This window comes from Simochromis diagramma, unplaced genomic scaffold (assembly GCF_900408965.1).
Source record: "Simochromis diagramma unplaced genomic scaffold, fSimDia1.1 OVJJ01000430.1, whole genome shotgun sequence".
Lineage (NCBI taxonomy): Eukaryota > Metazoa > Chordata > Actinopteri > Cichliformes > Cichlidae > Simochromis > Simochromis diagramma.
In genome coordinates, this window is record NW_024387258.1 from 351315 (window position 1) to 423403 (window position 72089).

At 42.4% G+C, this 72089-nt stretch overlaps 2 protein-coding genes across 5 annotated transcripts in view; both read left to right on the forward strand.

Annotated features, from left to right (window-relative positions):
• The first annotated feature begins 742 nt into the window (after nt 1-742).
• Nucleotides 743-34766, forward strand: abhd17c (abhydrolase domain containing 17C, depalmitoylase). Of its 2 annotated transcripts, XM_040002128.1 has the most exons (4): nt 743-1439; nt 1530-1611; nt 16605-16784; nt 31413-34766. In XM_040002128.1, exons 1-4 carry the CDS (start codon nt 1127-1129, stop codon nt 31630-31632), a joined length of 795 nt encoding a protein of 264 aa, XP_039858062.1. In that variant the 5' UTR covers nt 743-1126; the 3' UTR covers nt 31633-34766. The 2 variants fall into 2 exon arrangements, with proteins under 2 accessions (XP_039858062.1, XP_039858061.1); XM_040002127.1 differs by having other exon boundaries at nt 744-1611.
• A 20881-nt stretch (nt 34767-55647) lies between these two features.
• Nucleotides 55648-72089, forward strand: part of LOC120715250 (cell migration inducing hyaluronidase 1) — a 146703-nt gene continuing 130261 nt past the window's right edge. Inside the window, exon 1 of one of the 3 annotated variants that reach the window (XM_040002109.1) lies at nt 55648-55773. The gene's annotated coding sequence lies outside the window, so the exon portion shown is untranslated. Of the gene's footprint in view, nt 56455-72089 lie in introns of all 3 variants that reach the window. The other 2 variants (XM_040002110.1, XM_040002108.1) reach the window with 2 other exon arrangements.

Genomic DNA, 72089 nt, shown 5'->3' on the forward strand with positions numbered 1-72089 from the left:
GAGAGATCATATCTCTCGACTGGTTTGAGAACGCTTCAGTGTCTCCCCCACATGAACTGGAGGAGGTGGCTAGGAAGAGGAAGGTGCATGTCAAAGTATAACCAAGTCACAATGTTGACAGAACTGCCAGTAGACCCATGAGAAGGGAGGTGTTTGTTTTTTTGCTTTAAAAATAAAAAAAAAAAAAAAAAAAAAAAATGTATATATATATATATATATATATATATATATATATAAAAGAATCTTGTCTCATGTTTTCACAGATTCTCATTCTGTTTCTCGGCACCATCACCGCTCAGATCACAGGTCAGGTGATGTGTTTGTTTAAGTTTGTACCTAAACAAGGTTTTACAGTATTAATAAATACCACACTATATGCATCTATTTTGAAGACATTTAATTCAGTTAACTTTAATTTTATTTATATAGCACCAAATCACAAGAACAAACAGGTATATATCCTATAATAATAAAGCAAAATATAAAAGGTAACAACAGTGATTTTAGTGATGGACAGAAAAACACAACTTTATCGGTCACCTCCACAGAGCCCGAACATTACAGTGTGGATCAGCCCAAGTCTTTAAAAAATAGATCTTTGGAATTGAACAGACTGTTTTTCCTTAAAGCGCAAAATATAAATAAATGAAGGGCGGCCGAAGATTTTTGGATGTGTGGATTTTTTTTTCAATAAAGAAAATGTTTGTTTTTTTCCCTTAAAATATCTTACGGCTTTTTGTTTTTGTTACGGCAGGATATCCGGTTGTACCGGAAAACCGGCTTGTCACCATTCAAGAGAAATGGCTGCTTTCTTTATTACAATATATTAGCAACAAAGCTACAGCAAGTGATGTTTTCAAAGGGTAGAACTGTGCTTTTGAGACCAGTAGCGGCACAGTTTAGTGGTGTAAAGTAATATAAACGTAAATGTTGCGTCGCAATTTCTGCGAGTTTTGCTGTGAACCACCTGTATGCCGGCTAGCGAGTAGCTGCAAAGCCGAGACGTCGCTCAGCTTGTCTTCCAGCCCTGCTGCGGTCTGTTAATGGTACACCGGATCTCGAAACAGATCCGAACCGCGTGTTTTGTTTTAGCCGAAGTTAGTAAATCAGGTAACCCCGGGCCTAAATGCCAGAACAAGGCCCCAGGATGAATGGGTTTTCTATCGGCGAGCTGTGCTGGCTGTTCTGCTGTCCACCCTGTCCGAGTCGCATCGCGGCCAAACTAGCTTTCCTTCCACCGGAGCCCACGTATTCCATGCACACCGACGCTAACGGGGTGACTAGCTTACATTTAACCGAACGGGCAGACTGGCAATACTCCCAGCGAGAGCTCGATGCAGTGGAAGTGTTCACCACTAGAAGCAGCCGGGGTAACCGGGTAGCATGCATGTTTGTGCGTTGCGCTCCGAACAGTCGCTACACGCTGCTGTTTTCCCACGGTAACGCTGTGGACCTGGGCCAGATGTGCAGTTTTTACATCGGCCTGGGCTCCAGGATAAACTGCAACGTGTTCTCCTACGACTATTCAGGCTACGGAGTCAGCACCGGCAAGCCTTCAGAGAAGAACCTGTATGCGGACATCGAGGCGGCCTGGCAGATGCTGAGGAACAAGTGAGTATAACACATGGGTGTTGTGGATCAGACAATGCCTACAAGTGTGTGCTGAGATAACGCCCACTACACAAATGCTTTGGGCTCAAATTGTGGTCATAAATATTTTGTACTTGTAAATCAGACTGCATAGCTGTGAACTGAGTTTTGTAACCTTGTAAACCAAAATATCTGAAAATTTTATGTGCATGTTATGTCTTATCTGTGGATCCACAGATGAGAATTTTTTATGTGTGTTAAGAAAAAGAAAAAGATTTGTTTGTAAAAATATTTACACAAGTTACTTTTTTTGCTGTTGTTAATGTCTGCTTGCAGATACAAAGAAAACACTGTGTGTAAAACTCTGCACTCACGTTCCTTGGCTGTGTGTAACTTTCAACTTGCAGTATGAATTTTGACCCGATTTTTCTTCCTTTCAGCTGACTGGTCAGTGTCATGTCAATCACAAATTTAGCTATCCAATCAGAGAACAAATGGATTTGGCGGTGGGAGGGCCTCTTTACTGAGGTTCAGGTCCTGGAAGGGCAAAGGCGCCAGCGTTTTCCTTCATCACCACAAAGGAAAACATTCTGTGCGTGTCTGAGTTCGGTGAACTTTTTGTCACAGGTGTACATGCAGGGACCTCCACAGTCTTTTCAACGGCTCTGTGGACCTCGGGGAGGAAAGCACTTTTGTGGAAATGACACACTCTTTGCTAGTCGGGATAGTTACAAAGCTTTCTTAGTTATGATCGAGTGATTCATGTTTTTACTTAAAAACTTGAACATAATACAACACACACTGTCATAGAGGATATAAAATCAGAGATGCGTTTTGAAACGACGAGGGGCAGGTGCATCTAGTACACGCAGAGCAGCCACAAGAAAACAACATAAAAGCTAGCGCAGCAGCCAGCACAACACAAATTGTGGATTCTTTGCTCTTAGTTAGCTGTGAGCGCAGCGAATGCCACGTCTGATGTGAAAGGGCCTTTATCCTGTGCAGTGTGACTCACAGCAATGGTCCCGGGTCAGCCCTGACTTTATGTGAAAGTAATAATGGTAATTCTGATCACTGGTTTACCACAACTTTATCCTTTCAACAGCTACTGAAAGTTAAGGGACCTAGCTTATATGAGCCTTGTGGGATATTTATATAGAGATCCTCCAGCTTCAAACTGTATTGCCCTTCCAGGACCTGAAGCTCAGTAAAGCCCCTCTGACAGCCCAACCCATCTGTTCTCCAGTTAAATTTGTGAAAAGAAGAAAATTCAGGTCAAATATCATACTTGCAAGTTGAAGCTCACACACAGCCAGGGAACTTGAGCGCAGATTTACACGTAGTTTTTTGCTTTGCATCTGTAACCGGACCTGAACAAAAACAAATTTGTAGCTTGTCTAAATATTTTTCACACACACACAAATTCTCATCTATAGATGCACAAACATAACATTTTCAGATATTTTGGTTTACATGGGTACAAAACTAACAACTACACAGTCTGATTTACAAGTACAAAATATTTATGACCACAATTTGAGCTCATAAAATGCAGCTAAAGTGAAACAGAGAAGTTGCTGGAAGATTACATGGCACAAAATTAATCTTTGCTATAAAGTGACTTGTGGAATTTCAGCATTTTTTTTTTTTTTGCCAGTGGCTGTTAAAAACTGCATTTCCTATGCTGTTTAGGCGCTAATAAAGCTGCCTGCCCCCAGTACATGCTCAGGGCTAAAGAAAGGTTTGGCAGGTGGAACCATTGGAAATGTGACTCACCTGTTTTCTGCTGTGTAATCAACTGATCTGCCTCTGGTTTCCTGCTCATCATGGTTTCTATAAATACAGTACAGTATGTTACCTGCACAGGTTTTCTTTCATGGATAATTTTAATTAGGGCTGATTATCGTCACTGATTTCTAGAATCGATTCGATTTCGATTCACAAGGTCCCGAATCGATTTGATCCACAATTCGATTCGATTCGATTTGAATCGGGAAAATTTTGCCTGATCACGTATCAGTACATTTCCATATTTTTATTTTTACAAAAAGAAAACTGACACTTGTGAGACTTTATCAAAGGTGTGAGCATCACAGCAGAGGCCTTTGTGTCGAAGTAACTGAAGATAAAACACAGAAAAACATGAAGGCGACTTTCCTGGCCTGGGATTTTATAGCAGATGACCTTAAAAATATTCTGCAGTAGATCAAAAACGAAAGAAAACCATTAATCAACATATGAACATTACCTGATGCTGCTGACGTGAAGCAGAGCAAAGTTACAGAGGTTTTATTTGAGACACAGCCTTTTGCAATTTTGCATAATTTTAAAAAGTTTACATTTGTTCAGTATTGAACAGCAGAAATGAGGCTTTCTTTTTGGAAGTAAGTAGAAGGGAAACAAACAGCGTCCGACAGCCTGTAAACAACGGTAGACTTGTGCGTAACAAGCAAGCGAATAATGCAGAAAACAGATTTTTAGACGGGAAACTGTTCTTGAAGAGAGAGAGAGAGAGAGAGAGAGCTGTGCAGGAAGTGTGGTTTTTATTGTGGTGGAAGCAAAACAGCAAAAGTCAGAGTGAATTCATGATGATGTTTACGTGAAGCGAAGTTTGGATCTTCTTTTGCTGCTGGTTCAAACACAAAGCGCGGACCCGCCGAAACATCAGAATCAGTGCGCCGCCGGCTTTCAGCCCCGACCGTGTCCGTGCCATCAGGTGAGAAAGGCGACATCTCACTGATTCTGATCCGTCGGCGGGTCGAGCTGTGTGTTTACGTCTTTGAGCAGAATCCGTGTTCCTGCTCTCATTTACTGTTTTAGCTGTTTGGTGGTTGTTGAAATTTTGTGAGGTTTAACCTGAGATTCTGGCGTTTGGGGCAAAATACATTTATATTTAAAAATCGATTCAGGATTTTAAAGAATCGATATCAAGTTATCCAAGCCAGAATCAATTTTAATCGATAAATCGATAACCAAAACCCAGCCCTAATTTTAATGCCCAACATGATACATACAGAAGGGAAATCACAAAGAGCCTCTGCGCCCTACTTTAGAAGCAGATGCATTTAAAAATCACTGACATTCAAAAGGATCCAAGCTGAATTTTATTGAAATCTTGTTCAGTGTGATGTGGACTTTGTTTACTGTGCCTTCATACATAATGTTTTGAATTATTCAGGATTCATGGACATGCGCGTTATCACAGAAATGTGGCCAACATGCTCATTTAGTTGATGCTTCAAAAACAGTTTGTGTGTTTGGTAAAATTTCTTGAGTTCAATTTGAAATAAGCTGACACTTTGAAGCAACTTTGTTCATTCTTGCTCATTTTGTGTGTTAATAAATGTCAGGGGCGGTCATTTTTATGTAGAGCTCTTCATGCACCACCATCCCGACTTATTCGGTCCAGCTTTGCTTATCCAGCTCACTGCTGGTTAAGCAACTTGACGATCCACCACTCTCTGTGTGCAGAGAGGGTCAACATCCCTCTTATCTTAAGTGATGCTGGTCGCTATGCTGTGTTGGAAGACGTTCGCCCAGTGATGCTGCTGCTTTCTCTTGGTCTGCAGACTCATGCAGACCGAGCTGGTAGCTCAAACGTTTTCCTCATAACTGACCAGAGACTTTGCCTCCAAGATGACTTTGTTTTAGCAGTGGTTCCCAAACTTTCTTTGCTGGGCCCCCCTTGTTTTACAAGAAAAATGTTCGCGCCCCCCCCCCTTCTCGCGTGTGCACGCGCACACGCACACGCACAAACACATCCTCCAACCACACGCCCATATTTTGCTCCATTGCTGTTTATTTCACACCTCAAACATTTAGTAAACAGTTAAGCAAATACAAGTAATCTGCAATAAATTACAGGTAATAATAAAATAAACTACTAACTCGTTTACGCTGCGTCTGCACCTACACGGGTGATTTTGAACACGCAGCTGTTTCGTCCACGTAAACGGCGTTTTGAATCAAAACTGAGATTTTTTTTAAACTCCTTTTTTGCGTTTACACGTGGACGAGGAATACAGAGTTGGTCACGCAGCGTCAAAGGTATGTGCCTTTTTCACGTCACGCTGTGGCCACGTTATTGTTTACAGGAGATGAATTGCAGAATGATAGAGACGAAATACTGTTAATCTGACTGTCTGCAGGTTTTACACAGTTACTGTCCCTCCATTTACAAAGGCAGAGGCGTCACGGTGTGATTATTTTACGTGTAGTTGTTTTTTCCTGTGTAATAATATTCAACATTGATATCAATACATTTTTCAAAAAATGCCTCTCTGTGCAAAATGGGTTTAAAAACATAAACAGCTGTGGGATCCTGTTTGTCTGTGATTTAAACAGCCCAGCGCTGCTCCTGATGCAGCGAAAACCAACCCTGCAGGGAGACCTACGTCGGCACTTGTGCAGGTGAAGCCAAAGGGAAGATTTGCTTCACCATATTTTCTCGTCTTTGTCTTAGAATGAAGTTGGTTTGGAAACATATTCAGCGACGCTTCATCTCCTGCTTTGCGTTTCTGTGGGCGCCCGTGCTAGCAGTGTCCAAGCGTTCTGTTTTTTTCCCCCCTTTTCATCCTGCGCCCTCCCTGCAATGCCTCTGCGCCCCCCCCCCCCAGGGGGCGGGCCCCACACTTTGGGAAGGTCTTCTCACGTGGAATGTATTTGGTCCTAAATCATGGATTAATGTCCAACAGGTCAGTGTGGATGGTCTGCATGTTTATTGTTGAGATCATCTACAACATCCTACTACTGCATATAAAATATGACTCTCCCAGTGTTAATGAAGAAGGCTGTCAAGGCTTCATGGCCTGAGCTGCAGCACACAGTTTCACACACTATGTGTAACACTTTATGGTGCTGCTGTAAATGGTGGAAGCGAGTAGTGGCACTTGAACCTTTTGTTTGGACTCGTTTTCATACTTTGAGTCTAAACCATCTCCAATGAACAGATTGTTTTTCTTTCTTTTTTTAAACTCTCCAGCTCCTCGTCGATAGCTTGCCTCATATGTCCGTCTTCATGCTGTCTCTGCCTGCAGGACTAGACTCATAATTGAGTTCTTTACTTTTTAACAGTAACTGATAAAAGATATTAGATAACTTAATGGTGGTAGGAGGGTGTTGCTGATTAATGTTGGTCAAAGTTAATGGCAGGGGCTTACCTATCAAGACAATTTTTACCTAATTTTCCCATTGATGCATTAAATTATTATTGCCATTGTGCTTTGACTCAAAAAGTAATGAGATCTACAAAGCCATAGTTTCATCTCAGACCTCTTGCAACAGAAATGTGTCCAGGTGTGCACGTGCAGGTTCATGGCTGGACTTCTTTCCGTTTGGAAGTGTGTGTGCGTGTGTGTGTGTGTGTGTGTGTGTTGCGTTGCGTGTGTGCTGCATTTATAATACTTGTGTGTACATATGAGACTTTCTCGCCTTGTGAACACCGTGTACCATGCTGGTTATGTTTGCAGGTACGTGTGAAATTATGCAGTGTAAAACAGACAGAAAGGTATTTGTCATTTTATGTAGTTAATTTAATGAGTTACTGCGTTGACTTAAACAATTAATGTATAATCTGCAATTCAAAGCATGTGCTTCAGCACTTGAGCTTGGAGCTGGGTCGTGTTTTTCACTTTCTTGAGGTATGTCGAGCTTATGTACAGCAAGAGGAAATATACATTTTACATTAACCTAAAGTAGTTATAACTTTCCAGTGTTATTATGAGAATTCAGTGGATTAAGTATTTAATTATGCAAAAACTGCCAATCACGATTTTCCAACACTTGAAATCAAACAGTGATTTGTCGTATTTCTGATGATGAAACAAGAGAAGCATAAACCACTTACATTAATTAATTATCACAAAAATTAGGCAGCTAATCCATTTATCAACATCCAATTCCAGACTAATGTTTTTGCGTTTGTGTCTCTTCATATTTAATGCTTACACTTGTTTCATATACTTAATCAGCACATAAGTGAAAATTGCTGCATGTCAAGAAACAGCAGACTTCATCAAACATCAGTGCTTTCATGACCTGCAGTGCAACATGGACATCAAAGAAAACAGTTACTGAGTTTATTGTAAACTACTAAATAACATTAGGATTAAAACTACTACAAACTAAAAGAAACATTTTTATTAATCAGCAAAATGATTTGCTCTTCTCTTATTTTCGCTCAGCCTGAAGCTGGTTTTATAGTCGAGTGGAGAGAGTGTGTCCGCTGTCTGCTGCAGGGACCACCCGTCTGCCTCAGATGGAGACGGTATACAAGAGTAAGAGTGTATGTGTTGCAGCCACTCTTGCTCGTGCTGTTGGTGGCAACAGAGCATGACATTACAACATACAAAGAGCTGAAGTGAAATGGAGTGTGAAAAGTGTCATTGGACACTCCACAGTTCTCCGGTTCATGGTAAACTGCGCTATCCCTCCTGACTCTATTCCACCTGTCAACCAATCAGCATTCAGCAGTTGCATATGCCGTGCGCGTCCCATTTGCAGTCAGGATCTCGGAGGCCTGCACAGGAGCGCATCTCACATGGGTGGAAACCCTTCTCCTCTCTGTCCGACCGAAAAGTGTATGCAGATGGACACGTTTGCAGGGCTATAAATCCTACGTAAGAGTCCTTACTGATGTGTAGTGTAACACAGAACAACATAGAATTGGAATGAGCAGATTGGCCCAGTAGATCGGCCTGCTGTCATAATACCTGATCCAACATTTAGAGCAGGGGTCGGCAACCTTTCTGATGACGAGTGCCATCTAAAATTTCCTCAGAGGTCAGTGTGCCATATGATTGCATTAGCAATAAATTACACACTTTCTAGAATGATATTTGTTGGCAGATGTTGGCAGCTGTCAGCGAATAGTTATCAGCTCTTTTGAAACAAAAAAAGACTTTTTATCCATAACAGCAAATGAACTGTACAACAGAAAATCCAAATGCTATTTATGGTCTCCTCACAACAGTGATAAGAAGAATAAACTGGGCCAATATGGCATGTTTGTTAATACAGAGACACACATGTTAACGTGATCTCTGGTCTCCCACTCAGAGACACAGGTCTCCCAGTGTCCAGCATTCAGAGGCTGCCTGAGGACTCATGTGAGAGAAAATCTGCTCACACAGACATGCAGAGCCAAATACTGTCAATAAGGCCTCTGCAATGTTCTGAAGACAGTTAACCTTGTCAGGTAGTGATGTTCAGCAGGTGACAATGCAGCTCCATGAACACGCACAGCTGTGGATTCCAGCTGCTTCGATGTTGCATTAACTGGCATTAACTCAGCCAGTTAATGCGAAACAAATCCAGCTGCTCATTAAAGATTTCTGGTTTGATCAGAAAATAAAACATTGGTCCAAACACCTGAAAGTCCCAAAGACGCCTTGTGTCTCGAGTCTACGGATGTATCCGTGTATCTCCGTGGTGCTGATGCTGCGCTGAGCGAACAGCTCCTGAAGCTTTTGAAGTGTCAGAATGTGGAAAGCCAACAACGTCCCTCTCACCGGTAGGCGAAGTTATTTTTAGCCAATTACAAGTTGAATCTGGTAGTTGGGGTTGTTAGCTAAGATACCGTCATTAAGAAGAGGCACAACTAACGTGTCTATGTGAGCTGATTTGCGATGTGCACTGGTGGTGCGGCCATTTATTTTTTTTTAATGCACCTTCTCAGATTAAGTCACTGTGTGTCGTGCCCAGGGCTGGACTGGGACAAAAAAATCAGCCCGGGCATTTAGACTAGAGACCGGCCCCCCAGGTATTAAAGCCATAAAGCCTTTGAATGAAAACAGATGCTGCTGTGACAGTGATGCACAGTCTTGTTGGTATATGTGTGATTTCTATACATTTTACATCAGATAAAAACTTTGGTTGTAAGATTCAGATAATTATTTAATAAAAGCGAGACATTTTAAATGAGAATAAGAAAGAAAAGTATTTCTTTGTGCCCCCCCTCTCCCTGTTAATGCCCTACCTGGCCCCCTGGCAAAACTTTGCTAGACCCGCCCCTGCACAGTTACCAGCTGTCAGCTACTTAGAAAAGGATCCTGGTGTTATTTGTCTCTCAGAAACAGTTCATAACTTCAACTCATTCATGTCACCTAAAAGGTAAACCTGTTTCTCCATCACCTGTTCAGCTCTGATGATTCAGTAAGGACATCTCCTGGTTTCATCTTCATGTTTCCCTCTCACCACATATCCAAACCGACATCATGACCAGCAGCTTTACAGCTGTGGCTCCAGCAAACATCAGCTGATACTAGAAATTAATATTAAATAAATTCTAACAACAGCTGATCAAGCTTAAACGTGCTGCTGTTGTTTAGCACGACATCCGCTGGTTTCCTGTTTCTGGCGCAAAGTGAGCGATAAACAAACAAGAGAGAAAAGCCGATCAGCTGATCATTGATCAGTTTCATGATTGAAGTAGAAACAGGAGAGGAGAGAATGAGAGAAGAAGAGGCAGCTGTGCAGCTTAAAGACAGAATAACTCCAGCTTTGTGCCTTTTTTTTATTCTAGCTGAAGTTCGAGACAAACTGTGTTCTTTTTCAGCTCAATACGAAATGTGTAATATTTTCTCTGAATGCGGGACGATTCCGTCTTTTTACGGGACGATTGGAAACTTTACTAACTAACCTTATGAATTAAATAAAGTTCAACATCAGTAACATCATAGCACCACCCTGCTGTATAGAAACTCCGTCATGCTAGCTAGCACGCAGTACGAGTTATTGTAACTGACTGTAAAAAGTCAGCACAACGAAAATAAACTCCACCTAAACTTGGTTCATATCTGACCCAGAGAGACTGCAGGTCATAACTTCTTACCTGAAGTTCAGTTCACCTGACACTCGGACCGGCGGCTGCCTCGGGGCTCTCCTCCTCCTGCCTCCGACCTCCCTCATCCACCTGCTGGCCTCCACCACTTGTTAATTTTACTGAATCTGTGGAAGCTCCGCGATGCCACCACCAAACAGCTGAGTTACTTTTACACACCGGCCAGCATCTGGCCAGTCCAACGCCTTTCATTGTTTATACCGTTACAAAAAAATAAATAAAACAAATCATTGGGCCACCGAGCAAATGCCCGGTATGCCCGATGGCCAGTCCAGCTATGGCCGTGCCATCAGTTAACCCCACGTGCCCAGGGTTGCCGACCCCTGATTTAGAGTAAGGATCAGAAAATATTTTATTCAAATATCAGATCAGCTTAACAATACAAAGTTCAATGTCTGTCTCCTTCATGTTGAATTACATCATAGGCTTGAGGGGGATCATTACGTAAATAAACAAATCAATAATGAACACGTCTGAGGTTAATGTGCCATTTGACACATGGTATTAATGCCACTTAATGAAAACGGAGAGCATCTAATCACATCTAGCATTTAAATGAAACATTTTATCATTCCCCAACGCTTCCAGGAGTAGCCTGCATGAGCATAAAACTGCATTAATCATCAGACTGCCTTAGGGAACCTAAGCACCTGAGGAGCAGCTGTATGTTTATTCAATATCTTTTTAATCAGATTTTGAGGAAAATCATTACGTGCATGGGCCTTAACGCTGGAATTTAATTAAAGTGGTCTTTTACTTGGCCTCTAGGGACTTGGGTTGTTTTGTGCAGCAGTAAGATTTTGAAGATAACCATTTGCTTTAAAAAAGATCAGTTGCCTTGGCACGCTAATAATTGCTAAATGGTGTTATTGTTCTTTTTCTTTGACGTTACATGTCCGCTCACTGGACTTTAAAAATTCAGTTCCTTGTGTTGAATAAACAGCAGCATGTCCCTGCAACTCTCGCTTTTCACTTATGTTGACTTGAAATAATTAAAGAAATAACAGAGTAGCTCTTAAAACAAGTCTTGATGGTCACGTTGATCATCATGTTCACATCATGTGGATTGTAGTTGATAACACTCTAGCCCATATTCATTGCCAGACTCTTGCACTGTACTAGAAGTAGGACTGTTCTTCTGGAAGTACCTTATTGTTTATGAAACTAGCTTTTGGCCTATAGTTACATAATGATCTTTAACACTTGCAGGTGTAAAATCTCCTTTAGATAAAGCAGAACCGGGTCACTCTGGTAACTCAGAAAATGAACGGTCTAACGAACCAGCAGCTTCTTGGGCTGAAAATTGAGGCCAGCGTGCAAAAGCTCCTCTAATTTTCTCTAATGTTGCAAGTGGAAAATTTCTAAGTTGTGCTTTAATCTAGTTCCAAAAGCAAGTCAGTCACCAAATAGGGATGATAATTGATAAGAATTTAGTGATTTCTATTCCATTATTAATATCACTTAATAATTGGATCATTATTAATACTCTTATCGATTCTTATTGGGTTTTCACCTGCTCTGCTTTGAGAGTCACTGTCATTTCTAAATTACCTTTGTAAAAGGCCCATAACTGATCATTTATTTGAGATTATTAATTTGTGGTGTTACCGACTTGCATGTCTCACCCATTCAGAGCCTTTCTATGTGTAGACATTTTACATGTGCTTCCTGGTGCTCCAGTTTTTCGCCTCATCAGAAAACATGCTGGAGTGAAGTTGACCATGAGCAGAGATGGTGCTGAAAGTTAAAAAGGGGCAGAATAACAACAACCCACATTCATCAAGAATCTAATATGAAATCACACCATACTATATCCCTGTCATCAGGCAGGGACAATGCAAAGCAAACGTAGCCTATGTTTTACCTGATGGGTACACTGTTGCTGTTGAGGTGTTGCTGCTGCTGCTGATGGTGTTGGAGGGCAGGGCTGTGTTGATCTGAGACTGTAGACATTAAAAAGTCCATAGGAGAGCTGGTAGCTGATTAAACAAGTGTTATGAGATAATAATAAAATGCAAAGATCGGTGACAGCGCCTGTGACTTACTCTCTTCCTCCTTCCATCTCCTCATCTAAACTATCACTCTCCATTTGCTGTCCCTCTGAGAACAAGGCACAGTCTGCTGTCGCATTAGTCTGTTATTGAATTACCCACACATAAAAAAACTCTTGCACCTAATCCATAATAGAGAAATAATAGAAAAATGTTATAGAACCAAAACATTATTTATTATTGTTTTTCTGCTTGAACACCTCTGCAATGCAACAACTGGTACACGTGTTATTGTTACCTGTGCTCTTTAATCCAGCTGGTGAGGGATGCACTGCATCTCACAGCTCCTTTTGTCACAGTTTCCTCCTCATGTCTGGACCATGTTATATCATGATTAATAATTAAAAAAAAAAAAGTCTATACATATAAAACAAACACACACGCACACATACACTGACATTTTATACCTTCTCCAGAATACTGTATATACTATGGCCACAAGTTTGCATCATGGTGCTGATCCAGGATCCCTTATTATATATTCCCAGTGCTTGAAATATAAATCCAATATATTCTATTTCTTAATTATTTAGTCCTCCAGAAAGGCAGGCCCTGTAACTTACTTTAAAGCTAAATATGTTTCTTAAAACGGTGGTCAGAGCTACAGACCCATGACAGCCTTACCCAGTTAGCTAGCAGCTAATGACCAGCACCACTTGTGCATTTAATCAAAGGAAAGGTAATGCTTTGTCGTGCTGTTGCACACGCAGGACGCTCTTTTGTTTCGTCAGTTGTCACAAAACAGTTTACTAATTGTACATAATAGGCTAATACTCTGTGTGCTATAGAATACAGTGTATGCATTACACCCTACTGGTTTTTGTTGCATCAGTCTGCATCTCTCCTTTTCCCCTACAGCCCTGCACCGCTCAGACTGCAAAGATGCGCGTGCTCTTTGCGAGCTCGTTCCCGGCTCGTAACCAGCCCGCTCTGCCGTCAAGGGGGAGCACTGGTTAATGGTAGTCACTGATAATGCGCCCCTCTGTTTCTCCAATTTCTTTGTTAATATCTTCAATATGATGCAGTTTTTTGTATTTTTCAGCTTAACTCCGTCAGTTTTTTCCATTTGTTCTCTTAAACTAACTGCAGAATTGAACTAGGTCTTTTTTAAATTCAGAATTCGTAATGCCACAGCTTCCTTTAGTCTCTCTCAAAGGGTGTCACTTTCTTTACAGTTGCCATGTTGGTCCTTCACCGTCATGGAAGTGGAGGATGTAAAAGGCATTGTCCCTATGGTGACAAATGTTGCCTTAAAACGTGTATTTTGTTGACAAAATGTGCAAGTTTCCTATGACATACACACTCATGACTCAATCTTGGTCATTGTTGAACTGGACTCCACGGCAGCCGTCGAAGTTCCTGCACATAATTGCATCGATCACAGTGTTGAAGGTACCACATCACCTTTGCTGAAGCTGGTTCTGCATTATATCTGCCAGATATTATGGCTCTTAAGCGTTCTTTTCCACATTGTTCACAGCATACCATAAATCACCATGTTGTTGAGAGATCTTATTCTTAAACCACTGTTTTTCACAGTGTTGACTGACTCCCGATATTTATACCTTAAAAACAGGTCATTTCAGTAAATTGCTCTGTTTTCAAGATGTTCCACTGGGTGTCTTAAAACATATCTGTAATTTTTGGCCATTTAAAAAAAAAAACACATTTATGCCTTTTGATTGTCTGCTGTGGGCTCATGAAAGTCATTTGATAATGTCCATCTGCTTGGTCTTCTTCTTTTTGTTCTTCATCGTTTAGTAGCCATGATATACAGTTGCATTCATTCTTGACGATGAGTCTCTTTTCCTTACAATGTGCTGTCTGGTGCTCCAAAGTCCAGGGAGTTGTGAGTCAGATGGCACCCAGCGGGGACTTTGTCCATCCATGTGTCAGGTCATAATCAGCTGTCAGGATGACCGCGCAGTTCAGTAGCTGCTTATCAGAGGAAGTACTTGTCTAGGCCAAAAGATTAGTCACACCCAAGCTGTTATCTGAAGAGCTGTTGCAATGACATCTCTTCACAGGGGACGTCCAACACAGCACCTCGACTCCAAATCCTTTGTAAAGCTGGATTTGGAAACAGAATGGTTTAAAAAAACAAAAACGACAACAACAACAAAAAAACCTTTGTGTGTTTGCTGTGGTATAGTTTGTTTCCCAGCACTGTCAGGGAATGGGAGGGTTTGTTTTAAGCTTCCTTTCCAGATTGTGAGTGAAGGCAAGAGGACATGCCATCCAGAATCTCCTCTGCTTGACAGACTAACTGTTTTCTGTCAGGACTGCAGTACTTTAGAAGAGAAGCTGGGAAACGCTATGCCAGTTTCCAGGTCACATGTCTAATGGTTGATCCACTGTCATACTGTTACTGAAAGAATTTCTCCGTAATTAAATGTAGGGCTGCAACAATTCATCAATTAATTCAAATAATTCGATAACAAAAAAAATACTCCACACAAATTCTTTGCTTCGATGCTTCCTTTAATACATGCTTGAGTGTTTCACCCACGACAAAAAACAGACCTGCAATACAAACGTATTTAGGAGCAACGTATGAATAAAAAACAACATCAAGCCCACTCAGCTGAGATGGTGAGCTCCGGTTGAGTGAAAGAAAACATGTTTCTAGCATTGAGAACAGCAGAAACTACAGCAAGGCGGGTTCAGTTTATTATGAATCTCATAATAGTGTCATTATTTTAATACACCAGTAGGGTGATAACATAAAGATCACATTCATTGTCATCTAGATTTATACTAGATGATAAAAGCAGTGCAGCTCCAACAACACAAGAAATGAGTTTATGCTTGAGAAAAAGAATTGTTGGTACTAACAAAGCAGGAGATGAATATACAAAGTTACAATAGTGTTATGAAATGGAGTGGGAATCAAGAAATTCAAACAGAACAGGCCTGGCAGAGGCAGGAAGCAAAAGATTCCAAAGACACTGGGAACAAACTAGCAAGAATTGTCTTCCAAAACAGAAGTGAAGGACTTGGCCAAGTTGGGAATTCTAGTCTCAAAGAGGACAACCACTAGAACACTGAACAAGAATGGGCAGCGAGGTCGTAGACCAAGAAAAACACCACTTTTGCAGGCGAGACACCATCAAGACGGAGGACCACGTGGACAAACATTATGAATACTGGAACTGCATCCTTTTGTTTGATGAAACTAGAGCTCTTTGGACATTGAGACGCTTTTTTGGAGAAAGAAGGCAGTGGCGTGCATCCCAAAGAAACACTCTTCAAGTATATCTGGAACCAGGAATCCAATCAAAGTGGAAGGAATCGTGAATCTCTTTCAAAGTCTGTGGGGTGAACTGAAGGTCCAGCTTGAGAGACTCACTCTTTCACAAAAACACTTTTTTCTATGTTTAAGTGCTTTCTATCCAATATTCACTCTAATATCATTAAACAAGGATATTTGGCATGGACACCCAGGGAGCACCCAGGGATCGAAAGGCCAACCTTATTAGTAGATGACTATTGGCACCTGGGTCTATCAGGTCTAATAATTTTGACTGTGGTAAAGTCTTTGTTTTTCTGTATTGTAAAATAAACTATTAAATTTGGAAAGCTGCTGATGTTAAATGTACAAACAGGCTAAACTCCAATGACAATAATATAAGAATCTAAATATTTTGCTGATTAGGATGAAAAAATATATATTATATATTATATTGTGTTATGTACTGTTCAAAAAAAGGGAACACAAAAAGAAGACATCGCCTGACTCAAAGTGATTCTCCGCCAAACAGTCCTCGTTCATTAAGTGCTCCACAAACTCTAACATTGCAGCTGACAGCTGGATTTTCCTGTCTCACTTTAGCCAGCAACAAGAGAACCAGAGTAAAATATGGACAGAAAAACCTTCATCTTATTTATTTAATTTATTTTTAGCAAAAACCCATATTTGCAGCCAGGGTCAGCACGAATGTGACCCCTTCAGACTGCGTTTTAGTTTTAAACTTCTAATTTAAGCACTTGCTGCTTAAATGGCGTCACAGATGGTTTAAATGAGCCTGTAGTAGTTTATGTAGTGTTTCATGTGTGAAGCCTTGTGTATGCTGAGTAACATCACAGTATAAATGGATGTGGCTTTTCTGTGTGTCTTTGTAAAGGTATGGTGTAACTCCTGAGAATATCATCTTGTATGGTCAGAGCATCGGCACGGTGCCCACCATTGATCTGGCTGCTCGCTATGAATGTGCTGCCGTCATCCTGCACTCACCACTAATGTCGGGCTTACGGGTGGCCTTCCCTGACACACGCAAGACTTACTGCTTCGATGCCTTCCCCAGGTATGTGTTAAAGACGCAATCAACACGCATGCATGTCACAACGTGGGCAACCAGCAGTGTTACAGTTTTATTGTAACACTGATGCGTTAAACCTCTCTGATGTAAAGGTAAAAATGTAACTTTCTGTCAGGCAACTGCTTCACGGTTAGTAGGAGGGAAATTAATAGAGAGAAGAAGAAAAAACTCTGAGCTCAAGTCCTTTCTGTTTCTGGAACCGAAAAGTCTCTTTGTCATATTTGTGTGATGTATGTGTGTATTAAAAAAAAAAAAAAAACGTTGAAACTTAAACATGATTTAAATGAACTTTTAGGCTCCACCTTAGTTTTTATTGCACCCATAATATAAGGAAATGGCTGATGCATTTATTTATTACCAGAAGTAAATTTCTATAAAACAGTTGCTCATATATTTGAAGGATCAAACGTCAGCATGAAGACAAAACATACAACACAACAATAAAAGGAAGCACAGAGATATTTGCTCTGGAGTCTTGCAGCACCAGATGTGGCTGCGAGGTCACATGTGGCTGCCTCTGAAGCAGAGGTTGGAACGTAAACAAAATTCAAGCTGCCATCTAAAAACTGGGTGTTGGTCTATGAGAAATGACATTCGTAAAAAGCAGCAGCAACAAGTGAAACATGTTTTTGGGGTTTATTTTGCCTGTCCTCTCTGGACTGTAGCAATCAGGATTATTGTCTGTCACAGCCCAACAGATCGTTACAGCTTTTATCATACTGGCCCACTTGATTGTCGTAGTTTGTTCGATCTTTATTATTTATTTATTTATTTTTACTTTTAAGTAGTGCTGTCAATAGATTAAAAAAGACTAACTCACAATTTTCTGTAGTTGATTGCGATTAATCGCAATTACTTGATCAATAGCCTGGTTGCAATCACACTTTTTCAACTTTATATTTAAGCTTGTAACTGACATTTATGCAACATAATGAAGTAAATGCAGAATAAACACAAAGAATGTTAAATGCTTAAATTCAAAGAGAATATGAATAGTTTCAGTCTTTTAACACAGCTTCTCTCCTGTGAAATGCAACTTTAAAAAAACCTATATACTAATAAGTAAGTTTACAGTCATATATAATATATATTAGTGCTGTCAAACAATTAAAATGTTTAATCAGATTCATCACAGGGTTACTGTGGATTCATTTTGATTAATCACAATTAAATATCATTCATTTTTATTCTATATTTATCGCATTTCATTTTGCGTGAGCAAACAGAAAAAAGGGAAAATATACGCACTTAACATGTTTATTGAACATCTTAAACCTTCATGTAAACAAAAAACTCTGTGATCATTTATCCTCTCTCTGTGTCACTCTTGGAGAGGCACTTCAAGTCCTTGAGACGAGGAACCAAAGCTTGTAAAGCGCCTGTTCCCAACGACATTAACAGGTCTGCAGTTTGTTGCAATCCACTTGGCATCAATCAATATGTCCGAGGTCGACTTACTGAGCCCCCGATGCTCCGTGAGCAAGCTGGGTGCCACGTTAGCTAAAGTGCTAGCAGCATCCCTGACTAACATAGGCTTCGCTTCAATGTGATATTTTAAGCTGGAAGTGCTTCTGTAAAAATAAAATTCCTTCTGCCGAGACAAACTGCCCGAAATGCGTTGACAGAAACATTTCAGGGATTTTGAGTCATTCTGCACTCCAGATGTGTTAGCGTTACATTTTTTGTATCGCGTTAATCGTAATGGCGGCGTAATCTGCATTAATTTTGACAGCACTACTTTTAAGTTATTAGATTCTAAACTGACAGGACTAGGGATAGGAAGGTGAAAGACGAGGAAAAGAGAAGTTGGGGAAGAGGCTCAACAACAGGAGAGGAACAGAAAGACAGAGGAGAAGAGAGACGGAGAGAAAAGACACTAAAAATGGGTTTGATCACCTGCTGGGAAAAAACTAAAACAAGCACAAGGAAAACATCACAGTAGGGAAACCACAGCTCCAACCAACATAAGCATAAATAACAGTAAATAATAAATATTGAATGTTACTGAGCAGCATGCAAGACCGACAACCCACGATATGTTTAGAAGCAGCAGCCAACCAAGACGGTGTTTGTGAACACCAGTCTGTACTCAGGTGTGTGAAGAATCAAAACAGTGCACGCTGCAAAGCCTTTCAAACGCGTGTTACCACAAACGCAACTAACATTATTTGAAGCAGTGCCATCCTTGCACAGCTGACTGTTAACCTGCACAGTGCAAGACTTTACACTCCCGCCTTACGCCAAAAGAGACAGTAATATCAGAAGAACAACAGGCTGCTTTACTGTAAAAACCATGCCAGCAGCCACAGTCAAAAATGTCTGAGTTACGCGGCTGATTAAAGTAATTGGACCTCAATACCAACTCTTTAGCCAGGAACTATAAGACAGCACAAAGATTATAGACCAGGGATGTCAGGTTTAGGGCCCAGAATCATCCAGGCAAAGATGCTAATCTGGCCAAAGGTTAAGGAGGTCATAAATTTGGGACTTTTAACTGTTTTTTCACAAGTTTTACAGCTTTTCCTGCAGGTAAAGACCTCTCTCATGGCAATTCATACTACACTGTAGTAATTAAGTAATGAATAAACAGTTAAATGAGAGAGAACACAATAAAAATAAAAATATAGCATATAGCACTTTACAACTCCACAACTTTGATGGGTTTTTTTGCACTAATAATGTATTTTCACTTAAACAAGCAGCTGTTTTTTATGTGCATTAATGTTATATAAAAATGTAACAGTGCAAATTCCTCGCTGACAGTTTAACCAAAAGGCATTTCCAGTGGAAACTGGCCGACATATCCTCAGCATAACCATGTATAATATCCACAAAACTTAAAAAGAGGTTATACACACACAATACGGTAATATCATGTTGAAGCACAGTACGTATCACTCCGCGAGGCTCCGCCTACGATAGCCGTAATGCTCCATTGCGGGTTCACAATGTACAATGCGGGTCGTACTGAAACATCTGACAGATTTTCGAGCGCCGTGCACATAAAATCGTTTCGAGGTCAGTAAACACAACCAGAGTTCATACATGAGGCACACGGGATTATAAGGGGCTCTGTCGACTTTCAGAAAAATCAAAGGATTGATTTTAAGTGCGCCGTATTTTCCAAACAACACGGTAATAACGACGGCCCGCTAGCATGCTCTACCAAAAATTGTGCTTTGTTGTGTATCTGACGGACGAAAGCGAAACCAGTTCCACTAAAGTTGCAGCATTTTTACAAACCAGTTCAGGTTCATCTGTTTCATTCAATGATCCGCTTTCGCCCTTCTCATTCTGCGTCGCTGCCGCCGCCATTCTTTTTCCGCCATGTGAAAACAAAGGCACTGCGCATGCGCGTTTTACCCATATTTTATCACGGTATTTCATTTTCTTATCGTTGCCCAACATTATTTTGGTGTTACCATGAACGGTATGATATAGCCCAGCACTAAGCAACGACTGTTGCAGCTGCACTTCTTTTTGTATTTTTGGACATTATAATATCTCCTGGATTAAAAGTGCAGTTAAACTTCCGTACACTGACAGGAAGAGGAGTTTCCCTGATCTGGCCCACTTAGGATTAAAGTTGGCTGTATGTGGCCCACCATGTAAAATGAGTTCGAACCACAACTTTGTCATAATTTACAATAACATTAGATGTGTGGTATGAGCATAACTGCCCATTGATTAAAACATGTACTATAGAAATAAGTGCTTGTGTTTTTTGAGCATTGACAGGGGATTTCTTTAAATCACCCTGTAATTCTTCAGCTAAGACACCTGAGTTAGAAAACACAGAGACTGCAGTCGTTTTTACACGCGTGGGCAGCAGCAAACGCACCCTGCGAACTGCGAACTGCTGCCTGCGTACTTTTATTTTTATACGTGTGTGTGTGTGTGTGTGTGTGTGTGTGTGTGTGTGTGTAAAAATAACAACGTCACTCAGAATCAACAGGTTCTTCCCCTTTTCTAAAACTACATGTTCTTGGAAAGAGCTGCGGTTTCTCTTCTCTACATCTGTTCTCTAAAAACAGGAAGTGGTTTAGTAGCTGAATAAGTTCATCACAAAGTTACTAGGTGAAAAGTCACATAGACATGTAGATTGCTTAAACAACAGAAAAACACATTTCATGAAGCTGATCAAATTATATAAAAACAAAAATCTCTTGACATTCCCTCGTGTTGAACAGAGAATGAAATGTACTAGTCATCAGTAAGTAACTACTCGTCTGTCGCATTTTCAGTTATTACATCATTAGTTGCACTTCATCTACATCTTACAAATAAAAAGTCTTCATAATCTTCGTTTTCAGTACATCTGCTTATCATCTATGGGATTACAGCCTTTAAACAAGGTATAACACAAGCAAAATAAAATAAAATCAGGAAAAGTCCAACGCCGATCAACAGTCTCTATGGCATCTGAAGCCATGTTTAAAGAATGTACATTATCTGGCATATAGGTCCAGCACACGGTGTTGCATTACAGCAATTCTGAGAGCGTTCCTTCCTGTATAAGGATGTTGATGTTGATGTGCAGTTTCCACAAGTCACTCAGTCTTTCTCTGTGGTCCTGTTAAGCATGTATCTGTATCAGGCACTTTTCCTCCACGGATAGATTTAGTCTTTTGTCATGTCCATTAGATGGAAGTTGTCGTGCGTTCATCTTCTCAGTCTGCCTTGTGGCTTAGCTGCTGTTGGCATCAGCTGGGGTCCTGTAAGGGTGAGCTTTGCAGTTAAGGTAACCAGGAGGGTTCCCCCTTCCCATGGTTGCACATAGGTCCATCACACCCACACCTGGCCACCCTAAAGTTGGTCGGATGGAAGGTGAGAGTGCGGGCTTACCTGACGGGGGCCCAATCTTCACTCCCCCCCTCAAACCCCCGAAGCAACCAAAACGCGGGTGAGACTTCCCTAATGTGCTTCCTTCGTAGTGTCACCATGTCAGCATAGAACATGACATCAGTGGTTTGGTTGCTGCTAATAGATTTACATTGGTGTATGTTAGTTAACTAATAACAGAACCAATAACGTTTGTGCTGCCCCAGGCTCCAACAAAGATGCTGTCCATTTTCACTGTCTGTCTCCTAAGCAGTCAGTGGTTTTACTTTGTTTGGCTGGCTAACATGAGAAAATCCCGATTTTAGCCATAATGTTTAGGTTTATTGAGTGAGAACAGTGTGAAGGAGCTTATTTAAGCTTATTTTCAGTGATTTGTTTTATGATATATACTGGTTATATTGGTTGTATATTGGTTGATAGTTACTGAAAGATTTTCTCCTGCCATTGGCTGCACCAGACAACGTCTTTCCTTGCAGCACAGTCTAGTGGATATATATCAGGTTGAAATGATAAAGCCTCTGTGCAGTAGATTAGTTGCACTTATTCCTAATGTTTAACAATATTATTCATCCATTCATCTTTTTTATTCATCCGTAACTTGTCAGTGCCTTGCAGGCTAAGTGGAGCAGTATATATTTTCTTCTACTCACAACCTAGTTCCTCTGAGGGACTCACGGCACTCCTTGGCCAGATGGAATATGTAATGCCATCATTTGGGAGGCATCCTTGTCAAATACTTGAACCAGTAGAATTGACTCTTTCTGACATGTGAAAGGCATATTTATTCTGCTTTGCTTTTCACCCTGTCTGCAAGGGTGAGCCCAGACATACCCTGCCAGGGAAACTCATTCTGCAGTCTCATTCTTGTACTCTCTAGAGTGTGCTGTCATTGGACTGGTAAACTGAAAACTGTAGATATGTTCAAAACACCCTTGAAGGTTTCTTTTTCTCTGATGTTAATAGTGACCGGGAAAGTCTTTTCCTGCTTACTGATACCATCTATGTTAAGATGGTATCAGTAACGTCCACCATATAGACAAAAGTATATAAAACAACCACCTGGCCATACAGTCAGCCTAAAGAGGTCACTAAATTCAAATGTGGTGCTGTAAAAGGATACCAGCATTGCAACTGCAAGTGAGTTAATGAGATTTCTTTCTTCCTAGGTTTTCCTTGATAAACTGTAAGTGAGATTATTGCAAAGTGGAAGAATTTAGGAATGGCAAGTGGCAGAACATGAAACGTTACAGAGCTGAGTTGCCATCGCTGTGCCGACTCGATGACTGCAGGGTTCCAAACCTGTGGCAGTGGGTCTCAAACTGTGGTACGCCTGAAGACAGAAAACTAAACAGCAGTGATGTTTGTGGGGTTACTGAAGTTGGGCTAGATGGTATATAATGAAGTGCTACGTGGTGGCTAGCTACACAGTAGGGGTGCAACGATACACAAAATTCACGGTTCGGTTCAGTTCGATACTTTGGTGTCACAGTTCGATAATTTTTCAATACAAAAAAAAAAGTTCATGCCTTTTTAATTTGTCATTTATTAAAATTATAAATATATTTTAACTCAAAAGTACAGTTTTTAAATTTAATGTTGCTGAAACAAAGTAATAAAAAAATCTATCTGATTGAGGAATCACTCATCTTTGGAAAAGAGTTTATTACAGAGAAATGGCTCTTTCCAAAATAAAAGCTATACTATCCGCTTCTTCTGGGCTATATTCTCAGCAGCATATTAAACATATCAGGTCCCCATAAGGAGAATCATGTGCTAACGGCTGTCTAAATGACTCGGGTAAAGTTTGTAGCATGCGTGCTTGTTGTTTTTGTCTGCTTCCACTTGTCTTTGCACTAGGATGATGTCGGAGTAAATGTGCAGTCATATTCGTTGTGTTCCCACTAGTGCTGTCAGCGTTAATCTGAAATGACGTTAACGAGCTACCGCGGATCGCCCCGTGCATGGGGCTGGACGGCGTCAACACGTGAACGAGCTAACTGCGCTAACACACTAGCTCTCACCAATGTAATTGAGCATTGCGTGGCACATCCAACATACTGTTTTACTTTTGTCCATGACGCGCTTACCTTCAGGGTCATACGGTCACATGAAAACCAAAATAATTCCAAACGCCAGATCTGAATGAGGGTGGGGGAGGTTCAATTTGCCATGTTGCAAGGAGAGCTTAACTTCTGTCTCGCTAGCTTGCCCTGCGCTCAGTGAATCTGCACTCGACTACTCCGCCTAGGCTGCACTGTCGAGCGCAGATCCACTGAGCGCTCAACACAGACAGCATCGTCAGAAGGAAAGTTGATAAAATAAATTAAAAATGTTGTATTGTTCGATACACATGCGTACCGAACCGAAAGCACTGCATCGAACGGTTCAATATCGATACGAGTATTGTTGCACCCCTACGACACAGCTATGGTTAGCATAATATAAACACATTAGCACAGTGAAGCTGGAGGATGAACACTAACTTTTTTCCACTCAATAAAAGTTAACGTGAGGTTTCCCGATGGTTAGAGACAAATGCAATCGCATGGCAGGATGCTGTAAAAGGACCAAACTTCAGCCAGGAGAACAACTGAGATAATCCATCCACAATACGAGGTTAGTCATTAATATACTGCTGCAGGGGCTGGGCTGTAGTTGCATCGTAAGGTTTTAAAAATTGATTTTTAAAATGAACAGTTGTAATAAAAACCGAGATGGGCTGACAGTGGTCACCGACTGTTTTTAGGGGCTTGTTTAGATCAAACAGAACAAGATACAAAACATTAAAACATGTTAAAAACACAGAGTAGTTTTTAACCCGGAAGCAGGGTTCATACGTCATCACTTAAAGACCGGATATCCCACCTGCTGTGAATGTTTTAATACAGTACAGTTGTTATTATAATCACTCATCCTGTTTATGTTAGAATAAATAACATTCAGGCCTATACTACTGTGCTTTAATGTCAGTCAGGTGGTACTCAATGTGAAAAGTCTGAGAACTGCTGCCCTATGGCATTACTATCGGCACAAAAGTAAGAACTGCTGCTTTACAGTCTTCCTTCTCAGAGCCAACAATGTTTTTAGGCACACATCAGTCGTCATTTGTTATCATTGTTAAAATGTCTCAAAATGTTAATATAAAAGCCCTCAAAAACTGTTTTGAAACGGTTTGCAGCCGAGTGTGAAGCAGTGGGAATGAGAATCAGCACCTCCGAATCTGAGGCCATGGTCCTCAGCCGGAAAAAGGTGGAGTGCCCACTCCGGCTCACACCAGTTCCTGTCCCGAGTGGAGGAGTTTAAGTATCTCAGGGTCTTGTTCGCGAGTGACGGGAGAAGGGAGCGGGAGATCGACAGACGGATCAGTGCTGTACTGGTCTGTTGTGGTGAAGAGAGCTGAGTGTGTATTTTTTTTTTTCTTTGAGCGAGATAGGGAGAGATAAATGCATCACTGCAAAACACAGCAAAGAAGTGAGTTATTTTGAGATCAAATTCTCTTCTCTTCTATGTTTTTGTGTTTTAGGAACTTGTGTTTTAGGAACTTTCAAGGAAGTGTTACATAACTGGATATGTGGGAGTCTGTTCTACGTGTGTAATCTCAGGCATTTCTCAGATCCTTAAAGAGTAGAGAGTGTGGTGATGACTCTGTAATATTTAAATGTCATCAAGTTGCCAAAAGTATTTTATAACAGCAGTTTCTTGTCTCCCCATTTTGTTTTGCTTATCAAACGTCATGTGATGCTAGCAACAGGCTAAACAGACGCATGCTTTTCCAGTTGCCTCTTTAAAAATGTTTCTGCAAATATAAATTCTACATTTTGAAAACCTAAACACAAGTGTTGCAAACAACAAAGTTAAATGCAGCTATTTACCTAAAAATGCACCCAAGAATTTTTTATATAACCATTTAAAACTATTTACAGAACAATCAGCTGTTCTACATCAAATAAGATGCCACACAAATGATTTGTGCCACTCCAAAAAATAATTTCTGTCCACTATGAGATAAAGGACCTCATCACAAGCGTGATACCTGCAGGCCTGACAGCAGGAGGTGTATCACTCCTGTTTTCCACCTGGAGACAGCGTTTACACTGTAATCTGACTTTGGTGGCTTTTTAGCAGCAACTGTGATATTCAGCAGTCGCCTCATTGTTCTGACACACAACACAAAACTTTCCACTAAACTACACAGTAACTACACACTGCAAACACGCTAAACGTCACAAATCTCTCACGTCTCAAAACTCGCTCCCCCTCTCTTCCTCTTTTGCTCACTCGCCGCCATCACTCCTAAAACTTCCCCCTCTTCCTAAACCACCAAATGCCATGTTCCCAGTAATTTTAAGATTGGTCGACATGGTGCACCCAGGTCAGGAAAGGGTTTTTTTGGTTTTGATTTTGGTCGCTAGTGGAGAGTGCTTTCCTTCAAAGACGCTGTTTTTATAATTTCTTCCCACAGTAAACATCACAATGTAATCAGGAAAAAAAACATTGAGTATTCTTTTTATCACGTGGCCTATCAACACAATTTAAAGACTGGTATAAGGTTTGAAGTCGCCACTTTCAACACAGCAATTGAGGATCAGGGTCCTTGGGCTGATATAGCATCTTGTTAATATGTCATCTTAAATTGGTCATGTGACTGGTTTACCATGACTATCCGGTCGTTAAGTCTGACGTCACTAGCCGTGTCTGGGCCTAAACTCCGCTGCAGGTCCATATATCAAACGATCACTATGGCATTACTGAGAGTTGAAAAACTGTCTAAAGTCTTTCATCTTTAATAAAATGATCAGCGTTCTGCTCTACCAGGTGTAACAGTTGAGTTTAACATCCAGGCATCCATGAAAACGGAATTTATGACATTTAACGGAGTTAGAAGTTAGCAGGGAGTTAGCTCGCTAGCTTCTATCTAAATACAATATAGCATGTCCTGACTGCGGGGTTTTGGAAACAAATTAAAACGTACAGCTCTGCTATCACTTCCAGCATAAATGAAGACAGAAAACTAAACAGCAGTGACGTTTGTAGGGTTACTGAAGTTTGGCTAGCTGGTATATAATGATGTGCTACGTGACCGCTAGCGACACAGCTATGTTAGCATAATATAAACAAGCTAACTTTTTTTCCACTCGATAAAAGTTAACGTGAGTGTTCTCGGTGGTCAGGAACAAATGTAATCACATGGCAGGATGCTGTAAAAGGACCAAACTTCAGCCAGGAGAACAACTGAGATAATCCATCCACAATACGAGGTTAGTCATTCATATACTGCTGCATGGGCTGGGCTGTAGTTACATCCTAAGGTTTTAAAAACAGAGCTTAAATAAATGATTAGCGGTAATAAAAGCCGAGGGAGGTCAACAGTGATCACTGACTGTTTTAGGAGCTTTTTGAGATTAAATAGAAGAAAATACAAAACATTAAACATGTTAACAACACAAAAGCCATATTAAACGCAGACTACTTTAGACCCGGAAGTAGGATTCGTCGCGTCATCACTGAACAACCGGATATTCTTCCTCTGCCAATCAGCAGCACGGGTGTGTAAGTAAGTTCTTCTTTATTTTAAGGAAACAAAGCCTTGGGATGCAGGCACCTTTTATGACATGTTTATAAAAGGCTTTACTGTTTAAAATAGACGGAGGCAGGCTTTACTTCAGCTTTCATACACAACAGTGTAATATAGAGTAAACTGTTTTAAAGACCTGGGCTTGTTTTTGTGAATGAGAGAATCTTCGCTATGTTATGTGCTTGACATTCATACTTTTCTTATTTCTCTATATGTACTAGATTCTTCAAATTTTTCTCAACTCTCAGCGCTTGAGTTAAACCGACAGATTTAGAGGAGAGGATGCCAGACATCGCTGTACTTGGCTCAATTTTTGTTAGAATTGTGGTTCGGTCCTTGCAGACTTTGGATCCCCCCCATTACTGTATTAGCACGGTGATTTCACTGGAATATTCTGGAGCCATGACTCAGAAATGTCTATTTTTATAGATAATTCCATTGTATTGAGGCTACAGTCTTTTAGTACGCACTCCTCTGAGGTCTGACATTTGAAAAAGGAATAATAGAAACACCAATAAATGTCTTTTTTTTAAGTAATGTGTTTAAATATGTGACCTTGATCCTATTTCTAAGAGGACGAAAGCTTTGCCTGTGCAAATATAATAAAAAGCCTCCAAATTTCCGTGGCAATTTGCATGGCGTGCCAGAGCAGCTCAGTAGTAATCTGTCTGGAAATCAAATGTTTATACATTTCCATCAGGCTTTGCTCTGTGTAGCCGTGCACTTAGTCATAGAAATGTTGGCAAAACTCATTTTTAAAAGCCATGTCTTCAGTTTTTATACCTCAGCTGTGAAGTGAACATGATAATAGTTTTATTCTATCAGGAATGAAATTAGTTCCCAGTAATTCCCCGACATTAATATTCTGACTAACTGCACAAGCTGAGGCCCTGCCCCCGTGGAGCGACGATTACAGCGGAATTTGTATTCATAGCAGTTCTGTCCAATGAACAAGAGGTGATCACAATTACCGAGCTGCGGCTCGTGGTGTGTCTCTCGTCTCGCCGCACACACCACACACGCACCACACACACTCTCGCGCTCTCACCACACACACTCTCGCGCTCGTCCGCGCCGCGCCTCACTCACACACCACTCACGCACCACACACACACCACACCCACACACACCCCCCCACCACCACACCCACTCGCTCCCCTCCTCTCCCTCCTCACGCACACACTCACACGCACGCACACACACACACACACACACCACACACACACACACCACACCCACACGCACCACACACACACACACACACACACACACAACAAGCACCCTCACGCACGCACCTCACCACACACACACACCACACACACACACACACACACACACACACGACCTGCGCGCACCATCTACACGCACACACGCACACACACACCCGCGCACACACGCGCCAACACGCTCGCGCACGCACGCACGCACACACACACAACACCACACAACACCACACCACACACACACCCACGCGCGCCGCACCACGCACGACACTACACAACACGCACGACCACAATCACACACACACACACACACACACACACACACCCACACACACACACCACGCGCGCGCGCGCGGCGCGCGCGCGCGCGCGCCGCGCGCGCAGCAACACACACGCCACACACGCGCACACACCGCGCACACACACGCGCACGCGCGCGCTACGCACACTCACCACACCACACACACCACACACACACACACCCACACACACGCGCACCAAGCGCGCGCGCGCACGCACGCACGCACCACACCACACACACACCACACACACACACACACACACACACAACACACACACGCGCGGCGCGCGCGCGCAGCCCACGCACACACCACACACACCCACACACACCACACGCGCACACGCGCACGCACACGCGCGCGCACGCACGCACGCACACACACACACACACACACACACACACACACGCGCGCGCGCGCGCACAGCACACGCCTCACACCACACACGCACGCACCACACACACGCACACCACCACACACACACACACACCACACACACCGCGCGCCGCAACCACACACGCCAGCACTCGCGCGCGCGCGCGCGCGCGCGCCCGCGCACACACACACACTCACCACCCACACACACACACACACACACACACACACACACACTCGCGCGCGCGCGCACGCACACACGCGCACACGCGCGCCAGCGCCGCACACACGCACACCCCACACACACACACACACACACGCGCCGCTCGCCACCACACACGCGCTCGCGCGCGCCGCGCGCCGCGCGCGCTCGCGCACACACACGCACACACTGCGCCGCGCGCGCGCGCGCGCGCGCGCGCACCACACACACGCACAACGCACACCCACACACTCCACGCACGCACCGCGGCCGCCACACACACACACCACACACACCACCCCGCACACCACGCCGCCGCTCCCGCACCACACACACACACACACACAAACAGACACCCACACACACACACACCCACGCCCACGCAACCACCCACGCACACACACGCCCCGCACGCACACACCACACACCCACACACACGCTCCTCTCACGCCCGCACACACACACACACACACACACACACACACACACACACACACACACACGCGCCCACGCTCCCCTCACACACCGCGCGCGCGCCGGCACCGCGCGCACACTCACGCGCTCACCCACGCGCGCGCTCGCGCACGTCACCACACACGCACACGCGCGCTCTCGCGCGTCTCACACACCCTCGCACGCCCGCCGCCGCACCACACCACACAGGCACACGCGCGCCGCGCCACACACACCACACGCACACCACACACACCCACCACACCAGCACCCACGCGCTCGCTCACGCACACACACACACACGCCTCGCGCTCGCTCACACACGCTCTCTCCCTCCCCCCCCTCCCTCACACTCGCGCCCTCGCTCCCGCAGCACACACACTCCCGCTCCGCACACACACCGTCCTCCTCTCACACACACTCCACACTCCTCTCCTCCCACACACACACACTCACACACACAGCTCTCTCTCTCTCTCACTCACCACTCACCACTCACCCACACACACACACCACACCACACACACACACCATCTCACACACTCCCCCCCCCCCCCCACACACTCTCTCTCTCTCACTCACTCACTCACTCACTCACACACACACACACACACACACACACAACACACACACCCACACACACACTCTCACACTCTCTCTCTCTCTCTCTCTCTCTCTCTCTCTCTCACTCACACACACACACTCTCACACACTCTCACACACTCTCTCTCTCTCACACTCACACACACTCTCTCTCTCTCTCTCTCACTCACACACACACACACACACTCTCTCACACACTCACACACACACACTCACACACTCACTCTCTCTCTCACTCACTCACTCACACACACACACACACACACACACACACACACACACACACACACACACACAGAAGGCATTCACCAGTTTTTCTATGCATTTTAGATTTGTGAAAAAGCACCTTAATACAACCCACTGATGCGTGGCTGCTTCAGAGCCAGTCGTTTTTCTGGGTATCTCATGAAAACCAAACTTTATGTATCAAAAAATTAAGTCATTTATGTAGCAAGAAAAACAGAAAAAATAGAAGGCTGACTTGGCAGGTAGAACTTTGAGACGTTTGTGTTGCTACCCTGCAGCTCCAGCCTGTTGTAATGTTATACTGAATGAGTAGCTTAAGATGCTTTCTTAACATCCTTGCAGCTTTTACACTTTCTGCATCTCGCGTGTGTCTCGGTTGTGTTATCATCGCCCTGCAGACTCACACAGTGATGAGCTCCTGAAAGCGATGGCTGACACACTGAGAAGAATCATGGCAATCACGTCTCAAGTTGGCCTAGTTTAAATTTATTTTGATGTCTCCTGACTTTTATAATGCTTGTGGTTGTAAATATTTTCAGCTGCTGCAGTTGAAACACCTGTTTAGTATCGAGTTACAATGAAAACCATTTTTGGCTACTTTGCCAGAGCCGTGAGATCTGTGAGTGGTATCTCTTCATTTAATGTGTTTTTCACCACAGTGGCTCCCAGTCAAGATTTTATGCCAGTTTTCACTATCAGGTGTTTGCCACTGTTTGCAAAGATGTCATCAGTTTGACCCACTCTGTTCTTTATGCTGTTTCCTCACACTATTAATGTCTTTTTCTTTCTCCTCAGTATCGACAAGGTGTCCAAGGTGGCGTCCCCGGTGCTTGTAATTCATGGCACAGAGGACGAGGTCATTGACTTCTCCCATGGCTTGGCGATGTATGAGCGCTGTCCCCGTGCGGTTGAGCCTCTTTGGGTGGAGGGAGCTGGCCACAATGACATTGAGCTATATGCTCAGTACCTGGAGAGGCTCAAACAGTTCATCTCTTTCGAGCTTTCCACTTCTTGAGGACCTTGGAATTCGGGCCCGGGTTCATTTCAAGACACTCAAGAAGTATCCTCATCATTTCCTCTGGAGGGACACAACAGGAGTAAAATGATGACACCATCAATGGTTAGCCCAAATATGGAGTTCTTCGAGACCTGGCTGGTGCTCCTACGAGACACAACAACCTGCTTTGCTAATGAGCCCGGGCCTCGACAGTGTTTCTAACTGCTGCTCAGTCTTGATTCATTATCCACTCCAAATCTTTGCTTCCTTCCCACTCTCTACTTATTCTATCTCCCCTGTCTTTTGTATGTCAGTCTTTCAGCGTGAGCTTCTGTTGCTCACACTTTCATATCCTTCATTCTGTTTGGTCCACGATTGCCCTTCTTTTCTTTTGACTGAGTATTTGCAATGTTGAGTTTTGTATTCTTTTATACAAGGTAAAGAAGTATCAGTTTTGCACCTCAAGATCCTGTGGACGAAGAGTTTCCTTTTTCCTTTCTTTAACTTTACCATTCAGGGTTGATTACAGGGTTGCACTGTAATGTTGCATTTTGTTAGCTGACATTTCATTATGTTTTTATTTGACGTAAAACTGTGATTTTCTTTTTTTTCCTCTCATATTTCTTTTGCTGGCCAGACTGCATCCCAGCTTGTTTAGGTCTGTACTCTGTAGTGTTGATGCACGCTGCTCTCTCATGTAGGGAGATGATAATGGCAAACTTCAACTGGCACATTCCACATCTACAGCAGTTTGCTCCTTTAGATGTTGTACAAACTTCAAGCAGAGAGGTTTGAAATGCATTGTGGTGAGAGGATCATGTACACCAGCTGGCCTCACCAGTTAGTCATTGATCGTCTCATCACAATGCAGTGTTTTACTGGGAAACCTTTGGTCCTGCAATACATATTTTACCTTGAGACACGGCACAGCTCACTATGGCAGTGGCACTCCCCGATCACTACAGCCTCTGGTCACAGCTGTTGTGCAGGTGTTCGTGTGTTCATGTTTGTCATTTGTAAAATGGAAGTGGTTATAATGAGTTGGTCATTCACACACAGCTGATCTCAGTGGATATTACATAAGGATTGTGGGCAGCAAATTAAAGACGTGGCATCATTTTCTTAGGCTCTTTGATAACTGATAGAAGGTTGCAGGCAAACATGGCTTACTGTTTGAAATCCGTTTGTAGCCCAACCATAGCATTTAGCTTCAACCGTGAACATCAAGAGTCTTCCTGCTGTTTGTTGCAAAACATTAAACATTTGCTAGTGTCTTAGTATGTGTGTGCACTTATAAAATTCACATTTGTAAACTTTGTAATCACAGTTGTTTCCCTGTAATCTTACACAGTCCTAATATTACTTGTGACATTCTATGTTTCTCAGGAAACTGAATGATCTGTTGAGTCTTTTTTGAAAGAGAAAGTCCAGAATATATAACACTTAGGTCACTAATGGTTTGATGTAAAAAAAAAAAAAAAAAAAAAAAAACCAACTCATTGACTAGGAAAATGTTTGGTCAGGAGCATCCCTAATGATAACCGTTTAAGCACAGTTAAATCATCCAGCCGTCCAGCGGAGAAGATTGAGTGCAAGCCAACAGGACAGTTTGCTTCTCACACCACACAGGAAACGCACACATCTATTTTGGCCCAAACAGTCCTACTTGCCAGATTTGACCTGGAACATGAAAGTCAAATGGTCAGAGTACGACTATCAGGGAGCAATCCAAGTACTAGGAGCTCCGGGAGGTTTGCTGCACAAAGAAAAGAGAACTGTCAGAAATTTTGATTGCACCCGGTACATATCGAAAATTCTCATTGTCGTCTCATATGCAGCAGTCTCACACCATGTGTGCACCTTGGCCTTTAAGCAACACAAAAGGGAAACATCCCAAATAAGAAAACCTACCTCTGTGGAAGAGAGAGCAGCGGGTATCAGAGCTGTGTTAACTGTTGATTGGCTGGTAAGACAGCTGATTCACATGAAAACAAGTCTTGCAAGCTGCCAGGCAGCATAGAGTGGGTTTGCTTGCCGTCTGAAGACACTGAATTCTGCTGTGTTTAGGTTGTTCAAAGTGAACATACATTTACTGGTTTGGGGGTTGTGCTTAATTATCTGTAATTCCTCACTAAGAACAAAGCCTTATGTTTGTATTTCAGTCAGACATTCCTGTGAACTGCAAGAAGCTTGTGGTCTTCAGGGGGACTGACTGCTGCTATTTATCGCAGGAATCGATCACTGTGAAAGCCAGACAGTTTGGGGAATACCGAAATGAGAGCAAGGTACAAAAATCAGCTTCAGCCTGACTAGTAATCCTCTGACTCGTGTTCCTGCCTGTAGAATGATAGAAATCGGCCTACAAAGCAGGTGTCTGCTGAACCCTTTGATAATTTTAACTTTCAAAGACAAAACCACAAAGGGGAAATGGAATGCTGTGAAAATGACTGACGCATGCAAATGATCACTCCTGGTTTTGGATGTTGCATCAGTTGTATTTGAATAATTTATTTTTTGTTGCCTGCAAGTGGACAAAAAAAATGAAGCTATATGACACTAAGATCAGATTTAAACAAAACAACAACAAAAAAAACTAACACTTTGAAGTAAATCTTTTCAGGATTGTGTTTGGGGAATATTTGCATAGCAACTTGTAATGATGATTTGGTGCACTGCTGTAATTTGTCAGTTGGGTATTCGTGTTTTCTGATCATAGCTAATGTTGGACTTTTGAGTAAAAAGTCCTCAATCATCTCCAGTGTATTTCCTTTAGTTTCTCTTCTAAAAGGAAATGAAGATCCTCTTAGGACCCGATTCTTCTTTTGATACTGACGTTTTTACACATTTGTCCAATCTAAATGTTGAAAGATTTACACCGTTTCTGAAAATGGTTTGTACAGTAATCCTCTGTAATGGTATACTTCAGTACTCAGTACATATTAGGCCTTTCATAAGGCTGGCTAGTTTTTATTGATTTTAATATGCAAATGAAAGACAGCTAGTAGAATCGTATATTGATCATGGTGTGTAAAACAATGAAATAAGCCTTAAATATGCTGTGAAATGGATACATCATACATGTAGTGGTTGCAAGAAGCAGCACAATGGATGTTTCATTGGTTATAGTGGAATAAAGGACATGTGGAATTGTATTTCTGATCTTTTCTTTGTCTCACCACCACGTTAGGGTGATGAAATACCAATATTGTAGTAATACAACCATATTTCTGAGTACTTTGGAAACTGTGAACAACGTGACAGAATGTGGTTTTCAGAAGTATTTTGATCCATGCCATGACTTCCATTCCACAATCTGCAGTGACCATAACAACCATTCAGTAGTGGTTTTCTCTTTTCTACTGAAATTTGTCATCAAGTATCATTGATAAAATCTCCTAATATTTTGCTTTCCTATTGATAAACTGTATTCATACATTTTAGCTGTATCCCTAGTTGAACTTTTCCTCATCTACAAGAGAGACCTTCTCCCAGTTATTGGGTAATTCTTTTTGTTTGGTTGGTATTTTATTTTTTTCCTGGCATCGCACAACAATTTCAGCCTTAAATTCCAATATGTCTAATTAACTTTATGCTTTAAATGAGCTATTAATTTTATATTGTTCTAACTTTTTCAGGTTGTAGTCTGTGCCTGTATGTGACAGTACATAAATCAGTAAAACAAAATCTTGTATTGACTTTTGAGTTCATCAGTTTCCGTCTACAGCATGTCTCTCTGTTTTTTGACTCACTCTTCTACTTTCACTTTTCTGAAGGCTTTTAATATATTTAATTTGTGCAACTCTACCTGTGCTTGATAATAGTGTGGTAGAGGGACTGGTCCCTTTGGATCTTTTGGGATAGGCGCTGCCTGGGCTTCCATTAGCCATTCTGGGTATGACTCATCTATTAGTACCTGATTCACAGGTGCTGCCAGATACTCATGCAGTGCAGTTAGCTTCTATAGTCAGTAGATGTGAATCATGTCTGGGCCTGGTGCTGTCCAGGTCTTCATGCTTGAGACCCTTTCTTGGATGTCTGCCACTGTGATGGTTACTGGATCCTATTCAGGGAGGTTGCTGTGGTTTCCTCTTCGATCCACTAGCCACTGAGCATTATTGTCATGGGTTGTGTCCATGTCCCATACGCTCTTCCAATATTGCTTCATCTCCAGCCTTGGTTGGGCTGTTCTCATGTTGTTCCGCTGCCACTGAGAGTACACCTTGGATGGTTCAGTGGAATAGCAGCTGGCCAAAGCTGTGAGTCTTTGCCTGGCAGTTTCCGAGGCCTCAGATATGGACAGCTAAGACATACTGATGGCATTGGTTACAAAAGAATGTAAACTCCCATCCTTTCTGTCTGGCAGCTGTTGCCATTAGAATTATTATCTGAATGGACTGTTGTGCCAAACGCATTTTTCTTTTCCCAAATTGGCTCTAATGAAGGGGGGAGAAAATATAACAAGGAAGAGCTCCTAGTCAAACCAGACGACCAAGGAAGGGTGTTAACGACCACACCAGAACATCCAGCTGCATTCCAAGGAGGGGCAGCAGGGAGAGGTAGAGAGAGGAAACCCTTCCCTCCACGATGATGTCCCATGGGAGCCAAGGCTGTTAAACATACAACAGTTTAACAATATTTAGACAAGCCTGTGAAATACCAGGAGAATATACAGGGTGGACCATTTATATGGATACACCGTAATAACATGGGAATGGTTGGTGATATTAAAGTCCTGTTTGTGGCACATTAGTATATGTGAGGGGGCAAACTCCTCAAGATGGGTGGTGACCATGGTGGCCATTTAGAAGTCAGCCATCTTGGATACAACTTTTTTTTTTCAATAGGAAGAGGGCCATGTGACACATCACACTTATTGGTAATGTCACAAGAAAAACAATGGTGTGCTTGGTTTCAACGTAACTTTATTCTTACAAGTTTCTGACCACTTAAAAAAAATGTGTTCAATGTGCTGCCCATTGTGTTGGATTGTCAATGCAACCCTCTTCTCCCACTCTTTATACACTGATAGCAACACCGCAGGAGAAATGCCAGCACAGGCATCCAGTATCCGTAGTTTCAGGTGCTGCACATCTCGTATCTTCACACCATAGACAATTGCCTTCAGATGACCCCAAAGATAAAAGTCTAAGGGGGTCAGATCGAGAGACTTTGGGGGCCATTCAGCTGGCCCACGACGACCAATCCATTTGCCAGGAAACTGTTCATCTACATCATCATGTAGCAATTTCAAATATCCAGTGACCTTGAGGTTTCCACTGATGAAGAATGGACCCACTATCGTTGTACCCCATATACCACACCAAACCATCACTTTTGTTGTTCCAACAGGAGGGATCCATCCATTGTGGGTTAGTGTCAGACCAATAGCGGTGGTTTTGTTTGTTAACTTCACCATTCACATAAAAGTTTGCCTCATCACTGAACAAAATCTTCTGAGTGAACTGAGGGTCCTGTTCCAATTTTTGTTTTGCCCATTCTGCAAATTCTGTGGCCGATCTGGGTCATCCTCGTTGAGATGCTGCAGTAGCTGGAGTTTGTAAGGGTGCCATTTGTGAGTAGCTAATATCCGCCCAAGGGATGTTCCACTAATGCCACTCTCCAGTGACATGTGGCGAGTCGCTGTGGGCTCTTGCTGAATGAAGCTAGGACAGCCACTGATGTTTCTTCATTAGTGACAGTTTTCTTGCGTCCACATTTTGGCAAATCCAACACTGAAGCAGTTTCACGAAACTTAGCAAGCAGTTTGCTGACTGTAGCATGGGAGATGGGTGGTCTCGTAGGGTGTCTTGCATTGAAATCTGCTGCAATGACCCGGTTACTGCGTTCACCAGATATCAACACAATTTCGATCCGCTCCTCACGTGTTAATCTCTTCGACATGTCAATGGCTGTGAACAAAGAGAAACTTGTAAATAACTCATGAAAGAATAAAGTTACGTTGAAACCAAGCACGCCATTGTTTTTCTTGTGACATTACCAATAAGTGTGATGTGTCACATGGCCCTCTTCCTATTGAAAAAAACAAACAAAAGTTGTATCCAAGATGGCCGACTTCTAAATGGCCACCATGGTCACCACCCATCTTGAGGAGTTTGCCCCCTCACATATACTAATGTGCCACAAACAGGACTTTAATATATCACCAACCATTCCCATGTTATTACGGTGTATCCATATAAATGGCCCACCCTGTAGAATATAATAGAATAATCCTTTAATTGTCCCACAAGGGGAAATTTGGCAGCAGCCAGAAAGACACACAGACATGTAGTCTGGTCAGGTAGGACGAAACTTGAACTCCAAACCGTAATACACAACATGTTTGGAGGTTCAAACTTTGTTGTCTTAGGTTGTTACGAAGTGCCTTTTGAGTTGGAAATATCAAGTTGTGGGCCTGTTCTTGATACATTCTTGATAAAAATCTGCTGCTATCAACCAAAATAACGGTGGTGGACAAACGAGGGTAGACATTCAGGAAGACCATGATTCCAAACACAAGCCAAGAAAACTCAGAAAAGAAAATAAAGCTACTAGAATCGCCCAGCCAATCACCTGAACCGAATCTAATTGAAAATCTGTGGTAAGAAGCAAAGCTGATAGACGTTTGAGTTCATAGAAGGGGCCCACAAAACCTTCAGAATTTGAACTTTTTTTTATGGAAGAATGTGCCACACCTGAGTAATGCATGATACCAGGTTCTCCATATAGGAGGTGTCTTGAAGCTGTCATCACCAACAAAGTCTGTTGTAATTAATATGCAAACTGTCATGACCACTGATCAACAACCATTGATTATAGACCACTGATCAATGGCCATAAATACCATTAACAGAGAGTTGGAGAATGGCTCCAATCACAGCATTGGAAGATGGAGAAAGATGTACTCTGAGGCCCCGTCTTCGATTCAGAGATGGTCTTTCCCTTTTCATGTAAATGGCCTCCTTGACTCCGCACTCAACCCAGCGTTCCTCCCTGTCCAGGATGTGTACATCCTCATCATTGAAAGAGTGTCCACTGGCCTGTAGGTGTAAATAGACTGCAGAGTCCAGGCCTGACGAGGTAACTCTTCTGTGTTGTGCCATCCACTTCACCAGAGGTTGTTTGGTTTCCCCAATGTATAAATCCTGGCAATCCTCCTGGCATTTAACAGTGTACACTTCTGTTTGTGTCGGGGGACCCGATCCTTGGGGTGGACCGGTTTTTGTTGCAGCATATTTTGGGGTTTAAAAGCCACAGAGATCCGGTGTTTAGAAACAAATGCGTCTCAACTGTTCCGAAACGCCTGACACATATGGGATCACTAAGGGTTTTCGCTTAGGCAGCGGTTGCCCTTCTCTCCTGGATCGGCTGGAGCTTTCTTTTGGCGCCTTCCCAGCTTTGACAAAAGTCCAACTGGGATAACCACATTTACTCAGGGCCTTCTTGAACTGATGTTTTTCTGCTTCCCTGGCTGCTGTGTCTGTGGGGATGGTGTTCGCTCAATGTTGTAGTGTCCTGATAAAGCTCAGTTTGTTCTCCAGTGGATGATGAGAGTCAAACCTTAAATACTGATCCGTATGCATAGGTTTACGGTACACATCAGCTTTTAGATGTCCCCCATTACTGATGGAAATCTCACAGTTTAAGAAGTCTAACCTGCCACTTTTCATATCCTCCCTGGTGAATTTGATGTGTTGGTCCACCGAGTTAATGTGATCTGTGAATTGTGGTACGTCCTGAGATTTGATTTTCATCCAGGTGTCATCCACATACCTGAACCAATGACTTGGTGGTCTTCAAGGGGAGGATGACAGCGTCACAAAACGGGGCCAAAATGGGTGAAACTGGGGAACCCATGGAGTACCCATGTTTCTGTCTGTAGAACTGACCCTTGTATTTGAAATAGGTGGAATTAAGACACAGTTCCAAAAGCAAACACACTTGGTTGATGCTGAGAGTGGTCCTGTTACTGAGGTTGGGGTCATCCTGTAATCTCTTGCGAACTACCTCCAACGCTTCAGTGACTGGAACACAAGTGAAGAGAGATGTAACATCATACAAGACCATCTAACTGTTTTAGACAATTTATCACTCTCTTCCTGTAACCACTTCCTGGGCTTGTTTCAGAGGCTCATAAGTATTTTTGTCACTGAGCAGTGACAAAACAGTGTGACCAGCAAACCACCCCCACATGTAGAGACCATTCATTTACCTTTTCTGCATTGCACAAAGACACGATGGGTGGAACCAAAGATCTCAAATTTGGACTCATCAGACCAAAGCACAGATTTCCACTGTTCTAATGTCCATTCCTTGTGTTTCTTGGCTCAAACAAATCTCCTCTGCTTGTTGCTTTTCCTTATTCGTGGTTTCTTAGCAGCTATTTGTGCATAAAAACCTGATTCATGCAGTCTCCTTTGAACAGTTTATGTAGAGATGTGAATGCTACTGGAACTCTATGTGGCATTTATCTGGGCTCTAATCTGTAAACTTTTATTTTCTGAGCCTGGTGACTCAGATTAATTTATTCTCAGCAGCAGAGGTGACTCTTGGTCTTCCTTTCCTGGGGCAGTCCTCATGTGAGCCACTTTCATCTTAGAGCTTGATGGTTTTTGCGACTCCACTTGGGGACACACTCAAAGTTTTCAGATATTTTCCGGACTGACTGACTTTCAGTTATATCTCTCTCTCTATATATATCTACATCCATCCATCCATCCATCAATCCATCAAGGGTCTCCAGTATGAAGAGTTGGACAGCACCAGGCCCTGACATGGTTCACGCCTACTGGCTGAAGAAGCTGACTGCACTCCACGAGCAGCTGGCAGCACAAATGAACCAGCTGCTAGTTGACGAGAGACACCCAGAATGGCTAACCGAAGGCCGGACAGTCCTGATCCTCAAGGACCCCCAGAAGGGACCGGTCCCCTCCAACTACCGACCAATAACCTGCCTCAGCACCACGTGGAAGCTCCTGTCAGGCATCATAGCGGCTAAGATGAACAGGCACATGGGTCAATACATGAGCGGGGCACAGAAAGGGATGGGCAAGAATACCAGAGGCGCAAAACACCAGCTACTGGCAGACCAAGCAGTCAGCCGAGACTGCAGGACCAGACTGACCAACCTGTGCACTGCCTGGATTGATTACAAGAAGGCCTATGACTCAATGCCCCACAGCTGGATCCTGGAATGCCTAGAACTATATAAGATCAACAGGACCCTGAAAGCCTTCATCAGGAACTCAATGGGGATGCGGCGAACAACACTGGAGGCCAACCTCAAGCCCATAGCACAAGTCACCATCAAGTGCAGGATCTACCAAGGAGATGCTCTGTCCCCACTGCTGTTCTGCATAGGCCTCAACCCCCTCAGTGAGATAATTGACAAGACTGGCTACGGATACCGACTACGGAATGGAGCAGTTGTCAGCCACCGGAGGAGATAGAAGGAGGAGAGGAGGAGATAGAAGCCACTGACATCAAGACAAGAAAGCTCCTTACCATGCATGGAGGGTTTCACCCCAAGTCCAGCACCCTGAGGCTGTACGCTAAGCGGAAGGAAGGAGACCGGGGACTGGTGAGTGTCAGCACCACGGTCCAGGATGAGACAAGGAACATCCACGAATACATCACGAAGATGGCCCCAACTGACCGAGTGCTCAGTGAATACCTCAGGCAGCAGAAACCCAAGAAAGTGGAGGAAGGCGAGGAACCATCATGGAAGGACAGGCCCCTGCACGGTATGTACCACCGGCAGATAGAGGAGGTGGCTGACATCCAGAAATCCTACCAGTGGCTGGACAAAGCTGGACTGAAAGACAGCACAGAGGCACTAATCATGGCAGCACAGGAACAAGCACTAAGCACAAGATCCATAGAGGCTGGGGTCTATCACACCAGGCAAGACCCCAGGTGCAGGCTGTGTAAAGATGCCCCTGAGACAATCCAGCACATAACAGCAGGGTGCAAGATGCTAGCAGGCAAGGCATACATGGAACGCCATAACCAAGTGGCCGGCATAGTGTACAGGAACATCTGTGCCGAGTATAACCTGGAAGTCCCGAGGTCAAAATGGGAGACGCCCCCAAGGGTGGTGGAGAATGACCGAGCTAAGATCCTGTGGGACTTCCAGATACAGACGAACAAAATGGTGGTGGCTAACCAACCGGACATAGTGGTGGTGGACAAACAGAAGAAGACGGCCGTAGTGATCGATGTAGCGGTTCCGAATGACAGCAATATCAGGAAGAAGGAACACGAGAAGCTGGAGAAATACCAAGGGCTCAGAGAAGAGCTCGAGAAGATGTGGAGGGTGAAGGTGACGGTGGTCCCCGTGGTAATCAGAGCACTCGGTGCAGTGACTCCCAAGCTAGGCGAGTGGGTCCAGCAGGTCCCGGGAACAACATCGGAGAGCTCTGTCCAGAAGAGCGCAGTCCTGGGAACAGCTAAGATACTGCACAGGACCCTCAAGCTCCCAGGCCTCTGGTAGAGGACCCGAGCTTGAAGGATTGACCGCCCACAGGGGCGAGTGGGGAATTTTTTCTATCTATCTACAGTGGGGCAAAAAAGTATTTAGTCAGCCACCGATTGTGCAAGTTCCCCCACTTAAAATGATGACAGAGGTCAGTAATTTGCACCAGAGGTACACTTTAACTGTGAGAGACAGAATGTGAAAAAAAAATCCATGAATTCACATGGTAGGATTTGTAAAGAATTTATTCGTAAATTAGGGTGGAAAATAAGTATTTGGTCACCTCAAACAAGGAAAATCTCTGGCTCTCACAGACCTGTAACGTCTTCTGTAAGAAGCTTTTCTGTCCCCCACTCGTTACCTGTATGAATGGCACCTGTTTGAACTCATCATCTGTATAAAAGACACGTGTCCACAGCCTCAAACAGTCAGACTCCAAACTCCGCCATGGCCAAGACCAAGAGCTTTCGAAGGACACCAGGAAAAGTATTGTAGACCTGCACCAGACTGGGAAGAGTGAATCTACAATAGGCAAGCAGCTTGGTGTGAAAAAATCAACTGTGGGAGCAATCATCAGAAAATGGAAGACATACAAGACCACTGATAATCTCCCTCGATCTGGGGCTCCACGCAAGATCTCATCCCGTGGGGTCAAAATGATCATGAGAACGGTGAGCAAAGATCCCAGAACCACACGGGGGGACCTGGTGAATGACCTGCAGAGAGCTGGGACCAAAGTAACAAAGGTCACCATCAGTAACACACTACAACGGCAGGGAATCAAATCCCGCAGTGCCAGACGTGTTCCGCTGCTGAAGCCAGTGCATGTCCAGGCCCGTCTGAAGTTTGCCAGAGAGCACATGGATGATACAGCAGGGGATTGGGAGAATGTCATGTGGTCAGATGAAACCAAAGTAGAACTTTTTGGTATAAACTCAACTCGTCGTGTTTGGAGGAAGAAGAATACTGAGTTGCATCCCAAGAACACCATACCTACTGTGAAGCATGGGGGTGGAAACATCATGCTATGGGGCTGTTTTTCTGCCAAGGGGACAGGACGACTGATCCGTGTTAAGGACAGAATGAATGGGGCCATGTATCGTGAGATTTTGAGCCAAAACCTCCTTCCATCAGTGAGAACTTTGAAGATGAAACGAGGCTGGGTCTTCCAACATGACAATGATCCAAAACACACCGCCCGGGCAACAAAGGAGTGGCTCCGTAAGAAGCATTTGAAAGTCCTGGAGTGGCCTAGCCAGTCTCCAGACCTCAACCCCATAGAAAATCTGTGGCGGGAGTTGAAAGTCCGTGTTGCTCGGCGACAGCCCCAAAACATCACTGCTCTCGAGAAGATCTGCATGGAGGAATGGGCCAAAATACCAGCTACTGTGTGTGCAAACCTGGTAAAGACCTATAGTAAACGTTTGACCTCTGTTATTGCCAACAAAGGTTATGTTACAAAGTATTGAGTTGTATTTTTGTTATTGACCAAATACTTATTTTCCACCCTGATTTACGAATAAATTCTTTACAAATCCTACCATGTGGATTCATGGATTTTTTTTTCACATTCTGTCTCTCACAGTTGAAGTGTACCTCTGGTGCAAATTACTGACCTCTGTCATCATTTTAGGTGGGGGAACTTGCACAATCGGTGGCTGACTAAATACTTTTTTGCCCCACTGTATCTATCCATCCATTCATCCATCCATACATCCATCCATCCATCCATACATACAGGTGCAACGGATCAAAAGACTCACGGTTCAGATCGGATAAATTTGTGGATCAGCAAAAAAAGAAAAAAGACAAGAAAAATTTAACTCGCCATTTAAGTATTTTTTTCCCATTGAAAAACATTCAACTCAGACTCATTCCACACAACTATATAAAAACAAATTAAGGTGCAATGTAGGGCAGTACACAGCTTTGTATCTACCACTCCGCTGTGATATAACGAGCGGTCACGGTCACGTAGCTTTTCGTTGTCCTGGAGGTCCTCCCATCTGTAGTTAGGGCAACAGAAGATTCCTGGGATAGTTCAGCCATAACTTTAGACCTTTCCTGCTCATACATGCTTGGAGCGATCTTGTCACCGAAGTGGACGTGCAACGGGATGTCATAGCGTGGTTCAAGCACGTCCATCTTATGTTTAAACCCCTTGTTTTGCACAACAGAATATGGCCTCATGTCTGCAGCTATAAACACCTCAATAACTTTTGTAATAGCTTTAGCCCGGTCGGATTGGGCAGCAAAGGGCTGCTTAAATGCCGCTGCTCCTCCACTTGGACCGCTAGCGCTGGCCATGACTATCGCTCGACAGACTCACCATGTGCACCATACACACACTTTTTTTTTCTCTTTTTCGAATCTTTGGATCACGTGTGTGCCGAACTGTGGTGTGGGATCGGTTCAGATCACGGATTAACAGTGATCCATTGCACCACTATGATATAGTTTGCCTTAGTCCTTGGAATTTGCAGCAGCATACCAGAGGATGCAGGAGGAGCTGAGACTTGAGTGAGTAAGGAGTAAAACTGCACTATCATTGACTTCAGCAGGTTCTCCTTTTACAGGTGGAGGTACATACTCTGCTGTGCTATCTTGATGAGGGAGCTGATATTTTGCTCCTACCTTGGGTCCCGGAAGGTGACTGTTTCCAGAAAGTGGAAGGATTTTGTTGCCTCCACTGGCCAGGCATGGAGGAACGTGGGATCTAGAGGAGCTGGTTTCAGCCTGAAGTCCACTATCATATCCACTGTTTTGGCAGCATTTTTTTTTAACTTTTTATTTATTTTCAAACTGTTTTATACAAGCATGTACAGTCGTCCATCCTTGCCCCGTTTCACTTTAAACAGCTTTATTAGCTTTTTTACCCCTTACGATCATCCATTATAATCATTAGTCTTGGTAGTTAAATGGTATGTGGTCATACCTTTTAATTGTCATTCCGGTGTTCTGGAAACTACCAATGAACATAATAACAAAACAGAGCGAACATCTGGCCAAACTACACTTCCCCAAAATAAACCATAACCTTATGATGTAAAAATAATATTGAAATAACTACACACATAAACAGTGAAACAAAAAACAATTACTATATAAAGAATGACTGAGATGGGTGCTGGTTCAGGGATGAGCGGTCCTTTACTGCATGTCTTCCCTTTTCTCTCCCTCCGCTTTCCTGTCACTCTTTACTGCTCTGTCCAATAAAGCTGAAAAAGGCCAAAATCAAAATATAAAAAAATGACTAAGATAAACACAGGGGAAATAGTAATAAATCTTTTTTTTTTAAAAAGAATACATAGAGGTGCCACAAATCTTACTATTGGTTCCCATGTTGTTTTTTCCATAATGTAGACCTTTTTAATTCTATCTCATCATTGTGTGATACTGAGAGAATGTGATGCAGATGTAATACATTTCTTCACAATCGGAAGCAGAACTCTCAGTACATATTTACAGTCTTTGTCCACTACATCCCTGGGGACTATTCCCAAAATGTATACGCATGGGTCCAAGTATAAATCAATCCCTAGAATACTTTTTATATCTATTTGCACAGATTTCCAAAACTCAAAAATTCCAGGCCAATCCCAAAATATGTGAATAAAGTCACCTAACTCTCTACAATTCCTCCAACAACACTGAGATGTCTTACCAAATTTTGGTGTGATGAATGGAGTGTTAAAACTCCGTGAATAGCTGCACACAGAGCCAAAGTTTTAGCACCACGCTCACAGCTTTGAGGTATGTGAGGTATTTGTGTAGATATGTGTGGATGAGTGAGTGTATGACCTGTGTGTGTAAATGTCTTTGTCAAGAAACATACTTTATAATGAGGGTGAGAAGCCACAACAACGCCCTCCCCCAGGAGCCAGAGGCAGAAAGACAGAGCTGTGCAGTCCACAACCACCCAAGAGTACTGAAGACCTGAGGCTATACACCTCGATGAAGACTGACTGCCTGCCCCAGCAGATGAAGGAAAGAGGCCAGACTGAACTCTTTCAGCCAAAGGGCAAGAGCCCCAACGAAATGGAGGACCGGGCAGCCTACCCCGCCGGCTAGGCAAGCCAAGCCAACTTTACTGATAAAGCGCTTTAAAACAACAAGTGCTCATCAAAGTGATTAACATTAAAAGAATAAAACCAAAAAAAAAATCTAATTAATAAATAAATAAAAACAACAACAACAACAACAACAACAATAATAATAATAATAATAATAATAATAATAATAATAATAATACAGCTGGTGATTGGAAGGTTGGAAGCATTTATACTCATCGGACTATAAATGCATGTAAATGTTAGATCTTAAGCATAGAAGAAAGTTCTACCCATATGGAAAAGAAATAGTAAAAACATATATGATTTACTCATGAAAGTGGCCACTTTCTCATTACTGTCGTATATTTTTTTAGTAAGTATACAAAACATACAAGTTTCATTATATAATTTTTCAAGGGATCTTATATGTGTTTTCACTCTTGTATGCTTTTCATAAAGTTTCATACAAGACAGATAAAAACTTTATAAGATTTATATATATCTTTTCCATATGGGTATGAATAGGTGAATAAGGCATGTTGTACAAAGTGCTTTGAAACTCTGGGAGAGAAGAAAGGTGCTGTACACTACTGTTCAAATGTTTTAACACGTCTTCTCATCCAGTCTTTTTTCTTTATTTTTACTCATTTCTACATTGTAGATACATACTGAAGACATCAAATATATGATGCAAAATATATGGAATTATGTAACAAAGAAAAAACTGATACATAACTGCGCTGCAAACCCGTGGCCTTCTTTTCACAGTGGCTGTGGTTTCATGGTCAGTGTTAGGTTACATCAAGTGTAGCAGAGATGAGTCTGAAGTTAAGCTAATTACGTTAATCAAATTCCAACTCAATATCAACTTTAAAGTGTACTGTCGGTGAAGAGGATGGAAGTCATCCCGGACAATGAATGAAGAAAGAGGAGAAAAAAAAATGAAAAAGAGAAAATAAATAAATAAATAAATGACCTCCTCAACATATCTTGAAGTTCTCCAGAGGCCTGGTAATGAACTGATTATTTGATTCAGGTGTGCTGACCCAGGGTGACATCTAAAACCTTGCAGGACACCGGCCCTCAAGGCCTGGAGTTCGACACCCCTGTTTTAGGGCATGGGGAGGTCAGAATACATAAGACCTGCAATGACAATACCTCAGAGACTCACAGACATGGAAAGTATACACTTGTTTAGACTGCTGCTCCATCAGCCTGGACTCATGTCACATCCTTAGACTAGCATAGTAGGCTTGATTTTGAAAAATGAACAAATGATACTGTTGGCAGCATATTAACCAGACAGAAGCAACTAGACAAAAAGAAGCTAGTTCATGGATATCTGATCAGTGCCTTATCATATCTTTTGACAACATAATTACTGTCCGAGTCACAGTATGTATGACCCTATTGAATGAATGACAGTGTGTGTAGTGATGTGTTTTTGGAGGAAGTTGATCTGTGGAACAACAAACCCCTCCCGGAGTGTGTGGGAGCTGAGTGGAGCACAGTGTGAGTACACAGCAGCAGCCACTCTCAGAGTTTGTCTGCCTCTACACTGACTGCTGCTGCTCTAAGCTGCTTTCTGAGCCTTGCTAGAGGTTGCATACTGTTTCAAATTGCTCACTGCTTCCTCCTGTCAGTAATGGCGTGCAGTGGTGAAAACAGGCAATTCTAAAGCAGCTGCAATGGATGTGCATGATTATGAGCCTATAATTCAGAACTGAGTCGTGATTAATCTTTTGAATTATCCTCAAACCACATTTATGACTGACAAATACAGAATATCAAAATAAGACTTAATATATTATAGCGGCATCCAATGTTCTCTCTGAGCTGTGCGCGTGCGCAATTGTGCACTGCTGGCACGTCTCTGCGCACATAAAATCTGCGTTATGCACAAAAAAAATCTAACCTGAATTGAAATTAAAATTAATAAAAAACCAGAGTTATGATAAAAATATCTGCAATGTTTGGTTTTCTTCCTGAATACTGTCGTTGTTTATATTTACTGCGGGAAGAAACGGTAAAAACGGGGTTTTATAAGGAAAACGCTGGAAAGCCTGTGAGCAAAAACAACACCAAAAATCCCCCCCACCCTTTCCTATTGGTGGAAAAATGTACCATGTCGACCAATCAAAGAATGATATGGCAACATGGCATTTAGTTGTTTAGGGAGGGGGAAGTTTTAGGAGTGACGGCGGTGTTTTGCTATCAGACTGCGAGCTTACTTGTGGTTCCTAGGGTACTAGTACTAGAATGGGAGGCGGAGCCTTTAGTTTTCAGGTCCATTTTCTGTAGAAGCAGCTCTAACCTTGGATTCAGGAGACTGACACTCTCTGTACTTTTAAGATTAGGCTTAAACTTTCCTTATTCATTAGGCATATTGTTAGGGATGGGATGTTGAACCTGACTCCTTCCTTGGATATACTACAATACGCCTAGGCTGCTGGGGGCTTCCCATCATTCACTGAGCATTTCTCCTTCATTCACCTCTTTTAACTCTGTGTTTTTTTATACACCAGTTTGCATTTAACTATTAGGTATTATTAATCTCTGGCTCTCTTATAGTGTGTATTTTATACTGTCAATCTCTGCTCTCAGCTGTTGTGGAAGATGTACTGACTTAAATGCACTGACTGAGTCAATGACAAATTAAATAGCTGATGCTATCTAATGGCTGACCACTGCATCCACTGGGATTGTTCTTTCCATTCCTCCACCTTTTTAAACACTTGGGTTCCAGGGGGGCTGGAGCTTCTCCCAGTTGTCAGGTGCATTCTGTACAGGGTAGACTCTGTACAGGTTGCCAGTCCATCACAGGGCACAGATAACAACAGATGGTCACCAATTAGCCCAACATGCATGCCTTTCTCTGTGGGAGGAAGTGGGAGAGAACCCACACAATCACAGGAAGAAAAATGCAAAGTCCACACAGAAAGGTCCCTGCCCTGCCCTGATTTCACAGCCTTAGGCCCAGGGAAGAAATGACAGTGCAACATCATCAAAACACTGTGGGACCACTGTTTCCTCTAAGCTGTGCGCGTGCTGACGTGGTCTCTGAACACAGAAAATCTGCACTGCGTTAGCAAGCAAAACGGTGTGGCCGATGTGGAGTGAAGACACGCTAATGACGACGTGTACAACCACTGGAGATGTGAGAAGGACAGACGATAAAAATAAGGTGAAATTTAAGTTCTCAATCAGCTTTGTGCTTTTTCTAGTGTAATTTATTAGGAATGTTCATCTATAATGGTTAATTAAATGCTGTTACTATGAGTAGTAGAAATGCTAATGAAAACAGTGTAATTATATATTTTACAGCGTTAAGGGAATTTTCACAGTATCACATGCTTGTGCTACAGTACATATATAATTGTGCAAAATGTGAAAGTTTTAATGAGAACAAAATGTTATCTCTAATAGGGGCACATGTCTCAAGTCTTCCAGAACAGGAGCCCAGAAGGAGGGCCTTCACACCCAATGTGTCCTGGTTCTGGGTCGGTGACCCCGTGTTTTTGATTTTTCTACTCTTATTTTTGATATTATGAATTATGACAGTTTGTGTTTTGGTTTCCCAGTGTTTATTCTGTGCTCCCTCTGTTTTCCGTCGTCTCTGCCTGTGTATCCCCTGTAATGTAGTCAGGTCTCTGTGTTAAGCCTGTGTCTCTTAGTCTGTCTTTGTGTTTGTTTCCTGTTTTATTTTGATAGTCCGCGTCTGATCTCAGTGTGTTCAGGTTATGCCTCCTTGTCTCGTCAGTTCTGATTTCCCCCAGCTGTGCTCTCCTTCCGTCTCATGCTGTGTGGATCTCACTGTGAGTTTAGTTTCAGTTTCCAGTTTAGTTTAGTTTCAGTTTCCAGTTTAGTTTAGTTTCAGTTTCCAGTTTAGTTTAGTTTCAGTTTCCAGTCCGCTGATTCACCCAGTGCAAGAATTATGCTTCTAGTCCACCTAGTTTTTGAGTTACACGACGTTTTGTAACTCCAAAAAACGGCGTTTTTCGCCTCTTACCGGGATCTAATTCTGACTGCTCAGCACCCTGTTTCCCAGTGGCGCAGTTGGTAATGACATGGGTCTGAAGCCCAAAGGTTGTGGGTTCAATTCCACCTTGTCCACATGTTTTTTTCACTACAAATTAATACACTATCACAGACAAGTAATTCATAATGATAATTTATTACAATTCTGCAAAGTTTTATGATTTTAGCAGCTTTTCTAATATGGACCTCAGATTCTTGTTAACAGTCCATGGCAGAAATACATACAAGTACACAGCCTGCTGAAGCAGACAGAAGCACTACCTCTGATTGGTTCAGCATTTTCACCTCTTATCAGCACAAATCTCAGCCTCTTCTGCTGTTTTCATTAGAATTTTAAGCTTTTCCAGAAATTCTTCTGGTTCTTCTCTTTTCTGCAAAATTTGCAGCCTTTTCACCTCTTATCAGCACAATTCTCAGCAGCTTCTGCTCATTTCAGCACAATTGTCAGTGTCTCCACCTCTTCTTTCTGAGAATGAGTTTGGCTCAATGAGCTAAATAGCCGCCCTTAGACCAGTATGGCCAGATTTGAATCCTGCTCAGGGCAGCATTTTTTTCGACTTTCAATTTTTTCAGCTTTTTTCAACAGACATCTTCAGCGTTAAGACATCCACACTGCATTTTCACAGGAAATGCAAATTTTTCTAGTTTAGTTTGCTTTTGTATGACTTTCCCCTGCCAGGAAATAAAGCTGAGTTCTTTGTGTTTAAACCTCGTGCCTGAGTGCCTGCTACACAGCGATTCATGACACAATGTGAAAGAAGCAGAGGGGGGTTCAGCTGGGACAAAGTGTGCAACCACTGGAGAAGTGAGAAGGACACAGGAAAAATGAGATGAAATTTAAGTTCTCAATTAGAATTCTGCTCATCTAATGTCATTTATTTACAATTTTTATTGTCCTACTGTGGTCTGGGAGAGTTACAGGACTCTCTCCCAGACCACAGTAGGACAATCTCACCCAGTGCATAGCAGCATAGCTTCACAAACTGACTCATAATACAAGTCAGAGCTTTTTAATAAAAATCCTAATCATGTTTTCAATATTGGAGTTTATAGTCTGCTTGGTTTGGTTAGCAGTTTATGTTTGCCATTGCTAAAAATAAATATATATATATATATTTTTTGCCTGTCCCGTTTGGCTCTTTTGCCATCAGAATTGTTGTCTAAAGGCAAAGACAGATGCCCAACGGATTTACTTTACCAAATTGACCATCCCAGCCTTGCCGTAATGGTCCATTTGATTCACCTTTTATTGTTTATTTTATTTTCACTTGCTGAATACGGGACAGACTTGACTGGAGGAAAGAAGGGGAGAAAGAAAGAGGGAAAGAGAAACAGCTGAGAAGAGGGACGGGGGAGAAGGGCAAAAGACAAAAACCAACAGAATGAGCAGGAAAAAAAAAATGCATATATCGATCACCTGGATCACCTGTTGAGAAAGAAAAAAGAAAACAAGCAGAAGAGAACAAGAGTAATAGAATAAACAACATCACAATGATATATGGGAATATGACAGTAAATACTAAATATTAAACATTATTGTGCAGCACAGTAAGATCAACAGAACACAGTGTGCTTTGAGGTAGGAACCAAAAAGGGTGTAGTTTGTGGGTGTGATCACCCGTGTGTACACCTGTGAGCATGGACGCGCTTGTTTTTTTAAAAGGTTCCTTCATGTAATGATCTGCTAGAGGGTGTGGGGGGGGGCCACAGCCCCGTCCTCCAGGGCATGAAGCAGGTATGGAGGAGATCAAAACTCCAGACATCCAGAGGCCCCCAGAACACAAGAGACCAAGGAAGACCAACAGAGGGGCAGCCGCGCCACTGTCCCAGTAAGAGCTGAGGAGAGTCCCAGATGAGGGCTCACTCAGCAGCCGCGGAGCAGAAGCCAGGGGGAGTTGCAGTGACGCGCCCGTGAGCTCCGCCGGCAGCCAGCTGTGCCTGAGTGACCGAGCCCCAGGCCGAGAGGCCGGGGGCACCCCACCTCCGAAGTGGCCCGAGCGAGCCCCAGGCTCCAGGCCCCGATAAGCGGCCACCAAGGAGTGAGCCGGTGTGTACCTGGACGCCCATTCCCGGACACAAAGAACCACCAACGCACCGATGTCTGAGGGAGTCCGCCACTGGCAGGGGAAGTGGTGGTGGGGGGAGATAGGCCTCCAAACCTTGGAGGTATGTAGTCAGGTCTCTGTGTTAAGCCTGTGTCTCTTAGTCTGTCTTTGTGTTTGTTTCCTGTTTTATTTTGATAGTCCGCGTCTGATCTCAGTGTGTTCAGGTAACACACAATAATAACATGGACTGAACCACCACTCACAACCACTAGCACTTTATATAGCCTGTGTAGGAATTATATCTCACTTATCTTAACTGCACTACTGTATAGTTCTGTGTAAATAATCATTCTGTACAATACGATAATCTTTAATTCTACAACTGTTTATAACCTGCATAGTTCACATTTCTGTATAGCTGTATATCTCAGATTTCTGTATAGTTTTTCATATTTATATCCTGTTCATAGCCTGTACATACTTATAGTTATAGAATATTCACAACATACCTCATACCTTGTATATTATAACATAATAGACCCATTTCTGTAATATACTCACATATCTATATTATTGCTAATATATATTGTAATATATCTATATCACTAAAGCACTTCTGGATGGATGCATTAAAATCCAGATGGGCTCATGTGACACTACGGACAAGTTCTTGTTTCAAAGCCCTGAATGCTTGATGCTCAAGTTCTACCTGTTCAGATGACGTACAGACCATAAGGTTGTCCAGGTAGCATGATCATCCTGTTGAACTCATTAAGGCCAAATGGGGAGGAGAATGCTTGTATTTGACATTGTACAACCCTGTGAGGTCCAGTGTGCAGAAGACATTTCCACCGAGTGCAGCAAAGTGCATCCGACTCATGAGGCAATGCATGTGTGTGTTTAACTGTTCTTACATTCAACCATGTGAAGTCATTAGAAATGTGTAGGTAACCATTCAGCTTGACAACCAAGACAAGTGGGGATGCGGATTCACTTTGAGACTTTTGGATCCCTGACTCCTCTATTTCAGTCAGAGCAGCATTCCAGTGTTATTGTTGTAGATCCTACTGGTGTGGATCAGTAAATGAATGTCTTGTTGACTCCTGGCAGATGTCATCTGTGTAGATGAGGTGGCTCTGCAGTTGATATCTGTAACCAGTTTTGTTGATGATCTGGCTGAGAGGGTTCAGGCCTCTGCAGAACAGCAGTGGGGACAGACCATCTCCTTTGTAATTCCCTCTAGTGTTTTCACCACATCCCCATCAAATTAAAAATGAAGGCTCTTAAGGGTCCTGTTGATCTAATTCCTGGCATTCTAGGATCCATGTGTGAGGCAAATGTGGGGGCCAATCAGTGGTATCAATTCCTTCATCCTTCAGTAACTGCCTGCATATTCTTGCCACACAAGGCTGGATGTTGTTGTTCACCAGGAGGAACCCACGACCCACTGCACAAGCGTAGGGTCTGACAATGGGTCCAAGGTTTTCATCCCAAAACCTAAGGGCAGTCAGGGTGCCATGTGATTGTCCCTCCACTGATATGCCTCCACAAACCATCACTGATCTACCACCAAACTGGTCATGCTGAAAAATATTACAGGCAACATAACAGCGGTAAGAAGGACCCAAGGCAACCAGCAGTGAAGGTACATGGATGCTTTATTTACAATACTGTCTTTGATTGTGCAGCTTTCCAGCTATCTTCTAAGTGACACTGCGGAGCCTATTGAAGTAGTGAGGCATGAACAGGTGATGGAGAATAGCTGTGTGGGCCAACCTCCCCTGACACCAGACCCTGAACCCTCTGCTCCACCCCTCCCCTGCAGCTGAGCCACAAACCACACCCCACCACAGTAACATTGCCTTGAGTCGCATGTACACAATGTGAACCTGTTCTCATCTGTGAAAGCCACAGGATGACAGTGGTAGACCTACCAATTCTGGTATTCTGTGGTAAATGCCAGTTGGGCTCCAAGGTGCTGAACAGTGAGCACAGTGCCCACTAGAGGATGTTGGGCCCTCAGACAACCCTTGGGAAGTCTGTTTCTGATTGTTTGGTCAGAGATATTTACACCACGACCCTGCTGGAGGTCGTTTTGTATGCTCATCTTGTTCCTCCTTGCTACCAGTGGCGACACTGACCCTAGCAAAATGCAAAATGCAAAGACGACAACAACAAAAAATGGTGGAAAAAAACAGCAACAACAACATCAGAAAAGATGTCAGTGGCCTCCACCAGTAAACTTTCCACTCACAAACTAATGCATGCATCAGGTGCAATCAGCATGCAGTTTGAGGGAGTCAGTCATCAAGCCAATGACCCTTCGATTAGTGTGCAACCTGCTCTACCTTCAGAACACAGCCCACTAGCTAACCTTGTGACCTTGCACCTCTGAGTATTTCCAAGAAAAGAGTTGAAGAAATTCTTCACTGATGTTCTGTGTGTCGTGTTCATGATAATAGGACTGATGGAAAGATCAGCAAGTCCAGACCTGTTTGCAATAGCTTCTTTCACTTAATAAATAAAACTTGCCTTAAATTATGTGAAATGCCACAATAGAACTTTTTAAAAGGCGAATTCTAAAGTGTAAAAAAAAAGATCTTATTATGGAAATGGAGTCAGCAACAAACATTAACCCACCTTTCAATCTTGTGCCAGTTAATCCTTCTGGTCCTGTTGGTTGCGGGGTGGGGTCTCTGTGCCTCAGCTTGTTCCAGTGCATCATACAGATGCACAGATAGACTAGGATATGGGAAGTCTGGTCAGGTCATCGCCTTGGGCTCTTTGTTGTTTTCTTTTGACTGTTCCTCAGCAGTTTTACCAATGTGGATGGGTGAATTCAGTCCTTATATCATATTATTATATTATTATTGTATTATGACTTTTATTTTGATACTATGTGAAGTTATTTCAGTCAGCTGCTTTATTTTCTCTCTTTTTTTTACATTTAAAGATCTTTACACAGCTTGTTTTTGATGTATTTTCTCAGTAACTTGGAGGAAGTGTTCTGAAGTTTGCAGATAGACCTAATCATGCAAGTCCTCTCTGTGGTGTGAAGCACAGTTATGAACATTTAATTACTTTTTACTGCGGTCTTAAAATCACCTAAACGGACACACAGTATCTCCTGATGATGATTTCTGGCAGTACAGAGAAGGCTTTCAAACAAATTGACATCTTACAACAAATAAATGTACGAGTTCGTGGCCTGTGCGTTTTATTATATATGTTTTCATTTATTTATAGACTTATTTGTTTTTCCTAATACCTTTTTTTTCACATCAGTTTAAAAATCCTGGCAACATCCATGCACAGCGCTTCCAAACAGACAAAAATGCAAACATGGTTCCACATTTCTTTCTCTTTCTCTCTCTGTCACCCACCCACACGCACAGTGGGCGTGTCGTTCTTCCAGCTGGAGTAAATAGAGGCGGCGCTGCAGCATGCGCTCGGACAGGGACACCGGCTGACACATGAGCGCTCCCTCCATCACTGCTCTGCACCGCCCTGCGCCTTTGCGGACTCTGGGACGAGACACGGATTGCATGAGGTCGGTAGGTGTCTGCGGATTCTTTAACCTCTCTCTCTGGGCGTGGGCGAGCTGTACATGGTGAGGTTGTGGTGAGGGGTTATGTATTTGTTGGTCACGGCGATCCACAGGTGTGCAGGGAAAAACATGCGTGTGAATGTGTTTTAAGTGCGCTTATCGCGTGTTGCCGAGGAGATCGCAGTTCACCAGGTGGACTCAGCAGCGGGTCCGGGCAGGTTTGCTGAACGCACGTCGCCCGTCCTGCCACGACTTGCGGGCAAAGGTAAGCACTCCCGAACTCTTGGTGCTGATTGGACCGCGCAGCATTCGGCACACGCCTGATAACTTGCCCACCAAACAGCCCGCGCCAGCTGCGTGCAGCTGTAAGCCGCAGGCTGAAACTGTGAGAGTACAAATGCTGGCCGTGATGTGGTGAGCACCTTTCTGAACGCAGCCGGGCTTAGAGAGGTCCTCTGTGGCGGCTGCGCCTTCAGATGCTGCCAGGAGCATCTCTTCATTTGTGGGCAGCATCTATAAAATATAACCTGAGCTCAAGAGTGTGACAGTACGTCTGTCTGAGAATGTTACAAGCTCAGCCACAAATAGAGCAAAAAAAAACCCCTTTGAGCACGTTTTACTCCCGCGCTGCTGTTCACCACCAGAGGAAGCAAGTGGAGTCTGCTCTGCACTCTGCTCCAACAGGTTAGTGACCATCATCCTACATAATCTCCGGGCGGTAGCTGAGTAGTAGTTTAAAGTTTAAACTTCTCAAACACAGCTCCCCAAAGCTTCTGTCTATGCATGCACTCAACAACTGTTTGTAACATTCTCTGTCAGACCACATTTTAACGGGTGAGACAAAAGAATGTGAAACAAATTGATGGAACGGTTGGATGCAATATTCCGCTACCACCTGCAGGTGGTGGTCATGCACATTTGCTAGCCATCACTGAGAAAACAAAACAAACAAAAAAAGGGAGAAAAAATTAGAGGAAAAATTTACTGCCATCTCCCAAACTGATGTGTAACACTAAGATTTTCTGCTGCTGGATTAGCAGGAGAAACGTGCAAAAGCCTTTCATGCGTGGAACTCCACAGCCAGCGCTAGCTGTAGTATAACTATAGTGAGCATAGCCAAACAGTTCTGAGTATTAAATTGGGTTTTTGTTTAACATAGAGTGTATTGCATTAAGAAGTTAAATGACTCGGGTAAGTGTTTGATGTCTTGGATATACACAAACACAAATTTGAGACAAATGGGTCATCTAAGCCAGGCGGTGCATCATTTCAGAGTAAGCTCAGATCTCAAAACCTAATGCAAATATCAATATGTAACTGTGTTTTTTAGTTGTTCCTAGTTAGCTCACTTTTGTTTAGAGCCTGTAACAAAATGAGATTAAACTAATTTCAGTTTAAAGCCATGTTAATGACACCGTACTATTGCACTGTCTTCATGTCAGCATTTTGACATACAAATAATTATTACTTGAGCATGTGTCTGTACTGCCTTCTTTAAATCTTGATAAGTGTTTCTGCTACAAAATGTGCAAGTCATTTGAAACATGTGCTTGGCCTGATGGAGTGATGATGCTGCAGAGCTGTCTGTGGCTCACTGCTGTCTTATCGTGGTGCTGTTCAACTTGTCATCACCACAGCATCCTCTCTGGACAACAATGAATTCGATATACATATACAAAACCACAGTTTACGTTCATATGTACAATATGTAGCATTCTTGTCAAAATCATTTGGTTCTGAGTGGCCTGCTCTTACAAAAATGGTTATGCAACTAACTGAGACTGACTAAAGTGCTAGCAAAAAAGAGACTCAGGCTGGGGTGGTTGTCAGAATATCAGCAGAGAATATGAAGGCGTGTAGAAAAGCTTGAACATAAATGAGCTGAGTGGGAGAGATGAGTGCTGGGCTGTGCAGCTGGAGTTAGGAGCAAGGGTTACACGAGTGAAGGTGTAAGCCTGTGGAATTTCCTTTCATCTATAGCTGACTTGCAAATGTACAAGCTGTTGCAAGATCTGGTGTTTGTGTGTGTGTGCTGTCAGAGAGCTTCTTCTTATTATAGACTTGCATCACTTGTGAATCGGCAGCTGCTCTGATGTGTCTGATCCTCAGGGACTGGTCTGGGATCAGCTGCTGCGGCTTGGTCTATCAAAGACTAATATTTCATTGCAGTGACTTTCTGTTGGGAATGAGGAAGAAGTAATTTGGTCTAATCCACTGTTTTGTTTATTCCCACCACCAACTCATTTCTAACAGACACTCTGTGGTTTTGTACTATCTGACCAGCTTCTTTACTTTTGTTGTAATTACTGTGTTAAACTAGAGGCGTTTGTCACTTACATCAACATGTAATTTAAGCCTCAAAGAACTGATACAGTTGTTCTTTGCTCAAGAAATGCTGCTGCTTCCAGTCAAGCGGACACAGTGTGTGATGTGTTGAACGTAGGAGTATGGTCTGATAGCTGAAGTGTTGTATTATTTGTACACTGTCATAGGTTAAAAAAGAAACGTTTTCTAAAGGGTGGCTAATGTTGGGGTGGTAAAGGGTGGTATTTACCCCAAACCACAGGTGAAAAGATCTATAGGGTGAATCAAAAAGAATCATCTGTTTTCTTAAAGTAATGTACACGTGAAACCTGTGATACATTTTAAAATACAAAACTTGAAATGTTTACAAGTGCTCAGTGTGTTCCCCTCTGGACACAATTTGTTCCATGTCTCCAGTCAGTGCTGTTGTTATGCTACCCGCTGCCAACCACTTGAAACTTGCAAATCCCCTCTAACAGTACGTTTCGATCATTACCACTGAATGGCAGTGAAGAGCACATTGAAATCAAATCATTCCTTTTCATACACCCTGTATTTTTTGTGGTTCTTTTTCAGTATCACATAGCCACTGCCAATCAGATACTTGGTGGACTGAAACCTCACACTACTTTTATTGCCATCGATTTTGACAAGACCCCCCACATTGGGTAAAATGTAGCAGTAACTGACCATTTTTTACAGATTGCTGTAGACACTCATTGGACCTCTTTCCTGACCTCCTCTGTACATACTGACAAAGAATTTGAAATTTGAACCAAAAACGTTAAGATTGGATTTATCACTACATCAAACTTTTTGCCCTTTCCGCTGGCACCATTTCTGTTTCAGTCAGGTGTTGTTTCAGGGCTTTGCTGCGTCTTTTTTCCTGCCGTTTCTTAAGAAGATGAATTTTGGATGCTGTTCATTTGCTGTAGATACATGTCAACAGTTTGTAGGTAGTAGCTCTTTGGGAATCACCTTCTTGGTGCAGCAGTAAGATTCAGGATTCATAGATTCAAATGAAGAAATGTAAACAAATTATGTTTTTTGTGACAGGCTGCTCGTGACAAAGTGCTTAAAAATACAATTTAAAATTGATTCTTTGCTAAGTTGTTATGTGTGGACACGACACTGTTTCATTCTTTAGGATGTTAGGAGCCTTTTGTATTCTTCAGTGGTCAGTAATAAGTAGCAAACGAACAACAAAAGACATTCCTCTGAAAATGTTTAGATGCAAGGACTGGACTAAATATGAGTGAAGCGGCAGATTATGTTTAGAAAGACCTTCAGAAAGCCTACAGACCTGTTAAAAGTACAAGACATCAGGCTGAAATGAGGGTAGCTCGAGTTCTTTTCCTAAACTAGCATTCGTTTCTCAGTGTTACCTGTATACAGCACACTGCTACAGTGGACATACTCAAATTTCAAATTTGGCTTTGTCAGCTCACAGTTCACCCACCAAAAATATTCTTTCCTACTTTCATTCGCTTCTGCTTTTCTGAGAAAAACAATCTTGTCTTTGAAAAAGTTTCCTTTTCTCTCTTAGTCCATGGCTATTTCTGACTAAACTCTTGCTTGTGTTCAGAGGGAATTGCAAGCTTGGTGGTATAACTTTATGTTCATTTGATTTATTCATGTATTTCACTTATAATGTATATAATGTAAAATAGAATCTAAAAGCAATACAGCATGTTTTCACCTTGTTCGTGACGATACTTGTAGAAATGCCCTTTAAAAAATGTTCATAGAGTTGTACTTGAACTAGTCTTAAGATCTCAGAATCTCATTTCTCATAGCAAGTGAGTAAGAAAACACACACACGCACACACACACACACACACACACACACACACACACACACACACACACACACACACACACACACACACACACACACACACACACGTCTGAAATCTCTGGCTTTTCTTGTATTATGTCTACTGTAAGCATTCCATTTCCAAAGTGAGGAACACAACTGTTGGCAGAGGAAAAAAAACATTTACTTTCCACACACACAGTCAACGACGTATAGTCAGTGGGAAGAACTGGCAAAGCGCTACTGCCGTGCATGACTGGGCCGGCAGCCAAAGGCCACAGTTTACTTGAGGAAACCATCAGCTTTTTAGCCTCAACTGAAAGAGGAAAATTTCTCTCCCTTCCAGTCAGGCCTGTCAGCTGTACTTCTCTTTGCTTTCTCCTCTGGTATATTTTTAAGAAGAACGTCGTATTCATAAATGAAGTGACAAAGACAAAAGCTTTTGATCCTTTTTGTCTTTTTTTTTATACCCTTGACGCTTCCATCAGTTTCTTAATTTGATGTGAAATTGTTTAGATTGGCTCCTTTCTTGTCTGGACGTTGTAGTCTGCAACAGAAGCTGGATCAACCTGACTTAAAGCACCTCCACCCAGTCCATGTTCTTAATGACATGCAATGAGAAGCTTGCATGAACAACTGGGTATAAATTGATTCCAGGCATTGCCCTGGCATTGTAACAGACAGCTATTTTGGCTTTGTGTGCAAGCCTGTTATTTTTGTGGATGATGTGATCCAGACAGACAGAATACAGAGAGAGATCCACCTCAACCTGCGTGTGCACGTGCCTCTGCTGCCTAAAACGCACATTCAGCAGCTACTTAAAAGCTGGTGCTGAAATTACACACACACACACGTATGCCACACCCTTTTTGTTTGGATCTCAGGAGCCCAATTTAGATCAAAGTACTGAGAAAAGGGTGTAGTGTAGCATACACCCAATGAAATTTTTGTTTATCCACTTTTTGAGTTGCAATATTCAATTTACCTTTGTAGACTAAGAAAGGACTTCCAGAAGTTTCCAGAATATATCGGACACATACATACAGCAGGTTGATAAATGGCTGACGAGCAGATTATTTTGAACAACAAAGACTGTCTTGCTACAAACTAGCACCTGCTCACCAGATGTGCACAGAAATATTATTCTAGCCATTAATTTATTAATGGCCCATTCAAGCTCTTTGTTATCCTTGGTGCTTTGCTATATTGTGGAAATTCAATTTTGCTTTGTAATGAACACCAATTTATTCTGTTGTAGTTATTGTAATATTTCATTTACAGTCTAAATTCACTGAAGTGAACGAGCTGCAACAGAACAAGGTGAAACATGCAGCGAGTGAGAGAGAAAGAAATGTACTGCCTGCTAGATCAATAATTTATGCTCCCTCACACTGAAGCTTTAAAGACGGTCATTAAAGCTTCAATGATAAAACCTTCAAAGCCATCCGTGTATAAAAAAGAAAGGCCTCGCTCCACCCTGGGTGGTGGTTTGTTTGCCTTAGGTCTCTGTGCAGATTCTTCACTATATCTGTGCATCTTCCTGATGGCTGCTCGCTCACTCACTAACTCTCACCTTCCTTCTTTCCATTGCTCTCAGAGTTTTGCGTGGAACTGCCCGTGTTGTGATGATTACGGTCTTTTCTTCTTCTGATTTTTCACTGTGGTTCACGTCCTACCATCCTTGTCACGATTCCCCTTAGAGTGTATATAAAAATAAAATGCCTCACTAGACATAAAACTTAGTGGAAAATCGTGATTATGAGTATTCTGCAGAAAAATGTTCTTCATCTGTGGCAAATGGATTAATATAACTGCTGCATGAGATGAGAGTCATTTTAAAAACTTTATATTTCATTCGATGTTCAGCATCATGTTAATAAATCATGTTTGCAGTGGCTTTCCTGTGAGGATCACATGTCTCTAAAAAAAGCTGCTTACATGCTCAGAAGTCTGGTATGCACGTTTATATTAAAATATATTAACAAGAAAATCAGCTAAATTAAAAGGCTTGAGGAAAGTGTGATATGGTTCTGTCGGTTTCTTCGGAGGCGTTCAGAATATGAATGAAATTTGAAAGTGGCGTGTTGGTAAAACGGCTGGTTAAAAGTGCTGCATTCAGACATTCTTTTACATGCTAACTTAAACATACCGCTGAGCCTGAACTTGGTCAACTTTCCTATTTTACAGATGTGGTCAGATGTGCCGTCCCCTTTCAGAGAGTTCCTTGTTAATGTACCAAAGGAGTTATTAACATGTGTAGAGAAGCGAGATGAAACTTATCTGTTATGATGCTAAATCACTGACGTTTTTGTACTTGCTAATTACTTGATGTGTATGAAGCACAGACCATAACTTTGAACAAGCTGCTGGCCGCTCGGCTCGCCCAGCTTCAGTCATTGTTAATTGGAGGCAGACACACTCGTATAACAGAGAGAGCTACAGTCCTCAATGAGCACAAAATAAGCTGAGCTTTCAGTGACAATAGACAATTGTAGCCACAAAATAGCTATAATGTAAAGGATGAATTCAAATGGGCAAGGAGCTTTATGACAGTGCCTGTCTGAGATTAAAGGAAAGAGAGATCGCTTTACTTTAGTTGGTTTTGATTTATTCCTATTTTTAGATTCCTCCCAACGGCTCACCACTGCCAGATTCACGGATGCATTATGATCTCTTGCATCTTCTGATGTACTTACTCTATCTAAAACAGCTTTGACATCGACCTGAGAGACTCCTGCATTTTCATATTAGAGGATGCCTCCCTGCACCTGATGATGTGATTGTTTATCAGAAAAGAATATCACCTTCACATCATCACCACCACATAAACGCTAATCCTGTTTGTCTTTTCCAGCTGGTCCAGGCTTTAGTTAATTAACTTTAATCTCCTCATATTCACCGGCACCAACAGATTTAACTTCCTGTGCTTTGTATTGCAAGAATTGATTCAAAATCTTTGTCTGTTCTCATTTGTTGGTAGATTGTCATGTTAAAGGGACAGTAGGAATGTTTGCAGTATATTTGTGGAAGATTTTGTTGCAACCAATCCATTATTAAAACTTTAGCCAATAAACAAAAACAGGTTTATTCAGCTCTCCGTCTTTGCCATGACCCAAAGCTGGCTAATCTACATGCGCATGTGTGCATAGCAGTGGACTAGTATGATTGAGGCAGTTGATTTTCACTCAACAACCTTTGTGATATAAAAACAAATGTAATGATTAGTTATTATTAATCTCTGCCTTTTGCCCAGTGGCAGCTGGGATGGGCTCCTGCAAACCTGATTTGGATGGAGAGATGGTTGGATCCATCTGTACCACATATAAGCATGTAATAGCTCATTAGCTACCCTATGTCTTAGACATTCTTAACATCTTATGGACAGTGACAGTGTTGTCTTTTCATAGCTATTAGTAATTTATATTCCCTTATTGACCAAGCAAGGTCTCCGATCTCAAATAAACTTGTGGTAGAGTGAGGACAATATTTACAGCCATTTGTTTGGACATTTGTTTGTGGTTGCTAGTGGAGCTGGCTAACTTGTGTTTATTGATGATGTGACTGCTGACAGAAGTAATAGGATGTAAAGTTTCTGCTCACATTCAGAAGAAATGTGCAGTTGGGGGCCACAAAGACCCCCACACAAGAAGAAACTGAATGTATGGGCAGTAAAAGCCTGAGAGTATTTAATGGGAGAAAATTACATTCATTATAATGTAATGAATTCCAGACTTCAGGTAGTCATTGGCTGCAAAAGATTTTTATCCAAGTATTATTAACAAAATTCTTTACAATTTAAATTATGCTAGTTTGTCCATTTAATGTTGAGGCTCTATTTGTAAAACTTGCTGTATTGCAGAACAGGTAATTCAGTACTTAAACTTCCTAAACTAAAGCTGAAAGTTTGGTGGTGCATAGAGGCTAAATTACAAAATTACACATGAAATGATAATTTGAGGAACGATACAGAGTTTAGAAATTAAATGTTAAATGAACAATCCAGATTGAAAGTTTTCCAAATGTTGTCACTTGTTATTATATTTGATTGGCAGTGTAGATCTGAATTACTCAACTCAACTCAAGTCCTAATATGGGTCAGATGTCAGGTGAGTTGTGCTTTGACCCATATGGAACCTGACTCATGATCTTTGAGCTGTGCCCAGCCCACAACATATTCTAGTGCTGCAACTGTGTTACAGCAATGTTAATTACATTTTTTTGTACTAATGGGATTTTACCAAATTTTATCAAGAAATATATGGGACTATTAAAGGTAATTTGTTCTCTACATTTTTGTGTTTTAAACACAGAAATGTCGATTCTGCAGTTTCAGGAAAAAGGAGATGTTTAGAAACAGACGCTTCCCACATTGTATCTCAAAAACTGGGTAAATAGATGCTCAGCGAGGCATATTAGAGATATTTCTGAGGGTACTGAGAGAACCTATTTTCTTTACTGTTGTGTGAATTGTCGGTTCAAACATCCTCTTAGTCACAGCAGTAGTATTTTGTATTCATAAGACCCACCAGATGTTGGAAGACGAACTGAAAATGTTCCTCTATCTACAGGTCGTCCACACAGTGTGTGTCTGTGTGTATGATTTACCTCCTAGGGTGAAGGGAATGATTGTGGCACAAAAAGTGCAGCATATATCTAACTATGCCATTTCCTGTCAAAGTACTAGCATTACAGTTGAAACATGCTGACGTTTAGCCCAGAAATACATACTGGTAGATCTAAATATATAATGGTGTCACTGTTTAATTCCACTGCAGATGGGAGGTAAAAAGCATATTATTTTCTTTTCACGTCTTTCTGTGGTAGATTTTAATTACCTTCTATTTTTCTGATGAAAGCATCTGCTTATTTAAAAGCCAATAGACGACCCGAAGATAATGCCTGGCTAATGACAACCTGCCGCGTACAGATTTTCATCAATAATCTGATGCAGTTAAATGGAAACCTGTACGTTTCAAGCTCATAATTCACTGTGATGTCAAATCGATGGCTCTAATGTATGCAGTCGGACTATGGGTGGTTATGTGTGAAATTGAAAGTGTCTATCTGTTTTGAAAAGAATTCAGGGATTGGCTATAATACTGCTATGTGTGAAAGCAGCGGCAACACCTGATGTCATCATAGCCCCAACTCAGGGCTCAAAAAGGAAGGAGGATGGAAGGAAGGATGTGTGATTGCAGTTATAACTGTCCATCTATCTTCTTCTGCTTATCTGGGGCCGGATCGTGGGTCGCTTAGGCATCAGTCTGGGCTTCATTGCTTAGGCAGCAGCCTGAGCAGAGAGGCCTAGACCTCCCTCTCCCCGACCACCTCCTCCACCTTATCCGGGGGAAAACCAAGCGCTACCAGGACACGCTCAAGAGATATGATCTCTTGAGCGTGTCCTGGGTCTGCCCCGGGGACTCATCCCGGTGGGACATGCCTGGAACACCTCACCCACGAGGCATTGTTGTCAGATGCCCGAAACACCTCAACTGGCTCCTTTCGATGTGGAGGAGAAGCAGCTCAACTTGGAGCCCCATCCAGATCACTGAACTCCTCACCATATCGCTGAAAGGCCAGCCACTCTACAGAGAAAGCTTATTTCCACTGCTTGTATCCACAATCTCGTTCTTTCAGACACTACCCAAAGATCGTGATCATAGGTGAGGGTGTAGACGTAGAGCGACTGTTAAATTGAGACCTCTATTTTTTGCTCAGCTCTCTTTTCACCAAGATGGACCGGTACAGCGTCCAGGTCACTGTATATGCAGCACCAACCCGTTGTTGATCTTCACGCAACATGGTAGAGGTGTGTCATCCAAGACAGCCCTATAACATCCAAAGCCTTCAGTAATTCAGGGCAAACCTCATCCCCCCCCCAGCGTCCCCGCCATAAAGGAGTATTTTTTAACTGCCTCGGTGATCTCAACCCCAGTGATGGACGAGTTGTCCCCATCACGCCCAGACTCTGCTTCCTCTATGGAAGATGTGTCAGTGGGATTTAAGGAGGTCCATTTTTAAAGGAATAATTTTTAAATGCAAAAAACATATAAATAATGTCAAGTACAGTCAAAGTCAAATAAAATAAGATATATATTAGGGCTGGGCGATATGACCCAAAATTCATATCTCGATATTTTTTAACTGTTTGGCGATATACGATATATATCTCGATATATATTTTTTTTTAAAAATCTGCCTTTGTTTGAAAGTTCTCAAGTCATCCAGGTCATGGTAATCCAAGGAGCTTGAAAATATGCAGTTCATCTGCATAATATCCTGCTGCTGTTATCAGTGTTTTTATGTAAAAACATAGGGGCTGTGTGGCCTTAATGTTGTCAGACCTTTTATTCATATCTTCGTCCTGTATTGCAGGTCGTCTTTTAGTCACAAAAGTGAGTGTAGATGTCTACATGGTTTAACACTTGGTCGTGCTACAGATCAAAAGTTTGTATAAGCTAATTATTCAAATGACTTGATGAACAGTTGCAGTCCAACAGCACTTATCTCTACGGACAAAGGACTCTGACAAGTCCCAAGTCACATACTAATGGTTATTATCGACACTTTACATCAGGTGTTAATAGATTGGATCTTGTTCTTACCATTCAGTTGACTGCTCAGGACTTGCCTGACCCTCTGCAGGTACTTGGTGGTTGGCCTCTTTGTGGTTCCCATTTGCCTGTGGGATTCTCAGGTACTTGTAGTTTCTGTCCTCGATTGCTCCATTCCGTAGTCAGTCTTGTCAATGATCTCACTGAGGGGGTTCAGACCTATGCAGAACAGCAGTGGAGACAGAGCATCTACTTGGTAGATCCTACACTTGATGGTAACCGGTGCTATGGGCTTGAAGCTGGCCTGTGATGTTGTCCACCACATCCCCATTGAGTTCCTGATGAAGGGTCCTGTTGATCTTCTACAATTCTAGGCATTCCAGGATCTAGGCATCGATTCATAGGCATTCTTGTAGTCAATCCAGGCACTCTGGATTGTAGGGGTGGGGGAAAAAATCGATACTGTGTAGTATCGTGATATTTTGTTTGCTAATAATGTATCGATACAGGGACAGCAGAAATCGATATTTTGTTACAAAAAAAGTTTTTGTGGACTGGAACTCTGACTTCAGAGCATGTTGATCCTTTTTCTGAGCAAGAATCCTTCACTGTCCAAATGTGTTTAACTTATTTTTGGCAGCAATAAACATGTTTTATTTTAAGTTTTAAACTTTTTTATTTAATGTAAAATTATATTTTGTTTTAATTTACTTTCAAATTCTTCAGTTGCTGAATGGGCTGCATAGTTTTCATATTGCATAGTTCAGAATAGCTATAATTGTACCAGATGGTTGCATTCAGTTAAGTTGGACTAGACTGTAATACAAACCGTTCAGTTTGTCAACAATAAAACTGACTGAAATGAGAGACTGAGTGTGAGACTTTGATATTAGATAAAATGAATATTGATAAAGTTTACCTTTATGTACAGAATCTGAATATCGCAAAATATTTTTTAAAAATTGCAATAATATCGTATCGTGCGTTAAGTATTGTGATAATATCGTATCGTGCGTTAAGTATTGTGATAATATCGTATCGTGCGTTAAGTATTGTGATAATATCGTATCGTGGGATGTATGGTGATTTCCACCTCTACTGGATTGTGCACTCACAGGTTGGTCAGCCTAGTCTTGCAGTGTTTTGCCCTTCTGGTATTCTTTCCAATTCCTTTCTGTGCACCCCTCATGTACTGAGCCATGTGCCCGTTGATCTTAGCCACTGATATGATGCCTGACAGGAGTTTCCATGTGGTATTGAAGCAGGTTATTGAGGCTGGTAGTTGGATTCTGGGGGTCCTTGGGGATCCGGACCGTCTGGCCTTCCGTTAGCCATTCTGGGTGTCTCTCATTGACTAGCAGCTGGTTCATTTGCACTGCCAGGCGCTCATGGAGTGCAGTCGGCTTCTTCAGCCAGTAGGCATGAACCATGTTGGGCCTGGTGCTGTCCAACTCTTCACATTGGAGACCCTTTCTTGGATGTCTGCCACTGTGATGATTACTTGACCCTGTTCAGGGAGTTTGCTGTGGTCTTCTCTTAGATCAACTAGCCAGTGAGCATTGCAGTTCCATATGCTTCTAGTGTTGCTAAATCTCCAGCGTTGGTGGTGCTGTTCCCCTGCCATCAGACCTGATGGATTTGGCATGGAGTACTAGGACTGCTTTAGGAATATGCAGCTCGCAGCCTTTATATCAGTAACTGAAAGTGAATTTCTTCAATTGTGACTATTCACATTAGGTGATTGGATGAAACAGCACTCCGTGCCTCTGTTGTTGTCTTGCTCTCTTTTGGATACTTTTTAAAATTCGTCATCTGTACTTTCACTTCCAATGTGGCTCCTTTGTTAATCTAGACATCTTAACAAAGATAAATGTGAGGCTGAATTAAAAAAAAAAGAATTGATTCCACCACAGAAGACTAATAATTAAATAAAACCAGATTAGCTATTTGTTAATATTTGCTACACTTTCTGCTACATTAAGCAAGATTTGTGTTCTATACACTTATAACCTTTAGGTTTATATGAGCGTATGTGAGGAGCGGGTGAAATCACTCAAATCCACAGATTTTAATCCCATCTGTTTTGATTGCAAGAATGTTAGATTTTGGAAATCTTGCTACTGGGTAAATTGATAAGTAATTGGGTGATTGGGAAAACCATTTGGGGATCCCAAAGCAAAAAATAACTCTACAGCTCCTTTTGACTCAAGAGCAAATGTGTGTGTTTCTTCACACTGACCATCACATGATTTTTCTCTCTTGTTCAGCCTGGTTGCGCTCAGATCTTACATGTTTTTGATGCAACACAGCTCCAGCTGACTGCCTTAACTATCTCACAGACTTCAGTCTATTACTCCCTGTTAGAAAATAGCCAGGTTACAGCTTCATTCTTATTGTAAAACTTGCCTTGCTATTTGTCATGGATGTTTTTGGACTTACTATGTCCTTCTGGGCTAATTTGTATTTAATCTCTTATAATAAGAATACTCCCTAAATAACATATTCAGTGTCATATTTACTTAGCCTTTCGCAGTAATTTGTCAAACTACTTGAGGTAGTTGAACCATGGTTCTGTTGCACTCTTGTCTCTCTGTCTCTCACAGATAATTTCTTTCTCTGCTGTCACCTAAGAGTGCAGGGGATTACCAAACCAGACGGTCGATATTTGTAGGTGTGCACAGCTGCACCTCTGTGTGTGTATGTGTGCGTGTGTGTGCGTGCGTGCGTGTGTGTGTGTGTGTGTGTGTGTGTGTGTACAATTGCATAACAGTAACCACACAAGTGTCCAGACACTAAATCTCAGGGTGGCTGGAGCTCAGGAGGTAGAGCAGGTCATCCACTGATTGGAAGGTTGGTGGTGATCCCTGGCTGCTCCAGCATGCCAAAGTATCCTTGGGCAAGATAATGATCCCCAAATTGCTCTCTAATGCAGCCCATTAAATGTGTATAAATGTTATATAGAAGGCACTGTTCACACTTCGATCTGTGACGGTTATAATGGGCTCTGATGTCGTTCTTTTTGTTGTAATCTGATGCAGTTTATCTGGTTAAATGGTGGAGGAAGATGTTTTAGTTTGTCCATAGGGGGGTGGGGGATTGTCTCTGCTTGCCTTTATGTAAAAGTCACCATACGGCACTGAGTTCTAGTAAATGTGTGATGATTATTAAGCCCTTAAAACTGTACACAAATGATGATGAATTGTGGTTTCCCACTCTGACCTGTTTTACACAAACATGCTGACGATGGCTGTTTGAACAGAGGCTGATCTTCACACTGACTGGAATAACTGTACCTGCGATTTGTTCTTTGCCTGGGGAGAAATGCTTCACTTTGAGGACTGCCTGTTATGCGCTCACACATTTATCTTCTGCCTGTTGTTTGCTGTACGTTGTCTGTTGTTTGCTCTGTAAATTGTGGCAGGATGCCAGAATACGTCCCAGAAGATGCTGAGTTGTTGCTGCTAGCAGCTAAAACCAAGAATCTGTCAGCTGCTTTGCTATAAAAGGAAACTGGTCTGCTATTACTGTGTCATGTGTGGATCTGACCTAGTTGTTGTTATTTTTGTGATTTTTTTGCATCCATTTAAGTTTTATAACATGCACTGAAACAACCAAATGTTGGATTGGGGAATGTGCTCTGTATTTCATTCAGTCTTAAGCAGCGATTATACTTTCCACATCTGCAAGTCTGCTTGGGCCCCAGTGATGTAAATGGTGTCATCAGAAGGTTAGTGCAAGGTTCCACGTGGATATCCGGATGCCTGTCTGTTTTTTGTGACTGCACAGACTCGTTTTAAAGAATTTATAATGCACCAACTACACTTGCTCCTCATGCAGCAGATGTCAAAGCAATATAACAGGATTGACTACCTGGCTGTTTGGTCTCCTGGTGTGCGTGTCTGTGTTCACAACAGAGTTTAATGTAGGCTTTACTGATAGTCACATAATTAAAAACACCAAGAGGTCAGTATTAATCACATCGATCATCTTGTAACTTGTCAAGGGAGTGGATACATTAGGCACCAAAGTGGGATTGCATGAAGTCATAGGTCTTCTTGGATGTTTTTGATAGGCTGTGGTTGGTACAACCAAAAGAGTTCAAAGGAAGGAGAACAAAATGGGATCAAAGACCTGGCTCCTTCAGAAGAGCTACCATCGCACAGAATCCACACACAGTGCATCATAGTTTTTTTTAATATAGTGATACTTAGCCTCTCATTAAATAAAGCTGTTACATCCTGTGAGGATGTGGGAGTGTGTGGGCGTGGTGTTGTCCTCTCCCTCTCCTCCTCCTTCTTTCTTGCCCCTCCCCTTGTTTCTCTCTGCCCCTGCATTCTCCTTTAGGACACACCATCTGCCCTCGTTTATCACCAATTACCCTCCAGAGGTGATATAAGCTGGAGGAGAGCAGTGTGGGTGTGGGAGAGGCTTCTGGTGGATTTCCACTGTGCTGGTCAGTGTGTGCTTCTGGTCTAGGTGTGGAAAAGACCTGCTGTGTGTGTGTGACCAGCCCCACCGTGCGTGGCTTGTTGTGAGTAACTCAACTGAGCAGTGGTTTTGCTTAAGTGACGGCGGCCTCCATTACTTGGTTTGGCCTGCCTGGTTACTGCTAATAGCAGCGTTGCTGTCTCTTTCTGTTGTTACTGCTTATGTGATTATTGGGTTAATTAATTATAATAAAGATTTATTTTGTGTTAAACACCTCTGCCTGGCGTCCCTTTTGTTTCAACCCGTATCCAACTGTTACTGTCCCCCACCCTCTTCGCCTAGCTTTCATGTGGGGACATAACAAAGCAGATTGTTGTGCTTTCATGGATCCGTGTAAACTGTATGGATGCAGCACAGGTAAGTTGTGTTTAGTAACTGACTATTAAGAATTTCACTCACCAAAAGAAACTTCTTGGATGGTCAGTGCCACACACAAACCATAGTATTAGATAATCCATTACAAACGCTAAAGGCTCTAATAGTGCACAAACAGTAAATAGGTCACTTTTAATGACTTATAGTAATAGATGAGGCTTAGCAAATGCTTTTTGGCTACAGATGCCTGTGTTAGGGCACCTGCCAGTTAATGCTGCCATGCACCTAACTTAATTATCCATGTATCATCTGAAACATTGGATTCCCAATATGTGTTCTTTTTATAATTTACGCAGACGGCTGCAGGTCTTTTCAAGAGTGCAGTTTTCTGATGATAGTATGGGGGTTGCTGTAGCTCAGGAGGTCATCTACTGATCAGAAGGTTGGTGGATTCAATCCCCATCGGAGCATGAATGTGTATGAAAGCACTTAAAGCATAGAAGAAAGTGCTTGTGTGAATGTGGCATGTTGTCTAAAGTGCTTTGAGTGCTCTGGCAGAGTAGAAAAGCGCTATGTAAGAATCAGTCCATTTAATTTATGGGAACAGTTTTTGAGTCCGTCAGTGGTTAAACAAGGACAACGAAGAATTTACTTGTTGCACAAGTGAAACTATTTAAGTGTTTCTAAAAAAATATACATTTTTAACATTTGTTTATTCAAAGCTTTTCAACATTTTCTTTCATATGCTGGTTTAGTGCATTGTCTGAAGGATAGAAACAGTCCTAACAGCAGGTTAAAAGCCCTTTTTATTACTTGTCAACCTGAACATGTTCTCTCAAGTG

Excerpts from the sequence above, each read along its gene's own strand:
- abhd17c (XM_040002127.1), top strand. The coding sequence starts at position 1,127 with ATGCCAGAACAAGGCCCCAGGATGAATGGGTTTTCTATCGGCGAGCTG. Across the intron at positions 1,612-16,604 it reads TGGCAGATGCTGAGGAACAA|GTATGGTGTAACTCCTGAGA; the intron begins GTGAGTATAACA and ends GTCTTTGTAAAG. Across the intron at positions 16,785-31,412 it reads TGCTTCGATGCCTTCCCCAG|TATCGACAAGGTGTCCAAGG; the intron begins GTATGTGTTAAA and ends CTTTCTCCTCAG.